This window comes from Ruditapes philippinarum, unplaced genomic scaffold, assembly GCF_026571515.1.
Source record: "Ruditapes philippinarum isolate M1 unplaced genomic scaffold, ASM2657151v2 ctg482_1_1_1_1, whole genome shotgun sequence".
NCBI classification, from domain to species: domain Eukaryota; kingdom Metazoa; phylum Mollusca; class Bivalvia; order Venerida; family Veneridae; genus Ruditapes; species Ruditapes philippinarum.
This window is the reverse complement of record NW_026858977.1, coordinates 1-72,089: the sequence shown is the minus strand read 5'-3', so window position 1 is coordinate 72,089 and position 72,089 is coordinate 1. Positions and strand designations below refer to the sequence as shown.

The 72,089-nt window shown below is 32.2% G+C and overlaps 2 protein-coding genes and 2 long non-coding RNA genes across 4 annotated transcripts in view; all 4 read left to right on the top strand.

The window, feature by feature from the left end:
* Nucleotides 1-14,253, top strand: part of LOC132754834 (von Willebrand factor A domain-containing protein 8-like) — a 54,484-nt gene extending 40,231 nt beyond the window's left edge. Inside the window, exons 30-44 of the mRNA XM_060745561.1 lie at nt 56-126; nt 731-856; nt 1,349-1,413; nt 1,955-2,295; nt 3,607-3,802; nt 5,745-5,823; nt 6,885-7,089; nt 7,687-7,795; nt 8,206-8,362; nt 10,139-10,247; nt 10,731-10,856; nt 11,390-11,548; nt 12,070-12,168; nt 12,716-12,954; nt 13,564-14,253. Of these exons, the coding sequence (XP_060601544.1) occupies nt 56-126; nt 731-856; nt 1,349-1,413; nt 1,955-2,295; nt 3,607-3,802; nt 5,745-5,823; nt 6,885-7,089; nt 7,687-7,795; nt 8,206-8,362; nt 10,139-10,247; nt 10,731-10,856; nt 11,390-11,548; nt 12,070-12,168; nt 12,716-12,954; nt 13,564-13,669 (2,187 nt within the window). The 3' untranslated portion in view covers nt 13,670-14,253. The remainder of the gene's footprint in view (nt 1-55; nt 127-730; nt 857-1,348; nt 1,414-1,954; nt 2,296-3,606; nt 3,803-5,744; nt 5,824-6,884; nt 7,090-7,686; nt 7,796-8,205; nt 8,363-10,138; nt 10,248-10,730; nt 10,857-11,389; nt 11,549-12,069; nt 12,169-12,715; nt 12,955-13,563) is intronic.
* A 25,653-nt stretch (nt 14,254-39,906) lies between these two features.
* Nucleotides 39,907-41,097, top strand: LOC132754838 (uncharacterized). Its single transcript, XR_009629134.1, has 3 exons — nt 39,907-40,079; nt 40,462-40,571; nt 40,890-41,097. It is a non-coding gene; the product is annotated as an uncharacterized LOC132754838 (long non-coding RNA).
* Nucleotides 41,098-58,348: 17,251 nt separating this feature from the next.
* Nucleotides 58,349-69,324, top strand: LOC132754833 (uncharacterized). Its single transcript, XM_060745560.1, has 5 exons — nt 58,349-58,986; nt 61,651-61,809; nt 63,248-63,662; nt 64,075-65,109; nt 66,464-69,324. Exons 1-5 carry the CDS (start codon nt 58,435-58,437, stop codon nt 66,994-66,996), a joined length of 2,694 nt encoding a protein of 897 aa, XP_060601543.1. The 5' UTR covers nt 58,349-58,434; the 3' UTR covers nt 66,997-69,324.
* Nucleotides 69,325-69,332: 8 nt separating this feature from the next.
* Nucleotides 69,333-71,740, top strand: LOC132754815 (uncharacterized). The gene is made up of 2 exons (XR_009629132.1): nt 69,333-70,446; nt 70,558-71,740. It is a non-coding gene; the product is annotated as an uncharacterized LOC132754815 (long non-coding RNA).
* Nucleotides 71,741-72,089: the final 349 nt, after the last annotated feature.

The following is a 72,089-nucleotide window of genomic DNA, read 5'->3' as shown; positions in this document are numbered from 1 at the left end:
TATTTGCTCAATATGTTATGAATTAGTTTTAAATAGAGCTTATATATGTTTGTAGAGTCCGTACAGATTGTGTACGAATTGTGTTCCTGATCCCTATGGTACTGTTGTGTTCTATGAGAAAAATGGGTATGTTAATTATAAATATTTTCTATAGATGAATTAATATCTTAACAACTTAACTTGTACATGTTGTATTGAGGTTAAAATTATTGGCCCCTTCTATATTTGTATCATGAAATCTGTAAAGAATTCAAGTACAGTCTATTTTTTAAGTCGTTTCAGTATGAAAACGCTTAAATTTGGTAGACAGTTATATTTAATTGGAAGACATATATATAAATCTGGTAGATTCAGGTATAACTTTGTCAAACAATAATATGAATTTGTCAGGCAACACTATAAATTTGCTGGACAACACCATGAATTTGTGAGACAATAATATTAAAGCAGGGTCAGGAAGCATGGACTAGTCTTCATTTAGATAAAGGTAGTCATTGACTGTTTGCAAGTTAAGTAGTTGGATGGGGTTGTGATCAACCATAGTTGGTGCATACCCATACCCACAGTGTCAGCTGCCATTCATATTAAATTCAATTCTTTCCAGTGATTTTTCATAAAATACATATAGCTTTGCTCAGTTTACTGTATGATTTCAATGGCATTGCAGTTTATATTGGCAGATTAAGTTATTAGATAGAAATTATTGAAATGGATATATAATATATTTCAGAGATTTTCTAGAGTTTGTCAGTGTATTAGAGGGTTTATCACACAACGTGTCACTACCAACACACGTTAATGATGTTCATCAGACAGGCACTAACCAATGGTTACTGACAGAAGATAAAACTTTCAAGTAAGCTCTTCTTTCTATTTTCTTTATTGATGTAAATGACTGAAAGAATGTGAAAATTGATGTTCTTATCTGCAGTATCTTCTTAAGAGTTAGAAACCTATAGTAATATATAACATAGACATAATTACAAAACTGCATGTTTGTAATGTTGATTGTCATGAAAAGTTTATGTTATCTAAAGCATAGCCTTTTTATCAAATAATTTGCTTAAATCCTGTAGACTTACTTGCACAAACATTATTCCCCCTTCAATGTCTTCTACCAATAAAGCAAATGTTAATTGACCTGTAATATATATTTGTTAGGTTACAGAAATTTCTTAAATTTGAAATGAAATGTGTTAATTCTTTTCATGACATGATTTTTTTCCATTTGGCAGAAAATTGCAAAGATAATTGGTTTGAATAATCTCTGTATAGAGATACACAATGCAACAAACAATTTGTATAGATGTTACATATATAAATAGTTTACTTTTCTTTTATATTATAGGAAATACTTGTTAATTAGAGATGGAATTGAAGAGTTTAAGTTGAACGCCATCATAGAAGAAGATGGTTAGTGGATATTTGTAAAATTTTAAGATATTTCATCAATGCTAAATATCTGGAAAGAAGTGACCGATTGGAAGCATTAAAAACAGAAAAATAACATGAAAACTGCAGCCTCAGTTTGATTGAGTCTCATGAGGGATAATGAAAGAGTGCAAAATTCCTCATGCCCCGTAGCACCGGCTTGAGTAGTACTCATTCCTCAACACTTTAAAGTGCTGAAATCAGTGATCACTTGTTTCTTACATCAATTAATGATTTAACATGACTTATGAAATTGTTTTGGAAGAATTAGTCTGTTTGCTATGTGATTTCAGTACATGCAATAAGTGGACTATTTTATTATGGAAACTGAACTTCTGTTTTGCCATCTTACTCTGGTGGCTGAGATACATGTAAATCTTTGTACAGAATTGTGTAGTGTTTTTGTCTGTAAGACACAATAGTACATATATTTTGTCTTTAAGAAGCTTTAACAAATATTTGTGACAATACAGAACACATGGTTTATAAAATAAAACTTACATATCTTCTACCGATGTTTCAGGTGCTAGCAGTATGTATATACAGAAATGTTCAACCGTACCCATGTCTGATAATGTACTGTCTGCTACCATGGGGGAGAAAATGTCATCACCTAACAGAGTGATGGTTTCTCCAGATTCCTATGGTAGTGTATTGAAAGGATTTCCAGATCTGGTAGGTTCATTTTTAGCTCGACTTTTCTATGAAAAGGGGAGCTATCCTACTCGCCCCGGCGTCGGCGTCGGCGTTAGCGTTAGCGTTAGCGTTGGCGTCACACCTTGGTTAAGTTTTTCGTACCACCCCACTTTATTTCAGAAGTATTACAAGTATGGCTTTGAAACTTACCATACTTGTTCACCATCATAACCTCCATCTACAGACAAGAGTACATAACTCTGTCAAGGTTTTTGACAGAATTATGGCCCTTTTTTGACTTAGAAAGTGTATTGAGCTTGGTTAAGTTTTTTGTACCACCTCACTTTATTTCAAAACCATTGGAGGTATTGCTTTGAAACTGACCATACTTGTTTACCATCACGACCTTCATCAACAGACAAGAGGACATAACTCTGTCAAGGTTTTTGACAGAATTATGCCCCTTTTTGACTTAGAAAATACATTGAATATGGGTAAAATCCACTTATTGCCTTAACCCTTTGAGATATTGCTTTGAAACTTTTAATGCTATTTCACATCATTACCCCCATCTGTACGCAAGAGAAGGTAACTCTGTCAAGGATTTGTTTTAAAAATTAAGGCCTTTTATCGACTTAGAATCTTGGTTAAGTTTTTAGTACCAGTCCACTTTTTGACTGAACTGTTTGAGATATTAATTTGAAAGTTGGAATACTTGTTTACAATCATGATTCCCAAACATGTCCAGGAGAAGGTAATTCTGTCAAAGATTTTATTTGAATTATGGCCCTTAACTGTCAATGTTTTGTATTATAGGCAAGCACTAAAAAAGTCGAGCGCGCTGTCTTACGGACAGCTCTTGTTCCATTTGGTGGCTACTGTAAAGTCATTATTATTATTTTGGGGTACTTATTTTCGTTGTTTTCATTGATAGATCAGTTAACATATTTTTAATCTAACAAAATTTCATTCATTTTGTCAGCTGTAAGAGTTATTTGCATTACGTTATTTACAGTTTACCTTTTGGAAAAAAAGACAGAGAATTTTACTACCAAAGTAAATGTCCTTTGTGACAAAACCACAAAAATTCATACCCATAAAATTAAGTGAATTTGGAGTAATATAGATAATATAGCATACATGTACATGAATTCATACACCACAAGCACTGAATTAGAAAATGATTTCCTCTTGTTAAATGCTAAGACATTCAGTCTAAATGTGAATATATTTAAAAGATATAAACAGTAGTTTCAGAATTAAATTTAGGGATCCATTGTACCAAGTTCTTATTTATTGAAATTTAATGAATATGTAATAATAATATAGCAATGTTATCCTTGATATATTAATGTGGATAGGAAGTAACAAAGTTAGGGATTTTAAACAAACTGTTATTGTCATTTTTTTATTCAAAGTTTTTAAAGTAGATTTGATTAGAGAGATAAGATACGTAGATGTTTTATAAAATGTTTTACACTTGTACAGACTAAAGCTTAGATACATAGATGGTTTATAACATGTTTTATATTTGTACAGACTAAGGCTGAGATTTATAAAAGCCCAAGGGAACCATTCAAGGATGAGCAGCCAGTGTCGGGAGATAAGTTACTTGGATTTACATTAAAACAAGATAAACAAAGTCCGGCACCGTCTGTTGTATATCTGCCGGGATGTGGACAAGTTGTTAGAACCATTCCTACATGGAAAGCTCCTGAAGGTGTTTTCCCTAAAGGTATATCATTGGTCTGTCATTATTATAGTCCAGCATTCAATAGATCATGTGAATTAAAACATGACATGACAAAAATATTTAGGGAAAGGGTTTTAAGTTTGTATTTTACACTTTGTTTGAATGAATGATCCAGAGTGTACAGAAATGGTGTAAAGTTAAGTGGTAAGTTAAAGTGAGTTAGATTAGGGTCTTTAGTAAGTAAATAAGTAAGTAACGACTTTATTTAATGAGGCTAACACATTTGATTTCCTGATCTTCCATGTTGGCCTCAGCATGTACATAACAATATATACATTACACATTTTAAATAACATATGTACACAAATAAAAAAAAAATATAAAAAAAGACATCAAGAAGCCACATTTTCATGATCCCGGCATGGAAAATATGTTATTTTACAAGTATGATTAGAACAATATTGTAAAAACAAAACATTATACATTCTTTCATATAGAAATTGAATATTTGAAAGACCCTGGTTAGATTTAATGACATATTGTGTCATATGAAACAAAAAGATGCTGTTAATATTAGAATATTTTAAACAACAAGTATTTTAAAAGTAATTGACTTAATACACTTTTCTTAGCGACAAACTTTCAATCTAAAGATTATGATGTCAACGTTCCTTTCTTGAAATGGTTAAACATGTAAACATTATGCTTGTTTGATAGAAAGCTATGTCACAACTGTATTACTTCTTTCATAGAATTCAAATAATGATTGCAATTTATATAAAGGGAGTTCAGCATAGAGGGAAAAAACACAAAAGTGCCAATAACAGGCTGCATATTAGCTTTATTTAGTACACTGAGATATAGAAACTTTTAACTGATTTCACTAACGGAAACAATTAATTGCACTGTATTTCTGAACTTTGTTATTTACACTGCTATATAGTGAATGAATGTAGTCTGAAACAGTTACATACAGTAAAATGCCACCTAACGACCACGCCACAAATAGGACCACGCCGCTATTACGGGCACTTTTTAAAAGTACAAAATATTTGCCTTCTTTATTCATTGAGAAAAATGACCAGTATACCGACCACGTCTCTAATCCGGCATAACGACCACTTCTGTCAGACATTTGTGTGTATTTCTTATCAAAACATTAACCTGTATTACGACCATGCAACATAATGGCCAGACATCACTTTGTGTTTATTGCCCCCTAATTAATTGTCGTAATCTTCCTTCTGGCGTAAACAAATACACCGGGTCAAATGAGGTCATTAATATATACCGATGGATTAGACGCTTGCTTTACGATGTATCTTTAGCATTCAAGCGTCAACATGATCAGTTTAAACCACTTCTGGCTAATTAATCTGATCAGCTATGGTGTGAGAAACGATTAATTTGTCAGCGTAATTAGTATGTGATCAACAGGTAAATAGCATTTAAAATTGTTTGTTGTGCATCACAATTTATAGCAAGCATGGTAAAAATTGCTATTTAAAACCAAATTATCAGTTCATGTGTGCTTTATGTCGATATGTAATTAATGTATAAATCATGATAATGAGAGTCATAACTATATTAATACCTCATATTTTCCTTCTAAAGGGGAAGCCGTGAATTTAATATTTTCATCATATTAATGGTGTATCATAATTATAACCATGCATTAAAAATGTTTTTTGTTTTAGAAAAAAATGTGTTTCTTTTTACTCATTTAATTAAGTACATTTACCATGTGCATAAAACTATACAAGGTATACATTAAGTTAAGCTGGACTTCGTCAGCTGTTTAAGTGACTAATTCACTATTAAGACCAGTTCACTATTAAGACCACTTTGAGTCAGTCCCGTTAGTGGTCTTAATAGAGAGAATTTACTGTATATAGTGACAAGAATACTGACTACTGCTAATTGATTAAATGATTGAAGTTTTTTAGACAATTTGAAATCAATTGTTGTATTTTCTACTTTACAGATAAGCGCCCCCATGTTAGTGGCCTTCTAGAAGTGTCAGATTTAGCTCATCATAAACTTCGTTACATCATGGTGCCTGGGTAAAACTTATAATTACAAATTTAGCTTTGTATGAAATAATATATATTTATTTGTTCAAAAACAGTTTTAATGTTTAACTTCCTCGGGGGTAAAGTAGCAAATTTGTTTCATAACTTTTGTTCTATTTCTTAATCATAGTCTATTAACCTATTCTGTTTTAAGACAAAAAAGGAATGACATATCTATGATTACTGTAATCCAACTTGGATATAAACTTTGGCATTTTGCTGAAGGCTGAATATTCAAGAATATTTATATTTTCCTTTTCAAAGTTTCGAAAGGTAATCAAAACCTTGTGGATTTGCAAGTAGGCGGGTGTATTCAAATACATTTTTAGTGGGCAAAAACTTCAATAATTTAGATTTACAAATGTATTTAGACTATAATTGGTGTCTACCAATGGATTAGCAATAAACTTATGTACTCATATACTTACATGTCAGCTGTCCGAACAGCTTGCCTTGTTGTTCACTGTTTGTAACATGTACAAGAATAATTATTTTGTGATGCTAAGCAGCTTTTAACTGTTGCTTTTTGCATAATTGTTCATTAAGATTATGTACAGTAAGTTAACAGTTATTCTAATGTAAAAACGTTATGATGCTTAGAAAAATAGACGCTGGTAAATATATAATACTAATATTTATCATGTTCATATAAATGAAATACATGTATTGAGAAATATTGGTGAAACAAAATGGGTCTTTTTATTTTCCATATATTTTATTGTAAAAATTAATTTTTACTGTAGTGAAACATATTTTCTGTATTTTCACTAGTGCCTTGCCTCACTACTTTCCTCTAAATTCAGCCAATACACAAAATGTAAGGGGAACTCTTTCAAATTGTAATGTCAAAAAGAGAAAAATGTATATGATGAAGAGAAAATTCAAGTTTTTTCTATAAATACAGGATTAATTTTCATCTTGTGGTATGATAATTATCATATTGGCTATGGCCACTCATGAAATATTTATTATCATACCACACGATGAAAAAATACAACAACTGTATTTATAGAAAAAAACTTAAATATTATCCTCTCTATATATATTTGTAGAGCAACAAGACAGTCTCCCTATGCCTCCTGGTTATTTAACATTTCTGACACAAGTTTACTGATGGCTGGAACCAGTAATGATGGTATAGTTACAGTGGATGTTGGTGGTTGTGTACGATTGTGGGAAACTTCAGTTCTTAACCTTGAAAGGTCAATTGCTGAATGGAAGAATATGATTGGCTGGCAGGATACCAGACCTTTACAGGTACACACCCGTTGACAGTCTCTATATGAACTATGTAAATAACCGAGGTATATCAAGTGAAAAATATGAGTTGTTCGCCTTATCTTCAAGTAAAATCGATATCTCTAATGCTAAAACAATACAAAATTAGCATTGCTCTGCCAGTACCTTCAGTGCTTTTATTTTTCTCCAAATTATGTTGTTTGCCAAAAACTAAGAAATTGTTCAAGATTTCATTGATTATTATCACCAACATAGTTCATGTTTACTGTTTACATTTACTGTAACAGTTTATAATTTGTGTTCTGAACATCTTCCAAATCATCATCATCATGGATAAAAGAATCCTCAAAAAAGAAGAGCATAATCATTATCATCATCATCAGGCTAATTATTATCATCATGATCATAATTATCATCAGCATTATTGTTGTCATCATCATCATTTTTATCATCATTATCATCACCATGATCATTATTATTATATCACTATGATTATTATCATTATCATTATCATCATCATCTTAATCAAGTTCATCATCGCTTTCTTCATTTATAGTTACATAAGAAGATAATGTCCATAAAGTATGATTATATATGTCATATGATATATTTTAGGTAACATATGATAGAGATAGTGGCCGTACAGCTGATGATCCTAAACATGGTAAAGTTGACTCAAAAAATGAACCTCATGTAGGTGGAAATACCTGGGCAGGTGGCACTGGTAAGATCTGTTAAAAGAAAAAACAATATAGTTAACAATAGAAGAAAGAAGAGATGCTATAAAGTTTTTGGTGAATTTACATGTCTTCATTAAGAAATAGATTTCAGCATCTTCTATGAGAGAGTATGAGCGAGAGCAGGGTGCATGAAAATGTATTCAATAAGGTAGAGATATTCCACGTGACACTTTTGTCTCCAATAGCCTTACTCTGAAAATAATTTATACAAATTTGTTTTAGTTTGATCTGAAGATAGTTTATACAAATTTGTTTTAGTTTGATTGTGTTGGATTCGAAAAGTCACAAATCCGTTCCTGGAACCAACCAGTAATAAGGGATGAGTGTCAAGTTTTTTTATCACATCATCTATAATATGGTATAAATGTTAACACGAGTTATATATATGATACAGGTGGTAGTAATACAGCTGGGTTAGGTGGTATCGGTGGACCGTACAGATTAGACGCCGGACATAATGTGGCTCAAGTTGCCCAGTGGGAGAAAGACAACGTACCAGAACATGTTCGTAAAGCTGCCAGAGAAATGGGACAAAAAGCTTTTAAAGAAAGGTGTAGTATTTTAATACATAACCTTTCATTGCTAAATATTGCTTTTATATAAACTATAATGTCCCTTGTCTTCAGTTACAGTTACACATTAGTTATGATTTAGTTTTGATATTTTTCCTTGAATAAACAAGGATGTACAACTGTTTATCAATCTTTTATGTTGATAGACAGTCTGAAGCTCTCTGTTGTTCTTATTATCCCCCGCCGATGGAATCGGAAGGGCCCTCGCGATGGAATCGGGAGGGGGATATAGTTTTGGCGTGTCCGTCCGTCCTTCCGCCCGAATTTCGTTTCCAGAGTAGTTCTCTGCAACTACTGGCTGGAATTCAACGAAACTTTATGGGAATCATCAATATCAAGAGGAGATGCGCATATCGTCAGCTTGTTCCGGTCAGACGCTTTAACTCAGAGTTACGGCCCTTGATTAGTTATGTAGTATGCATATAGAGTAAAAATCGTTTCCGCACTACTTCTCTGCAACTTCTGCCTGGAATTCAATGAAAGTTCATGGGAACCTTTAATACCAAGAGGAGATGCGCATATCGTCTGCTTGTTCCGGTCAGACACTTAAACTCAGAGTTATGGCCCTTGATTAGTTATGCAGTATGCATATAGAGACAAAAACGTTTCCGCGCTACTTCTCTGCAACTGCTGGCTTGAATTCAACAAAACTTTATGGGAATCTTCAATACCAAGAGGAGATGCGCATATCGTTGCCTTGTTCCGGTCAGACACTTTAACTCAGAGTTATGGCCCTTGATTAGTTATGCAGTATGCATATAGAGCAAAAATCGTTACCGCGTTACTGCTCTGCAACTACTGGCTGGAATTCAATGAAACTTTATGAGAACCTTCAATACCAACAGAAGATGCGCATATTGTCGCCTTGTTGGGGTCAGACACTTTAACTCGGAGTTATGGCCCTTGATTAGTTATGCAGTATCCATATAGAAAAATATTCGTTTCCTCACTACTTCTCTGCAACTACTGGCTGGAATTCAATGAAACTTTATTGGAACCTTCAATACCAAGAGGAGATGCGCATATTGTCGCCTTGTTCGGGTCAGACATTTTAACTTAGAGTTATGACCCTTGATAACTTAGGCAGTATACAACCAGAGCAATAATCGTTTCAGTGCTACTTCTCTGTAACTACTGGCTGGAATTCAATGAAACTTTATGGGATACTAAGAGGAGATGTGCATATAGTCGCCTTGTTCCGGTCAGATACTTATAACTCAGATTTATGGCCCTTTATTAGTTATGTAGTATGCATACATCTCATTGGCATTTCCAGATATTACTATTTAACACAAAGTTATGGCTCTGTTATTGCCCTGAATATTTATCAAGTTCAAAGAATATTACTGTTTATGCCATGATTAATATATAAATAAAGCCTTATGTCTTCAGTTGTTGTGTTAATAATAACCAGTACTCAGCGGGGGATATAAATTCAACGAATTTGCTTGTTTTCATGAAATTACCAAATGTTTGAAGGGTGTCTACACGTACAAGTTATTTGTACATGTAGTACCTTTGTTACTCCTTAGTCAGTTAGCATACATGAAAACTGAGGTTCTTGTCTGAATCACATATACATGTCTGAACAATGTACCTAAAGTCTTCCTCGACTAGTATAGCAGAAAAGTCAACATAATTATGATAAAATCATTGTCATTAAAACTCAAAAGTAAAACAATGAGAAACAAGAGCAGCAAATGGCTTCTATGATTAATTTCTAAATCAAGAATTAGTAATATGGTAATTTTTCAGATTAAAGGAAATACAGATGAGTGAGTATGATGCCGAGACGTATGAGAATTTTGCTGGTCATGTGAGAAGACAGGTTCAGTCACTCCGAGTGATCATAGACAGTCTACAGGTAAATGTGTTAACATTTATCTATGTATTGCAGGAATGCAGTTGGTTTTATGTACTTTCTATACTTTTAGCATTAAATATGATAAACAAGATCAACAAGGAAAGGCGGTGTTCAATTAACGCAACCCCCATATGACCCAGAACCAGTGGCAAGGAGTCCAGGCGGACCATCAGTAAATTATAATTGATAATGAAACATTCGTCTTATATGCAATACTCAGTACTTGGTACATGTATCTATATTTGATTATACTGTGTTATTCTTGCAGAGTAAACAAAATATTACTTTATCTGTATCATTTGTTTTCATTTTGTTTTCATTTTTGAAAACCGACGTGGAAGCTTCTTAAAAAAATCACACAAATTTGCCTTTTATGGTTGAATTGAATTGACTTATTTCTAAATGTTTTGAAAGAACTTTATTTTTATCTTTTGGTAATTTGTCTTGCATTATTCATAAACATGGCACTTTAATGAAATTTAGGCAAAGAGTAAAGAGCGTCAGTGGTTGAAAAACCAGACATACGGTGATTTAGATGATGCTAAACTAATTGATGGTCTGACAGGGGAGAAAACTGTGTATAAACGACGAGGTGAAAAAGAACCAGAGGTATGTTGTATATAACAATGTTAAAATAGCTAAGTAATTTCAAACTTTGTAACTTTATATATTTTCTACCATCGTAAGTTATTTCTTTATAATGATAAAGATATACATCTCAATTTTGCGGCTAGATATGTTACTTCATGATTTTAAATTTTGAAATTGTGATGCTTTATCTGATCTTTTGTTGTTTCCGACAAGAACAAAAGGTTAAAAGCCATACTTTAGCTGACTATTTTGACATTTAATTTTTATTGACAACCAACTGTACTGAGGGTCTCAATGGCTAAGAATGGCTAAAGTTGTATACCTCTTTTGTGAGGTTTATGGTTTTACATTAGTACTTGCATATCAAACATTTCTGTAGTGGTATCTTTGTTCCTTCCCCATCAGGTAAATGGTCAAAATGCAATAAGCAAGTGGAAGTGTCATTCATCGTGCCTTAAAATACTACCTCTAAATAAAGTTAAATAATTTAAAGAGTGTGAAGAACAGTATAAAATTCTATTACTATATATTTTTTCATTATGTATATTCAGATGGGTGCTAAGCAAGAATTACCTAAGAAGTTACGATTATTGGTAGATGTATCAGGTAGTATGTACAGATTTAACGGACATGATGGTAGACTAGAGAGAGAGATGGAAACAGTCATTATGTCGATGGAGGCTCTAGAAGGATATGAGGACAAAATAAAGGTTTACTGCAGTTATCTCGTTGTTTATTAGAAATAAATAATCATAAATATGCTTTTTATGCTCCCCAAAGGGAGAGCATATAATTTCAGGGAGCATAAAGTTGCCACCTTGTTTGTCTGTCTAATCGTCATTTGTCCATCTATCTGTTCATTGTCTGTCCAGTGCATAACTTGAAACCCCCTGGATATAATTTGTTTAAACTGCACATAGTGGTAGAGGGCATTGAGGTATTGCCAAAGAAACATAACTATTTTTGCCCCATTTTTGAATTATCTCCCCTTTTAGAAAAATCTTGTCCGGAGCATAACCTGAAAACGCGAAAACTAACTTTTAGATTTAACTTTTTATTTACTGATCATTTTTGTGGATGTGGATAAGGATTAATTTTGCAAAAATAAATTTCATTGATAGAACTCGACCTGATTTGCTTCCTGTAAAATATGATGTTTGATATAAGGGTTAAAGTTGTAATTTTAGGAATGAGTAATCAGTATATGACTATGTTCACCTTTATTTTACAGTTTGATATAGTGGGTCATTCTGGTGAAGATCATAAAGTAGAACTCACTAGTTTTGATAAACCACCAAAAAATAACAAAGAAAGATTAAAGGTTGTCAAGGTAATAAAAACAATTTGTGAAAATATTTTCAGATAATAAACTTAATATTTAGAAATAAGTTCAGTCATTGGAAAGATTTGTAATCTGCTGTAACCTTTGTTGAAGATCTTGTTTTATAATACAGGCAGTTTGTTGAATGGCATTGTTAATAATGATGGCAGGGTTCTCAGTAAATATTTCATGAGCTGTCAAAAAGCAAATTCCAGCTGGCCTTTTGTGTAATTAAAACAACAATTTTCTGCATAAAAGTAAGAAAACTGTATCTTATAAAGTTTCAACAGGCCAAATCATGATTACAGCCAGTCATTTTGGCCTGTTACCTGCTGTTATTGAGAACCCTGATGACGACAAGAAAAGCATCCTCATAGTGGTTAATACTGTTGAAAGTCATTTAATCCTTACAACACTAATAACCAATTCTTACAAAATTTTGAAATACATTCATGTGACATTTTTTTATGACTAAATTGTCCAGAAGAAAATATATTGAAATGTGGTTCATGTTTTATTATGACTTACTGGTTATTATTTATTTTGATATAATCAGACAATGCACGCTCACTCTCAGTTCTGTATGAGTGGAGACACAACTCTAGAAGCTACACGTCATGCTGTCAATACTTTAGCAAGAGAAGAAGCGGATGAAAGATTCCTCATTATTTTAAGTGATGCTAACTTTGATCGATACGGTATCTCACCAGCTAGGTTTGGTCAGATTTTACGAAGTGATGAGAAAGTGAATGCGTATGCTATATTTATAGGATCACTGGGTGATCAAGCTGTCAGGTAAAGTGTTTTAATTGATTTTAATTATGATGTGATGAAATATGACCTTGACCCCAAAATTCACTAGACACTACTGCATTATTGCAAAGTTCATTTGTATAGAAGCAATAAAAAAAATCTTATTCTGTTTCTACTATTTACTGTTGTATTAATGTGTAGGAAAGATTTTTTTTTTACAAATGTAATCTTGTTTTACACTACTTTTTGACCTTTTCCTTGTTTTATATCTTCATATCATTGAGTCCAGCACTTTGAACTGTTGAAAATTGAGTACCGCTCATGCTGGTGCCAGGGGTTGTGAGGGATTTTGTACTATTTCATTATCCCGCATGTACCGACTCAATTAAACCGAGTCTGCAATTTTCATGTAATTTTGCTGTTTTTGATGCTTCCGAGGGATCACTTTTTTTTTCAAATATTCATAGTTTTATAATTTGGCTTTAAATGATGTTCATTATTGGATAGATTTACTCACTGAATAATGTTTTGTGAAGCATCTTTGCAGGGTATGTACATGTACATCTATCTTTCAGTAAGTTTACTTGAACAAAACAATAGCAAACAATAGTTAGGTAGATAATAAAGTCTTGATTATGTTTTGTTTTCCAGATTACACAAACAGCTACCAATGGGTCATGCATTTATCTGTCTGGACACGAAAAACTTGCCTCAAATATTACAACAGATCTTCACTTCTACTATGCTCTCAAAATAATACTATAATTTTAGTATGGAAATCAAAACGAAAAAATATAGAAGCATATGTTAGAATAAGAGAAGAAGAAAATACATTGATTGAATATGCAAACTAAAGTTTAACTTATTTTATGCAAAATCATGTGAGGGAAATAAATTATCAAGGTGTATTTAGAATATATTTGTTGTTGTAAAATGTGGATAATTATGAAACATTTGTACTGTAGGGTGAAGTTAGCTCAAAACTGAAATTACTAATTACAGAACAAACGTTGCTTTAATTGACAGCTTATATGATATGAATTGTTTTTATATGTTTTATTATGCATTTGCTATATTTAAAAATGAAGCAAAATAGAAATAACTTTATTTACTAAGTTAATGTCTTTAAATCATTACAGTGATAACTTGTTTAACAATTTTACAGTTTTTTTTCTTCCAACAAGCAGATATGCAACGAAATACTAATATTTTTTTATTGAACATGAAAGACAACATTTTATTTGAATACGTAGGAATTATTTGATTTTATTACATGCTTTTCGGTGGTTAATAGAAATATATCAGTGAAATAAAAAACTGATAATTTCACTGTTTCGTCAGCGTGCACAGTACTGGAAACCAGCTTAATGACGTGACGTCTTCATAAATGACGTCTCGTTTTATTATTATTTGGCGCGCTTTTCATTTAGTATTAGGTTAAACTGTCTTTTTAAACGTTTCTCTGCATATAATAAAAAGAAAATTTGATTAGTTTAGTGTAAGATCGAAATATATTTCACCTCGTGAACACCAAAAGTTCATACTTCACTCTTGGCTGCGCCACTCGTGAAATATACCTTTTGGTGCTCACTTGGTGAAATATATTCCGATATTAGACCTACATTAAATTAAACAAATATCCTCTATTTAATAATTTTGAAGGGAGCAAAATAATGGATAGCAAACATTTCACATCAAGATGAAATTATCACATATGTTTTTTATATCATATGTTTGTTAATCTATCTTGGGAGGAAAGAAATGTTTTTGAGAAAAAAAATAATTTTGACTTTTCTTGTAATCAAATTTCATTGTGTTTTATATATATTAATTTTCTGTTTCAAATAAAGACCTATTTAGTCTATAGCACATGAAGTATTTGAAGGTCAAATCAAATATAAGTGAATAATTTTAATAATTTGTTATTGAGTCTACAATTTATTGTTTTGGTCTTGTGACTTGTTTTATTTAATAAGACTTTCCTGTAAGAAAATAAGAAGACAGTGGTTTGCAATGGAATATATTATTTACTCAATCTACACATTCATGTAAATTGTATACCTATATGTCTACATGGATAGTATATACATATAGTGATTATACAGAATAACTACTTCGAGCATGGAAACATTTGTGATAATTTTAATAAAAATTTTAAAAACCGTCAAATATACACCATTCTGTAATTTTTAAAAGAAAACAGTCTCCTGTTGCAGTTCCTGTTGTCATATAAATGCACACATTATTGAAATATATCTCTGCAGTGATGTTACAAACTCCTCGCAGTGGTTACTTCCCTTTATCAATACAGTAACCATTGCCACGAAGTGTGTGACATGACCGTTAGATCACGTGAGACAGTCTATGCGAAGAATTAAAGGGAGATCACTGTGTAGAGATTGGTGATATCACTGTTAAGATTGAGGTTTTATGTTACATCGCTTTTCATTGGATAATCTTGCCGTTTATATTAATGGTCATAAAGATTTTTGACAGGTTAAATAACTCTGTATAAACGGTTGTTTGTACATATAACCTGAGCCACTAGGCGAGGGTTATATTGCAAAAAAACATTTATATAGGGTCATATAACATGTCAGGAATATTTATATTGAATTTATAACACAGCTTACTTTCTTATTTAAAGAAAAAGTGATTTCTTCATTAAATGACAGCAGCCGTGTATATTATTAGTTATAAAGATTGTTGACAGGTTATATGGCCCTATATAAACAGCTATTTGTAAATATAACCCGAGCCGCTAGGCGAGGGTAATATTGCAAACAGCCGTTTATGTACGGCCATATAACCTGTCAACAATCTTAATAACGAATTTATAATACAGCAAGCATCATTTTTTAGAGAAAAAAGTAAGATTTCTTCATGAATCGACAGCAGCCGTGTATATCAAACTATATAAACGTCATATCCAATGAAAAGCAACGTTAAAAACATGCAGTATTATACTTTGTGATACCTTGTGATGTATGGGAAACTTTATTAGTCCCCTAACGGACTATCATTCCCCTCGAGTTCTGTTTTCATTGTCTTCCGCTCCGGTATTGGTCTAGTCAATAGATATTGTCAATTTTGAATCTTTTCCACTGTTCATCTAATTTTGATTTGAACTCATTTACATTCTTTGATAAAACTATTTCACTGGAAAGTAGGTTCCATATGTTACAACTATATAAGTGAAGATATTTTGTCTTATTGCCATTAGTGGTCTTTTTTTATGCTCCCCGAAAAATTTCGGGGGAGCATATAGTCGGCACTGTCTGTTGTCTTGTCCGGAGCATAACTTGAAAACCCTTGGAGATAATTTGTTTAAACTTCATACAGTGGTAAAGGGCATTGATGGGGAGTGCAGTGTTAAAGAACCATAACTCTATTTTGCCCGGTTTTTTTAATTATCTCCCCTTACAGAAAAATCTTGTCCGGGACATAAATCCAAAACTATAAGAGATATCAACATGAAACTTTGTAGGTCAATAGATCTCAATGGGTAGATGTGCAATGCATAAGAACAATAACTCTTTTTGTCCTAATTTTGGAGTTATTGCCCTTTGTTAATTTTAACACTTTGAACTTTGTCCGGAACACAACTCTAAAACTATAAGAGATATCAAGATGAAACATTGTAGGTAGATAGATCTCATTGAGTAGAAGTGCAATGCAAAAGAACCATAACTCTTTTAAGCTTCATTTTTAGCTCACTAGAGCCGAAGGCTCAAGTGAGCTATTAGTATCAAAGGGGGATGCTCCAGCGTCCATCGTCCGTCGTCATGCGTCAACAATCGTCTTCTTCTCTGAAACTACTGGGCAGATTTACTTCAAATTTGGTCTGTAGCATCCTTGTGACAGTCACTCTTGAATTTGCTCATGTCATTCCAATTGGCCCCTTTTAGGGGTCAGCAGAGCTAAAAATAGAAAAACCTTTAAACATCTTCTACATAACTAATGGATGGATGATCACCAAACTTTGTCTGTAGCATTCTTGGGAAGTGTCTTATCAAGTTTGCACATATTAATTTGATTGGCCCCTATTAGGGGTCAGCAGAGCTTAAAATAGAAAAACCTTTAAACATCTTCTTCTACAGAACTAATGGATGGATGATCATCAAACTTTGTCTGTAGCATTCTTGGGTAGTGTTTTATCAAGTTTGCTCATATTAATTTGATTGGCCCCTTTTAGGGGCCACAAAAGCTAAAAATAGAAATACCATTAAATGTATATTTCTAGAGAACTAATTGATGGATGATCCCCAAACTTTGTCTGCAGCATTCTTGGGTAGTCTTTTATCAACTTTGCTAATATTATTTTGATTAGCCCCTTTTAGGGGCCGCTAAAGCTAAAAATAGAAAAACCTTTAAATGTCTATTTCTGCAGAACTAATTGATGGATGATCACCAAACATTGTCTGAAGCATTGTTGGGTAGTCTTTTATCAAGTTTGCTCATATTATTTTGATTGTCCCCTTTTAGGGGTCACTAAAATTAAAAATAGATATACATTTAAACACTTATTGCTACATAACTAATTGATGGATGATCACCAAACTTTGTCTGTAGCATTATTGGGTAGTGTTTTATCAAGTTTGCTCATATTAATTTGATTGGCCCCTTTTAGGGGCCCCTAAAGCTAAAAATAGAAATACCGTTAAATGTATATTTCTAGAGAACTAATTGGTGGATGAGCACCAAACATTGTCTGCAGCATTCTTGGGTAGTCTTTTATCAAGGGGTCTCTAGGGCTAAATTAGAAAAAGCTTTTAACATCTCCTCCTATAGAACTAATTGATGGATAGTCATCTAACTTTGTATGTAGCATGCTTGGGTAGTGCTTTATCAAGTTTGCTCATATTGATTTGATTGGCCCCTTTAAGGGGCCACAAAAGCTAAAAATAGAAATACCTTTAAATGTCTATTTCTAGAGAACTAATTGATGGATGATCACCAAACTTTGTCTGTAGCATTCTTGGGTAGTCTTTTATCAAGTTTGCTCATATTAATTTGATTAGCCCCTTTTAGGGGCCGCTAAAGCTAAAAATAGAAATACCTTTAAATGTCTATTTCTACAGAACTAATTGATGGATGATCACCAAACATTGTCTGAAGCATTGTTGGGTAGTCTTTTATCAAGTTTGCTCATATTATTTTGATTGGCCCCTTTTTAGGGGTCACTAAAATTAAAAATAGATATACATTTAAACATTTATTGCTACATAACTAATTGATGGATGATCACCAAACTTTGTCTGTAGCATTATTGGGTTGTCTTTTATTAAGTTTGCTCATATTAATTTGATTAGCCCCTTTAAGGGGCCGCTTAAATTAAAAATAGAGAAATACTTTTAAACATCTTCTCCTACAGAATTAATTGATGGATGATCACCAAACTTTGTCTGTAGCATTTTTGGGTAATCTTTTATCAAGTTTGCTCATACTCATTTGATTAGCCCCCTTTTAGGGGCTGCTTAAGCTAAAAATAGAAAAACCTTTTAACACCTTCTACTGCAGAACCTTAATAAAGTGATAGAAGCCGTGTATATAACCGTATAACATGTCAGGAATCTTTATGACGAATTTATAATACAGCAAAATTCCTTTTTAGCTTGACTATTCGAAGAATATAAGAGCTATTGTAGTTGCCCCAGAGTCCGCGTCTGCGTTGGTTAAAGTTTTTTGTAAAGTCAAATATCTCAATTATTGCTTGAGATATTCAATTGAAACTTACAATACTTATTTATAGTAACAAGGTACATCAGATTGACAAGTTGGATAACTCTGCCTACAATATTGACAGAATTATGCACCTTTTTAACTTTGAAATTTTGGTTAAAGTTTTTTGTAAAGTCAAATATCTCAATCATTGCTTGAGATATTCAATTAAAACTTACAATACTTATTTATAGAAAAAATGTACACCAGATTGACAAGTTGGATAACTCTGCCTACAATATTTACAGAATTATGCCCCTTTTTAACTTAGAAAGTTTGCTAAAGTCAAATATCTCAATTATTGCTTGAGATATTCAATTGAAATTTACAATACTTTTTTATAGTAACAATGTACATCAGTTTGCAAAATTGCATAACTCTGCCTGCAATATTTGCAGAATTATTTGCCCCTTTGAAACTTGGAAACTTAGAAACTTCAAAGATATTTACTTGAAACTTTACATATGTACTTAGGGTCATAATTGTATGTCACTGACCAAGTTCCATAACTCTATCTTGCATTTAGGCTGATTCATCTCCCCTTTTCTGCTTAGTCTCTTGGTTAATGTTTACATGCAAGTTTTACATATCTCAATAACTATTAAAGACATTTATTTAAAACTTCACATATGCATTTAGGGTCATAATTGTGGGTCACTGACCAAGATCCATAATTCTATCTTGCATTTAGGTTGATTTTTCTCCCCCTTTTCAACTTAGAAATTCATGGTTTTTATTGTTATGGTTTAAGTTTTGATTGTAAGCTGTTATCTCCATAACTGCTGAAGGGTTTGTGCTTTTTTTGGGACAATTTTATGCATTCATCATGTTCATAGTAATAAAGCAGTGATTTACTTGATAAAACATCTTAATAACAAGCCTTTGTACCTTTTCGGTCAATTTTATGTATTCATTGGTAATTAGCATTATTATACTCATAAACACCCTTGTGACATTTTTCTCGAATAGTCAAGCCAATACTGTCCTCCAACTATTCTTGTTTAGTGGAAAAATGTGATTTTATAATAAAGTGACAGAAGCCGTGTATATAAAACTAAATAAACATCACAATTATCCAATGAAAAGTGACGTTACAAACATGCAGTATCATAAAAATCTTTATAATACTGCACGTTTGTAACCTCATTTTTCATTGGATAATCGTGACATTTATATAGTTTTATATACACGGCTGCTGTCAATTCATGAAGAAATCTTACTTTTTTCTATAAAAGTGATGCTTGCTGTATAATAAATTCATTATAAAGATTGTTGACAGGTTATTTGGCCGTATATAAACGGCAGTTTGCAATATAACCCCGCCTAGCGGCTCGGGTTATATTTACAAATAGCCGTTTATATAGGGCCATATAACCTGTCAACCATCTTTATAACTAATAATATAAACGTCACGATTATCAAATGAAAAACGACGTTACAAACGTGCAGTATTATAAAAACAAGAATCTGTGTTTGATAAACATAAATGCCCCCGCGCTCACTGTTGTCAATAATTTAACTTTAAAGAGTGAAGTAGCTAATTTGTATGGAAGAAAACCAATCATGTGTAGAAATCTGTAATTGGCACCCTTGACCTTGACCAACTGACCCCTACCTCTATCAAAAGGAGGAATATCATTCAAGTTATTTTTCTACCAAATATGAAATAAATCTGTCAATAAATAAAGGCTGTATTGGCAAAAGTGTAAAAAAATCTATTTTTAGCATTGGTGACCTTGACCCAAATGACCCCTAACTACATCCAAAGGAAGAATATCATGCAACTTATTTTCCTACCAAATATGAAATATATCTGTCAATATATAAAGGCTATATGGGCAAAATGTTAAAATCTATTTTTAGCACTGTTGACCTTGACCCAACTGACCCCTAACTCCATCCAAAGGAAGAATACCATGTAAGTTATCTTCCTACCAATTATAATACAAATCTGTCAATAAATAAAGGCTGTATGAGCAAAAGTGTAAAAATCTATTTTTAGCACTGGTGACCATGCCCCAACTGACCCCTACCTCCATCCAAATGAGAATACCTCAATTTTATGTTCCTACAAAATATACAAGACATTTGTTGATAGAATAAGGTTAATACACCTGTAAAAGTGTAAAAAATCTATTTTTGACATTGGTGACCTTGACCCAAATGACCCCTTACTAAAGGGAGAGGACCTCCCTTGAAACATGAAAGACATTAACTAAAAAAAACAAGAATCTGTGTTTGATAAACAGAAATGCCCCGGCGCACACTGTTGTCAATAATGTGAAGTGGCTAATTTGTATGTGTCTTCTCACCTGAGCATGCTTTACTCTATCCGTCAGTTTCTTTTCCATCTTAGCCTTTTCATCTTGATTATTTCTCTCAAAAGCCTTTTGCTTTTAAACTCGGTAAGTAAATGCCTTCATTAATTGTTAACACTTTTTTAAAAGATAAGAAAGAACAATTTGTTACTAAGAGATGCAAGCAAATTATCGCAGTTCATGAAGAAAACCAATCGTGTCAATAAATAAAGGCTGTATGGGCAAAAGTGTACAAAATCTATTTTTAGCACTGGCGACCTTGACCCAACTGACCCCTAACTCCATCCAAAGGAAGAATATCATGCAACTTATTTTCCTACCAATTATAATACAAATCTGTCAATAAATAAAGGCTGTATGAGCAAAAGTGATAAAATCTATTTTTAGCACTGGTGACCTTGACCCAACTGATCCCTACCTCCATCCAAATGAGAATACCTCAATTTTATGTTCCTACAAAATAAAAAATCTATTTTTGACATTGGTGACCTTGACCCAAATGACACCTTACTAAAGGAAAAGGAAAAAGACCTCCCTTGGTATGACTATTATAAACATGAAAGACATTAACTTAAAAATAAAGGCTGTATGAGCAGAAATGTTTAGATTTATTTTTTTACACAAGTGACCTTGACCTAGAGACGCCTAACGCCACAAAAAGTTAGAGGACCCTTAGAGGTATCCACCTACCAAATATGAAAGATATCATTAAATAAATTAAGTAATTAGGTGAAATTTTTTGATAAATCCAACTTGGCGTTTTCAAAGTGATAAAAAGGGAAATTACTGGGAAAATGGATGGCACATTTATATAACTTGGCAATATCATGTACATTGTATTGATTAGTAAGTGTGAAAATTATTAAGCCATTAGTTCAGAGAGAACATAAGATATTTCCAACTTGCCGGTTTAGGTCAACCATTATTCATTTTCTAAGTGCTGAAAAGGGCCATAACTTGGTGCAAATGGAAGCCATAGTTATGTAACTTGCCCAGATCATATACTTTGTATGGATTAGTAAGTGTTTAAATTATGAAGCCATTGGTATAATCCAACTTGCCGTTGTCAAGATTATCCAATGAAAAGCGACATTACAAAAGTTTATATAGGCCCATATAACCTGTCAAAAGTCTTTTAAACTAATAATATACAACGCTGCTGTCAATTTATGAAGAAATCTCACTTTTTTCCCTAAGAAAGAAGCTGTATTATGAATTTGTTTAAAGCTTTCTGCCTATATAAACGATTGTATTTAATCTGTTCGGGCTATATTAAAGTATTAACAAAGTCTTTGGTGTGTATATATAGCCGTGGGTGACTCGATGACTCAAAGTCTCGGTATCATATAGAGTAGAATTTATTCTAAAATGACCACTTCAAAACCAAACTTTAAAGGCTTCACATCTGATTCGGTACCATGGGTCACTAAATTGTCGACAACATGATTTTAGCTCACCTGTCACAAAGTGACATGGTGAGCTTTTGTGATCGCTTTTCATCTGGCGTCCGTCCGGCATCCGTCGTCCGTAAACTTTTACTTTAAACAACATCCCCTCATAAACCGCTTAGCCAATTTCATCCAAACTTCACAGGAATGTTCCTTTGGTAGTCAACTTTAAAAATTGTTCAAAGAATTCAATTCCAAGGAGAACTCTGGTTGCCATGGCAACTGAAAGAAGGAACTTAAAATATCTTCTTTTAGAAAACCGTAAGAGCTATATTAAAGTTATGTATATAATAAAAACTTAAAAAATCTTCTTTTAAAAAACCCAAATAACTAGAGCTTAGCTATTAAGCATGAAACATCTTCTAGTGGGTGCCTAATAAGTTTGTTCAAATAAAAGACCTGGGGTCAAAATTGGCCCCGTCCCAGGGTGTCATTGTGTTCCCCCTTATGTATATAGTAAAAACTTAAAAAATCTTCTCTTAAAAAAACCTTTACAGCTAGAGCTAAGATATTTAGCATGAAACATCTTCTAATGGGTGTTTACCATTTTTGTTCAAATAAGGGCCCTGGGGTTAAAATTGGCCCCGCCCTGGGGATCATTGATTTTCCTTATACGTCTATAGTAAATAATTAAAAATTCTTCTGTTAAAAAACCCAAAGAGCTAGAGTTTAGATGTAAAGTATGAATTATCTTCTTGTGAGTGTCTACCAAGTTTGTTCAAATAAAAGCCATGGGGACAAAATTGGCCTGCCCAGAGGGGGGTGGGGGTCATTGTTTTTCCCTATATGTGCATAGTAAAAACTTAAAGCTACAGCTTAGATAATTATCATGAAACATCTTCAAATGGGTGTCTACCAAGTTTGTTCAAATAAAAGCCCCTGGGTTAAAATTGGCCCTGCCCTGGGGCCTATATACAGGTGAGCGATTTCAGGGCCATCATGACCCTCTTGTTAAAGGTACGAGTTCGAAACCTACTATTCTGAACTAAATTGTCAATCCCAGACAAAATGATATGTTTCATGGGGGAGGAAGTGTTACACGAAGGATGGAGTTCTTATGATAACTTGTTCAGGAGTGATTGTGATAGCTGTCACGGAGTTCGTCGGAAAACATCTGTATATACTGCAAAAACACTCGTCAAAAATGGTTATTTTCATCGTTCAAAAATGAGTTTAGGTGCTAAATTAAACTTTAATGATAAAGCTTGTCTTACATCATGTATTATGTGTCAAAAACTAATTCAATAGCTATTTTTAATCGCCTCTTGCTCCAAATCTTGTAGTTTTGAGTAAAATTTCGAAATTACTTGCCAATTCACAAAATTTGACCTGTTTATTTCTGTGTGTTTACATCAACGCTATCTGCAACTTTCTACTCATATCAGATAACTGAGCATATATCTTTATGACACGGGAAAGGTTTTAGCGAGGTTATCATGTCATTTTGTGATGCAATTCTGATGAGAATCCTACAAGCGTATAATGCGCGTGATTTGTTCAAATTCACTAGAAATATCGCCATTTACACTGACTACAATTGTCTACGCTGTGATGAAATATGTGAGTACATGTATATCATTTTTCATTATTAAAAAAAACAACAAAAAAACATCATTGTTAATGGAAAGGTTTCATAGAACATGAGTTTAGACTTTTCTATATAGCGCGACAGTTTTTTTCCATCAAATAAGTAATAGATATACCATTGCTGCGTTGACGATTTCTGGGTTTGCGTAAATTATACCATAATCACGTGACCTTTCTTATGCCTTAACCTCACGAGAATCACGTGACCTTTCTTATGCAACCTCACTCGACTTCGTCTCGTGAGGTTAAGGCATAAGAAAGGTCACGTGATTATGGTATAATTTACGCAAACCCAGAAATCGCCATCGCACCAATGGTGTATCTGTTTTAACCTATAGCTCCGCCCAGAAACACTTACTCCTTCGATCTTCAAAACTGAAAATTATACCATAGCCTGGGTATGGTATAATTTACGGTTATTGGAAATTATACTTGGAATAATTTTACATAAGAAGCGCTGAAGAGCTATAGGTTAACATCAATTAACCTATGACAGGATTGTCCAAACATGTGACGTCATCATGTGACGTAATGACTGGAGATAGATAAGTTTATCCGGCAAGGCTTTATCCAGCTGATGATACAGACATTAGCTGGATAAATAGAAAATACATGGTTGATGTCGGGATGGAGAAGGTTTATCCGGTGAGTGAGAAAGCGTATCTTGGCGAGCTTTAGCGAGCCAAGATTCACTTTCGCAGCGATATGATATATCATATACATGATGATGATATAGACATTAGCAGGATAAATGCATCTACAAGACGCCGCTTGCAAGCGGCGTCCAATACACTAAGAATTTAAAAAGGTTATGATCAAGGTACAAGTTTGCGGACGGCAACGGGAACACCGCTATGTCTGTAGCAAACCTCTTTTTTTCTTTTTTTAAAGTCGAGCAAAAAAAAAAGTTTAACGGGAGGGGGTCGATATTATACGAGGGTCGACATTACCCACCGTTGCTCTAAATATTATTTTTTATCCTGCTAATGTCTATATCATCAGCTGGATAAAGCCTTGCCGGATAAACTTATCTATCTCCAGTCATTACGTCACATGATGACGTCACATGTTTGGCAGCAAAACAAAACTTCAAATAGATGCTATTTGATCGGGGGAAAAGAAGAATGAAACCATTTAATTATTCTAAAAACATGATTAAAAGCAGGATTAATCAAATACATGGTTGATGTCGGGATGGAGAAGGTTATCCGGTTCGCTCGCTAAAGCTCGCCAAGATACACTTTCTCGCTCACCGGATAAACCTTCTCCAATCCGACATCAACCATGTATTTTTTATTTGTCCATACTGTACAGCAATGACTTGATTTTGTGTATTTTTTGTTTTACGCGTAATTGCAAGCGGCGTCTAGTAGATATGTTTTTGTCCATACAGCAATTGGGAAAATTTTTAGACCTTATAAATGACCTTCACTTTCAAGGTTGCATGTTTAAAATTTTTGCGCTTGATTTGGCTATATAACTTTGCTGATTTTGAATGAATTGTCTTAAACTTAAATATAGAGATAGAGGTCTTCAACTAGACAGACATTCACCTTAATTACTCATAAATGACCTTGACCTTGAAGATCTAGTTATTTAAATTTTCAATATGTTTTGCTGTAACTTTGTTACTAATTAATGGATTGACTGTATATCAAGAGACAACATTCTTAACGATTAGACTTTTCTGTATATTAAACTCAAATTGACCGCGACTCATTTATGTCCATGACCTTGAAGGTTAAATTTTTCGATTCGCTTCCATATTTTATTTGGCTTTAAACTACATATTGCATATAGCAATTATTTCATGATAATTTAGGTAAAATGTAAGAGAATTTATGTGTTACCCTGTTCCGTCATTCCGTCCTTCCGTCATCATCAGTTTCCGTTCATTATGCCCCGTTGCCTTGTTCCGTCACTCCGTCATTCTGTCATTCCGTCATCATCAGTTTCTGTTTATTATCTTAGTAACCGTTGCACACATTCAAATCAAAGTTGACATATTGGTATATCATGAGAAAATACAGGTCAAGTTCGAATTTGGTCATGGTCCGATGATTTTTGACAGAGTTATGCCCCTTGATACAATTTTCAGTTTCCGTTCATTATCTCCCCAACAGTTGTACACATTCAACTCAAATTTGACATATGGATACGTCAAAGGAATGCGCAGGTCAAGTTCGAATTTGGTCATGGTTCGATGATTTTTGGCAGAGTTTTGCCCCTTTCACTTTGAAAATAATATGAAATATTCAGTTTCCGTTTATTTTCTCCCCAACTGTACTACACATTCAACTCAAATTTGACATATGGATATATCTTATAAATAAGCAGTTAAAGTTTGAATTTGGTCATGGTTCAATGATTTTGGACAAAGTTATCTATCTTGAATGTTGGAAAAATTTTGAATTTTCAGTTTCAGCACTCATACTTTTGTGGAAGAGTATGTAGTCATTATTTTGGCTACAAATATGCAATATGCAATTTACAAAAGGTTAAGACTGAATAGTTTCAGTGCCTTGACTTTTGTATGAAAATGGTTTGTGTTTTTAAGGGCTTTGAACTTAAAATGAAAAACATTGTTTGTGCAAACAAATTTGGAACTAAATATTATAACATCTGAAATTTTGTCTGCATGCGGGGGCATCCGTGGCGTGACGACACATTTCTAGTTACAATAAATTGTTCATAATAATGTACAAAATGTTTTCAGATTTAGCAATTAACAATAATATATATTTTTATAAATACAATCATACAAAATGTTTTTATTTACGGTATGTCTTTATGTGGATCTTAAACTTTACACGTTTGTCGGAGTTTCTTACTTTAAGTGAAAAATATAAACATCTTGAAACATAATTAAGTTCTTTTTCACTCTTTGATGACATGACCTGACAAGTTTCTGTTATCTGAAGTGGCCAACGGCAAAAACATGACTATAAAAATTTCTCACGAATGTTATAATATCCTATAAATGACTAAGTCAATTGATTATCTTCATACTTGAACAGAATAACCTTTTTGATAAGACCTTCCGAACGGTTGAGCTGACCTTGACCTTGAGTTGTTTTAAATACGATCAAGGTAAAATGATTGGATTTTGGTTAAATTGTCATAATTTTGTTATGTTAGATTTGATTTATACCTGGACAAGAGAAGACTCAGGATAGTAAAATGTCCGTCGTCTGTTCAAATTTAGTTCATTAACACTCTAGTAGACACATTTTTGCTTCAATTGTCATCAAACTTGGTCAAGATCTTTGCCTAAGGTATTGATCGAATGAGTTCGAAAATGGGTGCTCTCGGATTAAAACATTGTTAACACTGTAAAGGCTACTGTGTTGATTCAAAGATGCTTGAAATTATTCAGAAAGGTTGTTTTGGTGATCTCTAGGTCAGGTTCGAATATGGGTCGTCTGTGGTAAAAAAACTAGGTCACACAGTTCAACTATGGAAACACCTTGTTAACCTGTTCCAGTTCAAATATCCAGGAAATTGGGATCGAGTCTTCATAATCAGGTTAGCGATATCCAGACCATCTTGTTTTCATTAATTGACTATAACTTTGTTACTTATAGACGGTAAGACACAAAATCCTTTAAGTCAGGACATTTATGTATATAAAACTAAAGTTGACATTATCTCATGTATGACATTGATGTTGAAGGTCAAATTATTGAATTTTCACTGATTATTGCTATAGTTGACTTTATCTTGGTATTTAATCGATTTCCTATCTTCATACTTGGACGAAAGAATCTTTTGTATCAATTTTAATAGCTTCATAAGGTATAGATACTGCATCAAATCACAGGCTTGACAAAAGTCAGCTTTATATATGATATTACAATTAAATTATTAAAAGACTGTTAAAATCTTCCGCCAATTAGCATATTTTTCTCTTATTCACACGTTTTTTTGCATATACCTGACAAGATAAAATAGCATCGCGTGCATTTTGCCAGAGACATAGATAACAGAGATAAGCAGCTCCTATATACCTCGTTGAAATATCACTCATGCCTATCAAAAAGTGAAAAATTAGGCATTTTGTAGCAAATAAAACTTAATGGATGTACATTCGATCCTTTAATATTATATACCATTTGACAGGTAAATCTTTTATCTATTGCTGGATGTAAAAATATTGGTAACTTTCCATGCCGTTCACTTAGAAAAACATAGCAGAACATACCCACTGAGCCAGTTTTTTCGTCAAATGAATAGTTTTGTAACAAAAATTAATAGGTAGTGCTCTTTAAAAATTGATGTATCATTTATTTAAATGGGAACTGTAAATATTTTTACTGCAGCCATAGACAAATGCATAATCTTTCAGAAAATGTATTATTTTCCTGATTTTGATATCTGGTTAAAAAGTTTTACTTGCTACAAGTTTTAAGTTTAGCAGGAACGCGTGATATTTTAACTGGTTAGGAAGTTGCCTATCTCTGTTATCTATGTCTCTGATTTTGCATATAAGATAGCGCTAATTAATTTCCGTTTGCGTGTTCAGTGTAACCAATGAACTAAAAATCTTTAATATAACATTACGTCCTAGAATTTTTAAGTTTTTTTGTTTAATCTATTTAAATATTTCCTTGTGATAAATGAACATTTTAAACAAAAAGGTCAAAGAATGACTTAACAACTTTTGAAGACAGCGGTGTTAAAATTGTACATCGGACTTTCAAAGTAGTGAAAACGTATCACAAACGGAAAAAAATGAAATAATTCAAGCATAATATCTATAAGGAGACTATGCAATATTTAAATAACAAAAACTACTTATAATACCATAATATGTATAGATTTATCAAGCAAGCATTTTTGAAATTTTCAAAAATGTATGGCGGCCGTTTTGGATTTTTTTCGCCATTTAGCTTTTTCAAAAATGGGTTTCATGCTCAATTTTTCTTATACAGTCCAAATTTCATTTGTACACAGTTTGGTGCTTTTCCCATTTTCTGAGTTATTTTTTCATAAATTGACTCGGCTACTAATACTAATTCCAAACATTAAGTTGTTGCAGTGTTTTAAATAGGAAAATGTGACGTACGTATGGTTACGGCATGGAACTTTGTACTTGAATAATGTGAGTACAAATATCAACAAGACAAGGCCCAGTCACACAAAACCACCAGAACAACACAAACATCGGACAAAAACCCACAATCGAACTATTTTTATTTAAGGTTCGAAGGCATATAATCGGTGTGTAACTATATGTTAAGGATAATCTATGTTTCAGGGTGGCAGCATTAATGATCAGCGGATTTAAGTGTCAATATCTATCGTAAACGATAAAAGACAATGGTCATTTGTTCAGTTTTGCTGTTAAACATGCTTATGATCCAAAGACATCAATTTGCTAATATCATACAAAATTTCCTTAAACGGAATCTTATCAATCTACTTGTCATAAACCAATTGTTTGATTATTACAATCTATGTCTAAGTACCCTAATGCGTGACCCTCTTGTTCTATGTATCTATAAACGCTTATATATAAATGTTAAAAGTTATGGAGAGGAAAACGAATTGAAAAGTTTTTACAATAATAAAATGATAAAAGAACATGTTTAAAAATTTCAGGAGCTTGATTTATCTGACCACTTTGCTAGCCTATGTGACCGGCTGTTTCCGTCCTCCATGCGTGCATCCTAATTTTTTTCTTGCCTGCACGATAGCAGTTCCATTTCTTTTCTAAATTAAACCAGTATATTTCTCACAAGATTTCAGCTACTTTCCTGCAGAAGTTCTCATTTACTAATTTATTGTCCTTTAAATTACCTAAATAAACATATTTTCCATTTCTGTATGACAATATCTACATCTATTTCACACCTTCTTATATGTAGCAAATGAACTTTCAGCGTTTGCAACACGTGATGTTGCAACAGAAATCATTATTGGATCCAATCAAGTTTGCCTCGCTTTCATTTTCAGAGTATCAAATACAAATCGTAGCCCAATGAGTCCAAAGATTTTTTTTTTATATCTGATGCATAGTATACTGCATCTTGCCCATTTTCCATTTTGAGAGTCCAAAAATCCATATTAAGATTTTTCTATACCATTTTAGATAATGCTTCCACGTCCAGACAAGCAAGTATAACTCTAGCAAAATTAGTTTTTTGAATCACCCCACTTTTTTTCTAAACATTCAGAAGAATATTCACAATATCTTTTCTTGAGTCATATGGGTTATTGATAATACATGTAAAATAAAATACGAAATTTGAAACAACTGTTCCTAATGTGTTATTATTTTGACCCATCAATTACACTTAGATGTGCATAATGTCACTAACTTTTTTGAATCACCTCAATTATTTGCTTTTCGAGAGTGTTTCAATAAGCTTATAGCTTCCAACACAATCGAACTAAAATAAATTTGTATAAACCAATTATTTGCTTTACCTTTTGAAAGAATACTTTGAAACTTTGAAAACTTGTAAGTGGTATCTTCCCAACTTCTAGGCAAAGTACAAGATTTTGTCACAACTAACAACCTTTAAACTTAGAATTTCGGTTAACTTTCCTGTACCATAGACTCACTTCCTATACCTTTTGAGGTATTGATTTGAAAATTTGATTACATTTAAGCGATATTTATCCTAATTTCCAGGCAAAATGACATATCTGTGTCAATAATTATACCCGATTTTTAAATTTAAAACTGCGGTACGGTTATTTCTTCGTGTTTTCCCTCTAACTTTTATTACCATAACCTAAATATAAAATCCCAGACAAAGGGACATTACTCTGTCATATTTTCGACAAATTGTACCAATTGTACCAATTTTGTGACATAGAATTTTCGTTTAAGTTTTTGTACCGTTCCACTGTTTTTGGATGCTCAGCCGAATTCCTCTGTAAAGAATAAGTTGCTAGTTTTTGAAAGAATAAATAAAAGTATACTAATTTTACTATCTATGTAATGTAATGGAAATGAACATGTACATGATGTATGTTTATCAATGATAACATGGCATCCGAATGCTAAACATGACAAACATGTACAAGTAAAATGGTTTCCTGCGGTGAACATTTTAATGATATAAAGATATTTCATTTAACTATTTTCAACATTTGTTCAACGTTTGTATCAGGAATTTTGTTGACATTTGAATATAGAAGAAGGTCTTTGGAAACTGGTGACCATTGAAGACCGGAGAAGGTCGAACATAAACAATTATTTCTTTTTAAGAAAATGATTAAATAGGACTACCATTATATGAATAATTCCGAGCAAAAAATAAATAAAGTAAACACACAAGTTTACGCAGAAAATATCTCTATTTATTATGGCAGATGCCACTACGAATATTTTAATTTTGTAGATTTTCAGTATAAACAATTTATTGTTTGTAAAATTTGAGATAGATATCAAAGAAACATTGATAATTTTCAAACACATCATTCAAGTTTTTCCACCTTAAACGGTAAAATAATTATAGAAAATTAGAAATATCACGTAATAGTTTTTTGTTCTTAATTAGGTGTAATTCGGACTAATTCCCTACAGGTAAATCCGTAACCGGCAAACGGTATTTAGCTAGGTTTTCGAAAAGGTCAATTAACCAATCGTGTACGGTTTACAGATCACATGCTCCTCCATGTACCGAAAACAGGTCACGTGCTCCTCCATGCCTCAAAAGTTAAACGCGTACCAATACCCTGCGGTCTCCAGACCGCAGGGAATCAAAATGACAATCTCTTGTTTGTTTTATTATTTAAGTATCATTCGTTGTAGTATTATCTCTCAAGTCAATATTGACGTTATTGTGTATCAGTTTAAACATGATATATTGCAGGTGCTTATCAAAAAATGGCTTACCATGCATATGATGAAATGACATATATACTATTTATCGGAAACATCACCACTTTTTCCGATTATTGTCTATGTTTGTGACGTTTCATGTGAGTATATCATTTTTCATGAAACTAAAATCATCATTGTAGCCGTAATTTTACGAGGGATGATATTTTACTGTTACACACAAACCCATGTGTTATTTTTTTATTACCCCGAACAAATACTGTGATGATCTGAATTTGTAAACTAAATCTAACTGTAACAAAACCAAGAGTAGCAACAACAAAAGCATTGATGCAAAGCATCAAAGGCGACGCAAAAAATTTGATCAAGTTTTGCACCTAAATACTGAACAAAAAATGTGTACTTTATAGCAGTACCATTACATGTGACCTGGAGGCTAGGCCCAGTTTAAATTGAAACTTAAACCTAAAGGGATAGACCCGGTCTTGCCAAGATGCAAAGACAATTTTAGTCAATAAACAAATCACTTATAAGAGTCATGCCATAAGAGAGAATTTCTTCAGATTTATTTTACCAGATAGAAGGATACCTGAGTCATCAGCATATAATAAAAGCTTATTGCTTAGGGTTGCAGACATGTCATTGACATATATAAGACATAAAAGAGGACCTAAAATGAACCTCAGGGGAACACCATAGGTACTCGGAGCAGTAGTAGAATGAGTACTAGCCACATCCACCAGCTGCTGTCCATCAGAAATAAGACTTGAACCATGTAAGAATGTCATTACCTATGGCAGATGCTAGAAGTTTCATTAAGAAGAAGAAGAACTTCTTCATGTGCAGTATAGTGTGATCAACTGTATCAAATGCCTTTTGTAGATCTAAAAGTATCATGCATACAATACTGCCTTTGTCCATTTCAAATTTAATACAATCTATCTGTTAAATGAATCAAACATGTGTCAGTTGAAAAAACACTTCTAAACCCTGACCGAAACTGCTTGACCATGACTCGAACCCATGACTGTCAGAAGATCAACTGAGCTATCCGGCCGGCTAAACATTTTCTCTTTAATAATGAACAGTTCTAAACCACAACATATTACCCCACTATATTAATTAGTGTCCTTAAATTTCTGATGTTTACAGAGCATAGTGAATTAAACTCAGGGTTATATGCAGTCACAGGATGAGAAAAACTTTCAGCTTGACCTGAATCGAATCTATGACCCACAGAATAATGTACAGCGACTGTAGCGATTGAGCTATCTGGCCGCTTACTCATTTTCTCCCCTAAATAGTTAACAGTTCTAAACCATGACAGATACTTTTAATTTTTCTAATTAACAGGTAGATTAATTCTTAATTAAACAAATAAGAAAAAAACTTACATACTCATAGTCTTAATCAAAATAACAATTTATATATTGTATAATTATTTTTACTAAAAAAACAGCTTATAAATTTTTGGTTGTGCCATTATTTATAACAGGTCAATTTTAAAGTGAACATAACTGTACTAATACATGTACAATATCTATTTTTGTTGATAAAAAAACTTACCTTTCTTCTTTGATAAGAAATTTTATGGAGCCTGATTTGTATTTTGCATCAGGGTACATGAAAATACAACAAACGAACCACTTTGTGGTAGATTGTATTTTCGTGTTTTCATCTGGCGCCCGGTTACTTTTTGTACTTTGTCGGTTTTCATGTGGCACAAATCACCCACTATAAAATTTAGTGCACAAATTTATTCAAGTGCAAGTAACAATCTACTCTATGAAAAGTCTGTAGTTGGGTTGACTCTGGAGACCTGGAGGTTGAGACCGGTGTCCCTCCATTACAAATAGATAAGACAGAAGCTGTCCTTTTCAAACTATGCACATGTTAGAAAAAAATAGAATAACAATTCAGAATATGATTTTTTGAGACTTTATAAATTATATTGCTTGATCCAAATTTAAGGACATTTTCTTCCCTTAAAGGACCAGTACTGACCTACTAGCACAGAGAGTGTGGAATATATATCTATATTGCCATGCAACTGTCCGGTGGAATTGCACCATGGACCCTGCCATCACTAGTAATGGACACTAATTAACCTCAATTCTGGATAGGTCATTATGTAACCTGCCAAATCTCACAATTTCGGAACATAAACCACAACATCCAGGCTAAGATTCCTTTAACTGTATTATAGATATTATTATTAGCCAGCTAACACTGGTATAAACCTTTAACCTGTATACTAATCAATACATGTATTATCATTTATAACTTTTAATGAAAGTCCTCCATCACTTTAATAATAATGTCATAACTGTAAATCTTTAAATACAGAAATATCAAAAGTCTCATCATATTCATATACTAAGATATACATGTATACACATAACATTAACAATTCCCAGTTTCTATTAAATAAAATATGAAATCCTAACATTAACATTAACATTGGTACTAATGGATGAAATTCAAAATCTAGTAGAAAGAAAACTGTAATGTATAAACTCTATTATAGATACTATTATTAGCCAGCTAACACTGGGTATAAACACCTATAACCTGTAGACCAATCAAAACCTGTATAATCATTTTATATAAATTTAAATGCAAGTCTCATCCATCATAACTGTAAGTTTTTAAATACAGAAATATTGTTAGTCTCATTATATCCATATACTAAGATATACATATATGCACATAACATTAATAATTCCCAGTTTCCATTAAAAATAAATATAACATCCTATTAGCATTGGTACTTGGATGGAAATTCATAATCTTGAAGAAAGAAAACTATAATGTATAGTAGTATAAAAGTAAAAAAAAATCTCAAATAGTCTATATCATATAACAATTGATAATTTCAGGATGTTATCCTTTCTCTGTTTCAATATATGGACATGAGCTACTATATGCATAGCTTTAATATTCCAACTTTCATTTTTACCAAAGGTTATTTTATTAACGATTTATATGCAAACACATAGAAAATAATAATTAGTTTCACAAAGTGATTAGAAGATTCCTGTAGCAAAATACCTGTAGGTATGTACTAACTGAACAAACTAGAAAAATCCAGTCTATATGGTATATAAAGCCAGTAAAAAAAAATTATTGATATTCACTCCTCAGGGCCTCTATGCCTTTGATGACCTTACAACTGGTAAATTTTATACAACAAAAAAAGTAATACCTAAGATAGACAGAAAATAACAAATAATTTAGTAATTATGAGTTACTTCCCCTTAAAATAGAGAAAACCTGAAACCCAAAAGAACACCCTTAACAGCAAAATTATGAAATGTTGCAGGCTCAGTTTTATGAAAAGTAATGGTCAAGTATTCATAAAAAAGTTAGATGGCCATTTGACAGCAGTAATTGCAGAAAATCGGATAGATTTCAATATCCGGATACTGGTACGCTTTGTAAAAACAATCATTCTGTGCAATAGATAAACGTAATATTGATAAAATCAATAGGATAATCGTTTACAAAAGTTCCATTACCAATCTTAATACTCATTTGCAGGTGAACGTTCTTCTTGTAGGAAAATTTTGAAAAAAAAATATAAATGAATGAAAAAGAATACGGCATCAATGAACTAGACCACAACGATATTCGAACTCCGGGTTTTAGTATTGCCAATAAAGCTAAGGGACAAGCTGTTAAACTGAGCCTGCAATTTCTTGAAAATAATATCACAAGGCACATGCTTTAAACATAAAGTTATTAAATAATAATATAACAACATATTTGTTTACTTGATTTTTACGAATCAAAATAAAACTAATTAACACAACATGACATTAACTGCTAATAATAACAGCTCCTTCCATAGGCCAAAATAAAAGCATTCCATAAGAGACGGCGCCGTTCACCGGCGTCGCCAATAACTAAACTGTCCTTACTGTGAAGTTGTTTTTCTTTTATTCTTTAAGCAAGTGATGATATCTACCAGTCATAAACATACAATAAGCTGTGTTTTATTTAAAAAACAAAACACTAACCCATTTATAAGGTTATGATCTGTCAAATCTGATCTTTCTGTTTCCAGAATATTCTTCGCATGGTTTTTGACAAAGTGCATTTACAAAATAACGATGATATCCTACAGATGTCTGTCCACCAACTCTGTATCTGTAACGTTTCACTGGATAAAATTGTTAAATAATCCTTTGTTGCATGCTTTAATCGTCTGCATGTTCCAGTTTGACACACAATTATTCACATTACAATTACTTCCGTTGATAACGGATCTTTACTTTTTGACTATTCAACAAAATATCTTTTATACCCGAAAAGAACTCTAGGGTGCAAAGGACTAAATTTTATGAGGGTCATAGTTACTTTGGTGATGCCCTAGGCCTTATCGTCGAAAATAAGAATGAATCGAGAGAAAAATGGCGGCCATTTTATATCATTTTATTTAGAAAATAGACCACGTGACCAGATTTTATACTGTTAAAAATATTGTTATCTATGTGACAGTACAAAATTCTTAGTCACGTGGTACACTTGCATTAACAGTAAGAATAACTCCCAGAGGCCTATGGGAAATTAACATCACGAATAAAACAAACTTACATATATGTTCAAGTTCTTTGGATACTTTGACATACGGATGCAATTAGATAGATTAATCTGAGCAGTTTATTGCTTGTCCATTCAACAGGGAATAGTGGGACGTCCCATCTCACCAGGTCAAACACCACTATATTTCGGTTAGGTCAATGACCACCTCACTCCTCCCCGTTCTATTTGTAAAGGCTGGCTGCCAGAAGTGACCTTTTTAGTATCTAATCCAGCGCACAATACGAGCCTATTGAATGACTTCCTGGATTCTTACCAGTACTGGTACTGTACCCTGCTCTATTACATGTAGGTGATTATCATTAAACAATCACCTGAGCAGCCTAGCTATGACTTAATTAGCTGAACAGCCCCACTAAGACTTACTCAATCACCTGAGCAGCCCACTGTGCAGAATTCTACGACTCACTCAATCACATGAGCAGCCCACTGTAGAATTTATTAGAATGAATTGTCACCAGTAGCACCCAGAGAAGAATGAACCAACACTAGTATCTAACAATCACCAACAAACACAGAAACCTCCTTCAGGTCTGATTGAGTCACTGAAGACTTGTATCTTACTACTGTCAAAACACTCTAACCCACTCATGCACTGGTTCAAACTCAGATGCAAGGATATGCAGTCTATATATAGAGACTACCGCAACACCTATCACATCTACCAGCTTAACAGCATGAGCATCCTGAGGATTATACTCCAATCCTCAATAAAAGACCTTATCTGGACAGCAAACAATCCAGACTCAGATTTATATTCAATGTTCAACAAGAAGAAACCTTCACCCACAAGCTGTGAAACCACATTACAACAACCACATTGAATCATAAATGTTCAGTCTTATTATCTTACCTCCGAAAAAAAAAACACATTTCCTTTGATAACTGTTTCTGACTTTGTTTCAAGAGCTAAACCTAACAGATAACATCATGACAATTACTACTTCAGTTCTGCAAGATGCTCATTCTATTTCTGCCATAAGGACCCCCAACCGCGCAATTCCATATTGTACTAACATTTGTAGTTATCACTATTAACATACGCCTACATCAAAAAAGATCCCATACAAACTGTCATATAAATTGCTTGTCGGCCTAACAAGCAACCTACCAAATGACAGTATAGGTCATCCAGCTTAGAAGAGACGGAGAACTGCTTACTTGGTGACCCCTTACATGGCAGTGAACTCAACTGACCAGATGCAACTTGCCTGTCTACATGGGAGCTAAAAACTTAATGGTGACTATATTGTTGCCTAACATCTCAGTGCTGGGACTCAGATTTCTGTAAGTCCCACAATTGGAATCTAGGGCCTTTTGAAACATAATCACCAATAAGGAGCCCACAGCTCATTACTACTAAAATGATTCCTAGATAATTAGCATGCACTCTTGGGGTTTGCTCCCAAGGTTCCTTATTACCAGGACTGATCGTAACACACTCAATGACCGATGCAGTTTTAACCTGAAACCTGTAGATGCTGGTACCTTACCTGGAAGGCTTCCAAAGACCCTTAGTGACCCAAGTGATCTTTTTCTTGTCAATAGCACCACATCTACATCGTCAATAAAGGATCCCCAATTCATGGGCCATCATGAACTAATTGACACCTACCACAAGCCAATTTACCCCAAATCGATTTCCCACACAGTACCAGACATTACATAATTTTACCATGATAACGATTTGATCTGTGCTGCAGCAACTTACGCCGGGATAGATCTTTCAACCATCCCGCCTTGTGGCTCCCAAAACCCATTCACCACCTTATACGAGTGATCAGTCCATGGTATGCCATCGGCTAAAGCAACAGATAAATTTAATTACCCCATGGTAGTTCTTCTATAATTAACCACCAGATAAATTTAATTACCCCTTGGTAGTTCCTCTCTGCAGCAACCCTCACCCCCACCATCTCTAACTGGCAAGACGCTGAGCTTTTCCTGCTGCTATCATTACCCCACCATTACTAACTGGCAAGAGGCAGGCTCTTAGTCCCTAAGACTTATTTCGACTACAAGACATTTCCATCAAGTTGATTTACATGCCACCCTGGATCAAAACACCATCTTACAACTTGGCTTTCCCCAGATCGATATCCTATATTATATTTTATCCAACTCCCTTCTCCCCTTGGGGATAAAAAGAACATCACATTAGAATAAACATGATTTCGACCCAACAGTTACTTTGTAGTCTTAAAACACCTAAAAGCATTTTATAAACTTTTAGGGCTACCCTTTGACCTTAGCCTAGTCAACTGTGAAAGCCTTCATCACAGTTTCCCAAGTCACAGAAGAGTTATCTTCAGAAGAATGAACTTCGTAACTATCAGTACTGACTGAAGAAACCCTCTTTCCTATACACCTTTCAATGCGTTTGCTCCTACCAACAATAAAATGGCCTAATGGCTCTGTTGGTACTTACGGACCACTAATTTGGCTTGTTCGACAGTGGATGGATCATGCATGTAAACATGGAACCCAGCTTGTTGGTCTAATAAACCATGGCAAAACCTACTTATACCTGACTTGTTATAAATTGGACACACCCACCCTGAAAGGCTTTTATCGGCTAAGGCATATAACCTGTCTACAAAATCATCAAGAGATTCGCCCGGGTTTTGAAAAGCTTGATGAAATTGCCCTTGAGCTGCCTCTGGAGAGATTTGGTCATCAAACCGAGCCTCCAGTTTATCGTTTAAAGAAGAACACGATTGCACTTCATCATATTTTAATTATGTTTGCATTGCATCCAGATCCAATCTTATGTATATATATATATATATATATATATATATATATATATATATATATATATATATATATATATATATATATACAGTCACATTCCTCCATTTACGGGGCATCGGTCTATTTGAGACCATACTTGTGGGGTTTATATTTAATGTGGGGCATACATAAGGCCTCGCAACTCTGGCATGTTTAAAACGATGTATGGGGCGTAGGCTACCCTTCTAACATAGTGCCGTAGGCCGGTTTTAGTAGTAAATGATATATGTCCCACAAATGTATATATTTTTTAATGGGGTTTTATGTTATTGGTCAATATGTTTTCACCTATGGTAAATTAAATATATAGTTGATATATATAACTTAGTACCCCTTAGTTCTGTTGTTTGGAATGTCATTATATGCCTACATAGTGGCATATATAAAAACTGACTGCATGAAATAATGCCACTCAACTCGGTCTTATAAATAGGCCCTAAGTGAAGATATGTGTGAATATATATATATATATATATATATATAATATATATATATATATATATATATATATATATATATATATATATATATATATATATATATATATATATATATATATATATATATATATATATAAATAAAACAAAAAACACAGTCCATGAGTAAACTTATTTAATTATTTGCCAACCGGTTTCTCTTATGATCATCAGGGCAAATGTGACGTCGTCGTCGCATAGTAACTATATATATATATATATGGTATTAAGCAAAGTTATTGGCCTCCAATAGGGCCTGTAAGTCTCGTTTACTTTCACTTTCGATTTACCACTTCCGGGTACATCGGCAGACTTATTTACCGTTACGCATATAGGTAACCCGAAGAACTAGAGGGATATAGAAGTTAAATTTGTTTCGGTCCTCTTCAGATTTGAAGGAATGGATAGCACGGGTCAAAAAATGCAGGTAGGTCAATTATCTGACGGAAAAACGAGGGATTTATAGAGTTTAATAAAACTAGTATTATTTTCGGATAGTGACAATTGTTTCGGATGTTTTGTCAAGGTAGTGAATTCTAGTTGTTTAGCTTTTAGTATTGTTTTTTAAAACTACTGATGTGTGAAATTAATTCAAACCATTTTAACTTATTGAAATAAACAATGGAGAAACACTTTAATTCTAGTGTATATTAAAGTTATACAAAATTCGGACATTGCACAGTAATTCGGATATTTTTTCCTTTCCATTTTATTCTTGTTCCTTTTTTCAATTATATATACATGTTAATATAGTACCTAGCAAATAATGATTGAATTAAAAAATATAATATTTGATTAAACCATTTCAGATGTATAGACAAGGAGGTATATGACAAGTATAGAATATAAAGTTGTTCAATATGGACCATTTATCAACTGTTTGCACTGCCTATGATCCTGAAATATCTATACATCAAAGGTAAATACATGTAAAATATTAGATTAATTTTTAGTTGAGATCGGAAAGATAAACAATTATCAAAATATATTATTATGATTTAATAACTTTTGGATTTCACTGCATGATAATTGATAAGTAAATAAAACATTAAAAATAGTCATGTTTCACATTCAAGAAGATCAATATTTTTGACTGTTATATATTATGTGTTGTTGTTTATCTTTAATGTTTATTTACTTCAAATATGAAATTTTTCTGTCAATCATGACCAGCTTATTGAATGTAATGTAAATATCATTTCTAGAGTAACAAATTTATTGATTTTTCATTCTGCAGATAAAAAGGGAAGGGATGAAGGAGGATTTGTCCATGAAGACCTTTCTTGCAACTACCATGCATCTTCCAGTTCCTTAATTTGAGAATGATATCAGAGAACACACAGTTACAGTGAAATACTCTATATATACCAAAGTTGATTAACACACCAGAGATAAGATTTTTTCATAGAATCACAGTAGAGTCATATGACATTATGGACATTAAATGACTATGAAGTAAAGATTAGCAAAAATATTATATATCATCTACTACTAAATATTGTTTGAGGTAATCATTGATAAAGCTTACAAATTTGCAATCAAAGCTTTGATATCAAGCTAAACATTTTTCAATTAGAATATGATTTATAACTCTATGATTATTTGTTCTTGTTAATTTTCAAAGTCTTTACATTTGTAAAAGGAAATACTCTTATTCTTGTATCAGTAGACACTCACAGTGTAAAGTTACATTGTCCAAATAACTAATAATAATTCCAAGTGCTTTCCTGAAGTTTTTCTTCCACTGGAAAATCAGTGTGATATATATGCTAAGCAGTGCACTATAAATTGTGTAAAAATAAAAGTTTATTAAACTTATGAACTGTTTTTTGTTTCTACTATTTGGCATATATTTATAGCAGTGCTTGATCATAAGAGTTCATCTGCAAAATAAGTGTCACTGTGTACTTTAATTCTCTAACAGCAATGGCTAGATTGCTTGAATATGCAAGCATTGACTATATTAAATACTATGCATGTCATTTGAATTTTGTCTGTCCTGAAATCGAAACAGACACTATCTAAATAATATTGATGAAAAGTTCTTGACAGCTCTTCAATGACTACATTTACACATATGTACATGGACAAAAGTTAAAAGCATTGTGTGTTGTTGGTTTTTTTTGTTTTCTTTTTTGAAACATTGACAATTTTGAAACAGTTCCAATTGGTATATTAATGTATCAGTGATGTAATTGTTTTGTATCAAGTGCAAACCCTAAGTTTTGCATGTATTGTATAGATAATTCACTTTTGGTCAAATGTCAGCAGGTTCAATACATTATAAAACAGGTAATTTGAAACCCAAAGAAGTATATGGTATGTAATAACTACCCCTCTAATACTAAAATCTTCAAGGAATGCAGAATTGCAAGTCTTCTCCAATTAAGAGAGAGACTTGGGCTTACAAGGGCTAGCAGCTAGTGTTTTTGCTACAGAATACTCAACACAGATGAATTGCATTAATATTGTTTACTCTGGTATTAACTACCTGCCATGTACAATGCAAATCATGGCTTTTCTAAGAGCAGTGAAAGGCTATTATAACTGGAAGGAATTTTACACATCTTGCCTCAGAAACAAGTTTTTTTTTGAGATGATTATTATGATATTTAAATAATGGTTAAAGATTACATTACTTTCACAATTGCAGTGATCATGGTGATAATATGAAATGAAACTCAATCAAGATAGAAACAATTTTAATGCTGAACATTTATCTTTTACCATTCCTGTTAATTTACAAGTCTATTTATAACAAATTTATCTTAACTGTTTTAAAACTAACATGATGCCTGGTTGAAACTGTTTTGGGCAGCCATTTGCAGAAGATAAGATTATCTTTGAATAATTAAGTTAATACAAAGTTACAAATGACAGGTATTTATTTCTAATAAAGACAGGTTATTTATTTCTAACAAAGACAAAATATTTTGTTTAACATTTTACACTGACATATATCTTGAAGTGTCTTCACCCTTAGTTTTATGAGAATACAAAACATTCAGTTCAGACAGTTTACACAAGACATGGAGGCTTTAAGAAGCTTTGATTCAGTCAAAATCTGTAATGGACTGCCATGTCTTTACCACTATGTACCCCAAAGACTGTGTATTGACATTTCCTTCAACTATGCCTGGTGGTATCACTATTTGATTTCTCAATCTGATGGTGAACACTCCAAAATAAATCAAGAGCCATGACAAGTACTCAAGAACTCTTACCATGAAATCACATACCTGTATATAAAGAAAATTAATCATGAGTTGAAAGCAATAAATATTGGGTCAGCTATAAATTTCAATCATTATTTCATATTGTCATGAATAGAAAATAATGTTGAAAAGGAAGAAACACTTCTTGGTCATTTGGTGTCCTAGTTTTTGTAGATTTGCTTTGACAACTGATCTTTAAAAGTGTGATAGTGACTAAGTTCTTTTAACCCTTTACGCGAACATGATTTAACTAAAAAATATGACCTCACTTACTTGAGAAAAATACTTTAAAGAACAGTATTTAACATGAATTAACTACTATATATGCCATAATGTTTGTTTATTTAGCTACACTGTAATTATTTACAAAAAAGAGAACATTATATGTTATTCAATAATATTTATTTTTTCATTAATGTAGTTTTAAGTAGCTTTAAGTATATATTTCTTACCAAAAAACGATTTTACAGCAGAGCATGCATGTGTAAGTTTACAATGGATACTGACGTCTTTCATCTCATCACTGTCCTCAGTCAAACATATCTACAGGAGCAAAGATATTTCATTGAATTTTATGACAATATACATTGGTTATATACAGCTTGACTGTTTGTGCTTTATAAAGATAATAATTATAAATTAATAATATTTTCAGTTGGAAGAAAATATATTTAATTAAAACACACTGATAATCATATTGAAACGTTTATCCGAAATATGCGCTGTCCGAAATTTCTAAACATTATATACTTCTGAGAGATAATCAGGGCTATAGAAAATTGATAAAATCAAATTCACCAGTCTGGTGTCAGATGCGAATGATGTTGTATCAAAAAACAAATTTATTAGATTTACATGGAAATGTATCCACGATAAATATGACAACATGATATAACATATGATAAACTGAATTTGAAATGACACACCCACCTGAAGATTATACGAAGTTGTCTTTCATTGATACTTGTTCACAAGATGAACCATTTGCATTTCGTTACAAAACAAAAACTCTGCCAATTTCCACATTTCATTGCTTTTCCATTTAAGTTTTACTTTCCCACCGGCATACAAGTTATACCCAATATTAGATAAGCACATGTTGTGTGATATTGTGTTGTACCCTGGAAGTGCAAAATATCGTGGGAAATCTGCCTCGCAAGTCACATGAACGAAGACTTTACAGAATAGAAAAAAGAATAATAAAAAAATAACAAAGCAATGAAAAACACCCAGAATACAAATATAACAATATATTCTAAGAAAAAAGTTAGATTTCTCCCCCCTTAAGGTAAACCATGTAATTATTTCCTTGTGTTTGAGTAATGAATAACTAATATGACATTATATGCTTCATTTAGAGCTCTTACAATAATAATGACTCTTTTTTCTCCAGAATAATCTTTTGAAAAAATCGGCTCAACAACAGGTGTAGGCTCGGTTGCTTTTGTTTTTGTGTTTTGATTTACATTTTCTTCTTAAAATGAAAAGTGTAATTCACGCTTTCTATAGTTCTTTTAGGGATTTATTATTTTCTCTACTTTGGCTTTCTGTACCTGTGAGTTTAGTATTATTAATATTATATGTAAAATCATTAAAATCGATTGATTCATTAGATTCTCTTTCTTTAAACATAGTTTCATAATATCTTTCTGTCTCTTTTAAAATGTCTTGTGATTATCAATTATAGTTCCATTTTCATTTTGTTCTCTATAAATTCTTTTTGAAATGTAATTATATTTTTCTAAATTGCAACAATGCGCTCAGAAATGATACATGTGCATATCATAGCAGACGCACATAAAATTCTGCGTGTACTGCATTCAGTGAGAAATAAAGCAGATCTATGCAGTGTATAATTCTAAACTGGAGAAAAAGATTTATTGTAATTCTAACAAAAAACAAACAAACAAACAGCAATATTTTGAACTACAATGTATAAACATGAACATAGCTCCTTAAATTCTTAATATCTAAATAATATTTATGTAAAGAATTTTTCCATGAAAGAATAAAACAACTGATGCATACTACCCCTTAATTTCCTGGCAAAAGCTGCCGTCTGCATAGCAATTTTCGTCTGCTTCATATCTATGTTATTATTTTATGCAAAAATAGAACATATTTAACAGTTTACGACTGATTGATATCGGGATACATGGCGTATAGGCTGGTTCAATTTACAAATGTCATTATGTTTTCTCCAAGCAGGTTAATGGTTTTAGCATGTCAATGAGTTCAGTATTATGATATATTGCAAGAGTTTAATATCTAAGTTTTCATTTACTTAAGATTCTAATTAAACATATTTTAATATACTACACGTGTACTTATGAATTTTAATATATATGCGATATCTTTACTAGACAGTCTTCATGTTATAATATTTTACTCATCAACTTAACTTTAAAGTTTGTTTGACATGCAAACAAAAAAAAAACAAATACATAAACATATTTCATCCTTTAAAAATTTCGATAATCATTCGCAGCTGAAATACATTATCTTATAATTATACATTTCCATTGCCTTAAGTCATGGACTTTGTTACTTTGTCTGTGTACCTAGTTTTGTGTTCTCCTGTCTTTAACTTACGTTTCTCCGGCCCGTCCGTTCTTTCCTGGAGCCCTATTACTGACAAAGATTTTTCCGTTTGAATACCAAACATCGTCTACTTCTTTATCTTTATCATCTTTATCACCAAGTTTAAAAGACTGTAAAACTTGTTGATTAAGCATGGTTAAGTCATGGCAAATCGTTATCCTGAATTGTTCAACTCCTACACATTTTTTCATAACTGTTGCGAACAGACTGCACTTTCGTTGGTCTGGTTCTACCCGGTAGAGATCGACCCAACCTGTGAGCGATACTGATATCATTCTTTGTTAGGTTGATTTTCAGCTAATTATTCAATTCAGATACTATAAATTCAGCTTTCAAGCTCGATGTCTGTTTGGGATCATCGTCTCTGTGGCCATATTAACGAATATTGTTCTACGTCGTTTTGTGCCACTTCATTTTAGTTAATTTCTCTATTAAGTCTATCTCTTATTGTTTGGTTATTTTCTTTCAGGCTTGCTTTAATGAAAAATAAATATTCTTGTATAAGATAATGTTCTCGTTTTTGTAAATAATTACAGTGTAGCTAAATAAACAAACAGTATGGCATATGTAGTTAATTCATGTTAAATACTGATTAAAGTATTTTTCTCAAGTAAGTGTGTCATATTTTTTAGTTAAATCATGTTCAGTAAATGGTTAAAAGAACTTAGTCACTATCACAATTTTTTAAAGATCAGTTGTCAAAGCAAATCTACAAAAAATAGGACACCAAGAAGTGTTTCTTCCTTTTCAACATTATTTTCTATTCATGACAATATGAAAATGATTGAATTGACCAATTGTTATTGCTTTTAACTCATGATAAATTTTCTTAATATGCAGGTATGTGATTTCATGGTTGGATCTTGAGTACTTGGCATGGCTCTTGATTTATTTTGGAGTGTTCACCATCAGATTAGAAACCAAATAGTGATACCACCTGACATAGTTAAAAGGAAATGTCCATACACAGTCTTGGAGTACAAAGTGGTAGAGACATGGCAGTCCATTACATATTTTGACTGAATTAAAGCTTCTTAAAGCTCCATGTCTTGTGTAAACTGTCTGACTGAATGTTTGTATTCTAATAAAAACTAAGGTTGAAGACACTTCAAAGATATATGTCAGTGTAAAAATGTTAAACAAAATATCTGTCTTTGTTAGAAATAAATAACCTGTCTTTGTTAGAAATAAATAACCTGTCATTTGTAACTTTGTATTAACTTAATTATTCAAAGATAGTTTATCTTCTGCAAATGGCTGTCCAAAACAGTTTCAACCAAGCATCATGTAGTTTCAAAACAGTTAAGATAAAATTGTTTAAACAGACTCATAAGGTGACAAGAATGGTAAAAAGATAAATGATCTGCATTAAATGTTTCTATCTTGATTGAGTTTCATTTCATACTATCACTATGATCACTGCAATTGTAAAAGTAATGTAATCTATAACCATCATTTAAATATCATAAAAATCATCTCAAAGAAAAACTTGTGTCTGAGGCAAGAATGTGTAAATTTCCTTTCAGTAATAGCCTGTCACTGCTCTTAGAAAAGCCATGATTTGCATTGTACATGACAGGTAGTAATACCAGAGTAAACAATATTAATGCAATTCATCTGTGTTGAGTATTCTGTGGCAAAACATTACATTGTAGCTTGCTAGCCCTTGAAAGCCCAAGACTAGTCTGTCTCTTAATCACAAAATTGGAGAAGACTTGCAATTCTGCATTCCTTGAAAGATTTTAGTGACAGAGGGACAGTATTTAACATACCATATACTTCTTTGTGTTTCAAATTACCTGTTTTATAATGTATTGAACCTGTTGACATTTGACCAAAAGTGAATCATCCATACAAAACAAGCAACACTTAGGGTTTGCACTTGATACAAAACAATTACATCACTGGTACATTAATATACCCATTGGGATGTTTCAAAATTGTCAATGTTTTTTTTAAAAAAAAAACACACAATGAATGCTTTTAACTTTTGTCCATGTATAAATGTAGTCATTGAAGAGCTGTCAAGAACTTTTCATCAATATCATTTAGATAGTGTCTGTTTCGATTTCAGGACAGACAAAATTCAAATGACATGCATAGTATGTACTATAGTCAATGCTTGCATATTCAAGCAATCTAACCATTGCTTAAAGTACACAGTGACACTTATTTTGCAGATGAACCATTATGATCAAGCACTGCTATAGATATATGCCAAATAGTAGAAACAAAAAAAAACAAAAACAGTTCATAAGTTTGATAAACTTTTATTTTTACATAATTTATAGTGCACTGCTTTGCAAATATATCACACTGATATTCAAGTGGAAGAAAAACTTCAGGAAAGCACTTGAAATTATTATTAGTTATTTGGACTATGTACCTTTACACTGTGAAAGTCTACTTATACAAGAATAAGAATGTTTCCTTTTACAAATGTAAAGATGTTGAAAATTACCATAATTAACATGAACAAATTATCATAGAGTTATAAACATATTCTAGTTGAAAAATGGTCAGCTTGATATCAAAAGCTTTGAATGCAAATTTGTGAGCTTATCAATGATTACCTCACAATATTAGTAGTAGATGATATATAATAGTTTTGCTATTTTTTTTCATCTTTACTTCATTATATTTAATGTCCATAATGACATATGACTATACTGTGATTCCATGAACATCCTTATCTCTGATGTGTTTTCTACTTTGGTATTTATAGAACATCTAGTTTTAATACTTAAAACTGCAATGAAATGTGGATATTTTACTCTGTTTCTATCATTGTGACATTAACAAGATAACTACATTATGGAATCATAGTGTCAAATACCATAAAATCATACTCTTTTACATCAAGATTTTTGTGCTGCATGTCATTCATCTTCTTCAGGAAAGTACATTTGACTATTCTCAGTGGCTTATATTAAACTAATATTTCAATGTAACTGTGTGTTCTCTGATATCATTCTCAAATTAAGGAACTGGAAGATAGTAGTTGCAATAAAGGTCTTCATGGACAAAGTCCCTTCATCTTTTTTCTTTTTATCTGCAGAATGAAAAATCAATAAACATGTTAGACCTGAATATATTTCACTGAGTAAAACACTAGAAATGATATTTACATTAAACTTAATAAGCTTGACATGATTGACAGAAAATTTCATATTTGACGTAAATAAACATTAAAGATAAACAACAACACATACATGTAATATATAACAGTCAAAAATTTTGATCTTCTTCAATGTGAAACATGACTGTTTTTCATGTTTTATTTACTTATCAATTATCATGCAGTGAAATCCAAAAAAATATTAAAATATTTTGATAATTGTTTATCTTCTGATCTCAACTAAAAATTAATCAATTATTTTACATGTATTTACCTTTGATGTATAGATATTTCAGGATCATAGGCAGTGCAAACAGTTGATTAATGGTCCATAGTGAAGAACTGTATATTCTATACATGTACTTGTCATATACCTCCTGTCTACACATCTGAAATGGTTTATTCAAATATTATATTTTTTTAATTCAATCATAATTTTGCTAGGTACCATATTAACATGTATATCTAATTGAAAAAGGAAGAGAATAAAAAAATAAGTGTTTACTGTTAGTGCCTAAAATGATACTATTCTCCATAGTTAGAAATGGAACTTTGCATACATCTATGATCTATCCATCTAATTATTTAATAATCAAAACTCTTACTTGGGACCTGGGTTTATTATACTAATGTAAGTAATTGAAATTTGATAAAATGGAAGGGATGAAATATCCGAATTACTGTTCAATGTCCGAATTTTGTATAACTTTTATATACACTAGAAATTAAAGTGTTTCTCAATTGTTTATTTCAATAAGTTAAAATGTTTTGAATAAATTTCTCACATCAGTAGTTTTAAAACAATACTAAAAGCTAAACAACTAGAATTCACTACCTTGACAAAACATCCGAAAAAATTGTCACTATCCGAAAATAAACTAGTTTTATTTAACTTTATAAATCCCTCGTTTTTCTGTCAGATAATTGACCTACCTGCATTTTTTGACCAGTGTTTTCCATTCCTTCAAATCTGAAGCGGACCGAAACAAATTTAACTTCTATATCTCTCGAGTTCTTCGGGTTACCTATATGCGTAACGGTAAATAAGTCTGCCGATGTACCCGGAAGTGGTAAATCGAAAGTGAAAGTAAACGAGACTTACGGGCCCTATTGCCCTTTGTTAATTTTCATACTTTAATTTTGTCCGGGCCAATACTCTTCAACTAAAAAAGCTATGGACTTGAACCTTCATAGGATGATAGATCTCATTAAGAAGAAGTGCAGTGCACAAGAACCGGTACTCTGCACTTCCTAATTCTTTTGTTATTGCCCTTTGTTAATTTTCATACTTTATTTTTGTCCGGGCCATTTCTCCTAATGTATAAAAGCCATGGGCTTGAAACTTCATAGGATGATATGTCTCATTAAGAAGAAGTGCAGTGCACAAGAACAGGTACTCTGCATTTCTTATTTTTTGAGTTATTGCCTTTTGTTTATTTTCATACTTTAATTTTGTCCGGGCCATTTCTCCTTAAGTATATAAGCTATGGACTTAAAACTTCATAGGATGATAGATCTCATTAAGAAAAAGTGCAGTGCATAAGAACTGATACTCTGCATTTCTTATTTTTTGAGTTATTGCCCTTTGTTGATTTTCTTACTTTATTATTGTCCTGGTCATTTCTCCTCAAGTATGAAAGCTATGGACTTGAAACATCATAGAATGATAGATCTTATTGATAAGAAGTACAGTGCACAGAAACTGCTGCTCTGCACTTATTATTTTTTTAGTTATTGCCCTTTGTTTTTTTCATATTTCATTTTTGTCCTGGCCATTTCTCCTAAACTACATTGTTCACAAGGCGACACATCCGACTCGCGGAGTTCTAGTTGTAATTTGAATTGTTGTATTATATGGTGTATTATGTACTTTGTGAAATTTATTTGTCTTGTAAAATATTAGTTTTGTAATGTGATGTCTTATTGTTGTTTTATTTTATTACAGGTTTTATTCTTTATAGAATAAATCTATAAACATTTCCAGGTGTTTCTTGTTGAAAACCCCACCACTACATTTATATATAATTGAAAATTGCCGATTTTTAGAAAAACTAAGTCAAATTGTCCGTATACTTAAATACTTGAAATACTTCAGATTTAAAACTTGCCCATTTATTTTTAAAACAAAGGTCTAATAACTTGTCCCATATTTAATGTTCACAATTCAATTACTGGTTGTACACAAACTTTGCAATGAAAGTCAATAACACTGTTACAGCGACACTCGTAACGTTGTAACGTTCGGTCGTTTATTAAAATGACGGACAAATCCTGTTGTCTGAATGTGATATAGTGCAGTTTCTTCAAAGTCAAAACAATTTCAGAGTTTGCCATAAATTGTATCAATATAACAGTATATTCTATGTGTATAATCAATTACCCACATAAATCACAATCAATTCTATAGACACTCTCCGGAATATATCGTTTACAATCAGTGGATAAAAAAGTGGGACAGTCTATTTTTAGGCAGCTATTGCACTTTATCCTTGACATTTCTAGTTATCAATTTTTGTTCAACGGCCGTTATAATAGTCAATCTTTCAGTCAGTACTTTATTGAGACTTAATGGTAAACGGCAATTTTTCAAATATGTAAAAATTGTTTGAAATCCAGTTTTATCGTTGCAAAAGACGTCCCATTTGTGTTTAAATATTAAAATAGTTATAAATAAAATGTTATAAATAAGCAAAAAATAAACGCCTGAATCCCAGGCTATGCTAATATTAATGTGTTACACAATTAATATTGCACTTACACGTTAATATTGGACACCTACCTGTACCCTATTAAAAATACAGTACGGTCAGAACAAGGGAATGACGTCATGATTGTCAGTCAAATAATATTGTCGAAATTTTGAAACGTGTAAATAAAGGCTACGCGGTCGATAATAGTAGGCGTCGCGTAATAGATACTTGTGTAACGTCACGGGCTAGATGTTATAATTATATATAATTTTTCTTATGGCTACGTTGCCAGTTGATTGGTTACAAAGATAAAAAAAAATGATTTGTTTAAACTTTGGAATCATGTTTAATTAATAAGTGTTTATAACAGTAATAAGTTTTTCTTGAACTTGATATAAAATTGAGGTGTCACTTCTAAGGCTATTTAATATATATAATAACCACTTGGATATCGAGTTTTCAATACTTTATTATTAACAATTACACCTAACGCAATGTTAAATTGATGCATTTGATAAACCTTGTAAATAGTGCAAGATTCCAAGTAATTAATCTAAAATATATATATTATTTCTGCGATGTTGACACTTGGGCAGCTGGGCAGAGAATGACTGTCCGCAGCTTTGAGCTCTATTTATACCCAATAATGTAGCTAATGTTAATGATCGTTTACTGAAGTTGAAGAAATCAAGCATCCAAGAGATATTGATAATGGGTCGAATATTGGTACGAATGGCATTGAGTTCGAATGATTTTAAGGACGAATTGTTCTGATATTTTAGAAATAATAAAATATGCCCGTTATCACAAATAATTGCTACGAATAAGTTGTTAAATAATCATTTAATTTTCATGTATTGTGTACTTATTTATAAAAGATCAAACTCTACTTTTAAACACAAGATAACATATTTGTTTACAATTATTGAAGCCACTGCTTCGAATGGCCAGGGAGGATTTCATGGATATAGTGACTATTGTGGATTTAAATGACTGGTTGTCTTTAAAGTGCATTTTCAGCATGAAATTTGTTTTTGTGACATGTAATATGATCTTTTCTAAAACATGGTTAGAAATCACGTGCTGTTAATTATAGATGTCATGGCCGCCATTGTTTGTAAACATTGCTTTTAAACGGCATGCTCGGTGAAAACAAGTAATTTTACCGGGTGTACAAACCTTCAGCAATTGCAAAAAATCTACAGGGCCAAGCACCTATTTCATTGTGATATTTTGCATGTATAGGGAGTAACTGTTGCTAAAGCAGTGGCAGAGTTTCTGTAGCCCGTATATTTGCAGGTATTTTTTACCGGAGGGGCGAAATATGTTGTTTTGGGTCTCGGAACACTGTAGATTTTTGTCTTTTATGGAATGAATTGGAGTTTTTTTAACTGCCTGACTGCTGCACATACAGATTTGCAATGTTATGACATATTTGTTCTTAACAAAATGTGTTTTCTTTTTCCAGGTTGTGTAGTTTGGGATCAGATTTATCAGACATATTGCTTGTAGACATTGACGGCAGAAACTGGAAATTAAGTGTGGAGTGCTACCTTATCTTATCGGCAATTTAGGTATAAAACCATTAAATATCATTTCAGAATATAAGCAGAAGAGAACAATCGTCACACTTGTATCGCTATCGGGCTATAAATAGTCAATGGCCGTTTGTTAAATGACCGTGACGAAGGTTGTTTTACATACTGCTCGTGTGGAGGACAAAGCATGGTTGATTATTTGTTACTAAACCAACGTGATTTTGAAACCGTTTCACATTTTTTCTGTACGGGAATTTAATGAACTTTCGGATCACGCACCGTTAACATTTAGCATAATGAAAATACAAAAATAACCCAGTCGCAGAAAAATGATGTGCAGGAATACGAAAATAAATCGACTGAAATAAAATGAGATAGCGAAAAGTCCGAGGCGTTTCGCACACGTCTTATTCCCTGCGGTCTGGAGACCGCAGGGTATTGGTACGCGTTTATCTTTTGAGGCATGGAGAAGCACGTGACCTGTTATCGATACATGGAGGAGCATGTGATATGTAAACCGTACACGATTGGTTAATTGACCTTTTCGAAAACCTGGCTAAATACCGTTTGTCGGTACGTTACGGAATTACCTCTAAGGAAATAGTCAGAATTACACCTAATTAAGAACAAAAAACTATTACGTGATATTTCTAATTTTCTATAATTGTTTTACCGTTTAAGGTGGAAAAACTTGAATGATGTATTTGAAAATCATCATTGTTTCTTTAATATATGTATCTCAAATTTTACAAACCATAAATTGTTTATACTGAAAATCTACAAAATTAAAATATTCGTAGTGGCATCTGCCATAATAAATAGAGATATTTTCTGCGTAAACTTGTGTGTTAACTTTATTTTATTTTTTTGCTTGGAATTATCATAAAATGGTAGGCCTATTTAATCATTTTCTTAAAAAGAAATAATTGTTTTATGTTCGACCTTCTCCGGTCATCAACGGTCACCAGTTTCCAAAGACTTTCTTCTATATTGATCGATTATTGTCAAATATATTCCTGATACAAACGTTTATTTATTCCCCTCCCCCAAAACAATGTTGAAAAATAGTTAAATGAAATATCTTTATATCATTAAAAATGTTCCCCGCAGGAAACCATTTTACTTGTAAATAATCATCAATATATCGAATAGTTTACCAACCATGCATTAAGCAGTCCGATTGACAAAATGATAAACAACTTTACAGAATCTGTATATGACAACGCATTAGAAATATTTGGAAAAATTTGCAAAAAATGAATCGAAGTAAAAAAGTAAGCAGTAATTGATTTGATATTAATTGTTACAACGCTAAACCAGAATTTAAAACAACTAGAAATAGTTTTATAGAGCAAAACATGATGAAATGCAACAAAATTTTATACACTCCCGAACTAATGGATAAAGCGATAAGCGAAGCGCTTAATTAAAGAAAAGAAGAGAACATGTTAATAACTTAGCAAACAAACAAACAAACAAACAAACAACATAGATTTGGTATAAAAATAAAAAAAAATCTTTAAAGAAGACACAGACAAAGGCCGAAATGAATTACATAACCATTTTAAAAGTTTTTTGGGGGAGCCATTATTGAATGATCAGCCTGAGCCGGACTTTTCCCACAATACAAAAAATGAAGACTTAGATATGAACTTCACATGAGTAGAACTCCGCGCAGCAACCTCTTCTCAGAATATTACTAAACTGCCAGGTATCGATAATATAACAGGCGAAATCTTCATATCGACTTATGACATTATCTCACCAGTATTACTCTCAATTTATATAATAGAATATTAAATACAGGAAAATACCCGCGCTGGTGGGGGATATTACTTCAATCTTCCAAAAATGCAATATTAATGATGCAAAAAATTATCGTGGAATTACCTTATATAGCAAATAGCAAATATTTTCTCACAATTTCTACTTAAAGATCCTGTATGTTGTAATTGGGATTGTATACCACACTTAGGTGAAATTATACATGTATATATGTATATAATTATGCTTATAAAACAATTTTCAAACATAGAAGAATATGTAAAATATGTACTGCAAATATTTGTACATATTATATGTAATCATTAAAATATATGCATTCATTTCTTAACTAAGACTTTATAGAAATTGTTTTTTTTATTACCTCCCTTAATTTACATGAAATGTTAAATTCGGTAATATCTTATATAAACAATGCTTTTTGAAACTTACAAAATTAAATTAATAAATCTTAATTTGAGCATCATATTTGAGATATAAAACCATAAAAAATTGTGTTACAAGATCTTTAATCGATAAGCGAAATGGGCCAAATTATACAAAAAGATTACAAAAAGCCATTTCGGATTTCAAAAAGGAAAATCGATAATTGATTGTATATTTATCCTATATTCTATAATAGCTAAAATTTTAAAGTTCGGTAAAAAAAACTGCATTGTGTGTTCATTGATTATGAACAGTGCTTTCATAAAATTGAAAGAAACTTTTTGAAAAAAATTCCTCATATGTTTATGTTTAATACTGAATAAAATTTTGTATTGTATTAATCCTATAATCATAATTTTCACAAAACCACCGAAAGACAATGAAAAACACTATCCGTAAATTACTTTTCGCGGGTTTATTCTTATCTTACATTTTGCTAATACACGGTGATAGGGCGTTTACCACAACTTTTCCGCGCAACGTCAAAATATCATACTTCTGCCCGTCCTGGACAAAATAGTTATGGCTGGCTAATCGAATTGTAGGAAATAGCTTATAAAATATCTTACTGTTAGACAATGCAAACTTTCTTCAACGTTTTAATTATTTCATCGAATTTTTGAAACATTTCATCGTTAATCTAGCACAACATAATTCGCAGAACATCACATATTTCGAAGAAATAGTGTTTACAAAAGGTCATGTCGACCTCATCATGACTTGTACTTATGCTTTAACGACGATGTGTTTTTGCTATGACCTGACGAGCCCGTATATATGTAATGGTTAAGCATAAAATAAAGTTCCACACAAAAGGGTGTGTTTCTATTGTAAATTTTTGGGAATATGTGACTTAGATGCATATTTGAGCACCGCACACCACTGAATTCTTACAGCGCATTTTTATTCCGTTTGACTGATAATAAGGCATTGTTTTTTATGCACCACACTTTTAAAGAAACTTACATATCTACTTACAAATATGTTTTATTTGAAAGAAGACTGTTCACTTTCTTTTTTATTAAGAAAATGTTATTTTATGGAAGACTTGAAGGTCGAAATCCAAAATACCAGTTAGATAAGTGCAATGGTCTCAATAGATTAGTAAGTTGATTTTTTTATATATTTTTTTTCGAATTTCTTCAAATGTATAAACCCCACATGCAAATATCTCTCGTCGATCGACGTTACTAGAAAAAAAGAAAAGAAAAGAAATGCAGTGATTTAAGGACGAATAATGCGGTATCCACATTTTACTATTGTTCAAGTTGTACGGTGCCTAGAGTATGCACGTGGAAACATGAAAATCATACCATATATACAAAAAACAGGTTATGAAAATGGTGTAACTTGTTCAAACGATAATAATGTACATATCTATATTGCATTTCGATGAGTCATATGAACTAAACGTACTAGAAAGTTTTAAATTTCGCAATCAAAGCAATATTTTTCACAGCATGTCCCAACTGTTTTCACTATCTTGACTTAGATAGTGAATCATTTTGCATGTAGTAAAGAGCAATAAGCTTCAAATTAAATGACACATTCGATGGAATGAAAAATTCGATGATTTTACATTGTTTTGGGCAAATTGTCATCTGTTTTCTTGTCGTATGCAGTCTTGACATCCATTTTGTATGACAGAAAGATACGGTGTCTCGGTCAGAAGTATGGTATTTTGACGTTGCGCGGAAAGGTTGTGGTAAACGCCTTATCACCGTGTAATAATTATTGACAAATACACAGGTATAGTTGTGTAGCAGTGACTCTAGGTCGCGTTAGGGCAATTATTGATTTTTCTCTTCACACGCTAATGCTCGAAAAGGTTTGGCCGTTGTACGTGTAAAAAAACGTTGGATTTAATTATGTAGGGTGACCGTTGGCTGCTTCAATCGGAACAACCTCGGCTATTATCTATAATAACCTCGGAAACAATACAGATTGAAATGTAAACAGAAACAGAGATAATGTAAAACGAATGTATATATTTGACATCCAAAAGAACAGTATTGTGTGTTTCGGTACTCTTATGGTTGAAAATATGTCTGACAACAATTTGTAATTTAAATATGCCAACTGATGTACAATTTTAAACAAAATCCGACTAAATGTCAACAGGTTGGTTTTTATGTGCAACCACAATAATAAATATATAAATAATGTATTGTTTGCTTTTGTACATATGAATTCACTTAATTTAGATGGACTTTTACTACATATATTGGAAATAAACTTGTCAACAACTCCCAGCATTAAAACACTATTTGTTTAGTTCCTTAGCGCAGGTTAGACCGAAATACCGCATCCCGCGTCCGTTCTGTGTATTCATACTATCGTGTTCGAGGTCCTTATCCGAAGACTGACGGAAAGGGCCTAAAAGTTGCGAATGTGGCTGTATATCACAGATAAGTGTTAAAAACACGTTACTCGGAACAAAAGAATGATTGACTGCTATTTTCATTGACGTTACTTAGAATATAAGTACATAGTTTCATTTTTAACGCTAGAATTATTATTATTTCTTATGCCAATAGTCCTTTTTTGAAAAATTCCGGACGTTCACCGTAAGTGTGCTTACAACACAAACCTATGGCTATCGAACTGTTTTTTGTTTTGATGTGTGTGTGTGTGTGTGTGTGTGTGTGTGTGTTGGTGCGTGCGTGTGCGTGTGGAGGGAGGGGTGAAATAAAAAAAGAATATCGTACGCATCTTAAAGTTTAAGGCATACAGTATGCAAAATATGTTTTATTTCTATAAATAATTTAATTCAATAAGAATGAGCATGATAAAAGCAGATGTTTTAAAAAAACAAATTAGTTGCAAAAAACTAATAAAATGTTTAAGTTTTGTTTACAGCCGCTTTAATTACTAGATAAGAAAGTTCGCCGACTTCCCTAGTATACACACAAAATTTATTCCAATTTAAGCCCTTTAACAAAGATTGTTACATAAACAATAAAAATGATCATGTTTTCCCATGTAAACCCTTTTACAAAACTGTTATATATACGCACAATAAAATTAAAGTATTCCAATCTAAATCCTATCACAAAGATTGGATTGTTTTATATATATTTATAATAACAATAATGTATTCCTGTCACAAAGATTGTTATAAACAAAAGCAATACTATATGCCCATGTACACATTGTCACAATTGTTATTGTAATTGTTATTTACACAATAATGTATCCCCATCTTAACACAGACGACTGTTATGTACACAATTATGTGCTTCAATCTCAGCCCTGTCACACAGATCATGGTGTTTACACAATAATGACAGCTTCCGATAATTTAGTTGATTTATAAAATTGATATAACAGTCATATATCATGTGCCTGGAAAGTTAAGAATGTTATATAATAATATATCTACATGTATTACAGGAAACATGTATGATGCGTAATGGCGCATTATATATCAAGACTGTCGAAGGAGAAGTTTTCTGAATATCTGAAGCTTGGATTAGCCCTGAAAATAACAAAAGAAGGGTTACAAGGCATCGTTAAAAAAGAAACAAATGATTTCCATTGCATTATTCTTCAGGAATTAATTGGAAAACAGCTTTGTTCAGAATGTCGAATCGAAAACCTTTTGGAATGTCCTTCAACCGGGCTCTGCTCACTAAAACATTGTTCCTTCCATAGCTTATCTTTGAGACAACTACGCCGATGTCCAAATGGCAGCTGCAACATCATTAGAGACAAAATCAGAGAAAATTTCAGATATAATAAATCAAGCATACCAGAACCATCTTGGAGCAATACAAATGCCCAACTGTGGACTACAAACGCTTTCCAAGTGATGAAATGTTATTTACCTAGGAGCAAGTATCAGGGGATAGGGAAAATAGAAGATGTTGACTTGAATGGCCTTATCAATGTTATTATAAACAACAAGAGGTTTGATAAGATCCTTTCTGATGACCTTATTGAAAAGGACAACAGTTATATCAAGGTAATAAAAATCTTTTGGTAGCTATTATGTATATTACTTGAAAGTATACTGAAATATCCCGAGTTTGTAAATTTTATTGAACAATTTTCCAATTGTTACTTAAGGATTATGATATTATAATATTTGTGACATACCAAAGTATACTTTTCTTTTAAAGCCAAGATTTGAAGGTGCTTTTGTTAATCAGGTGGCATAGGCTTTTTATTCTATATTTGATAAAATTCATAATTCCTAGTTTTATGAATAATTCAAAGATACAAATTCGTCTCCTGGCCAAGACTGTGAGGCATATTTCCTTGTACTTTCGTCGATTCGTGTCTAAATCCTCCAATCACTGCTTCAGAAATATAAAATGATATTATATAATCAAGTAAGGGTAAGGCAATTTCTAGCTTTTATTTCATTATAACTTAAAATCTGCATGTTCTCTCATGCTCCCGGTATACTGTTCATTGTTTAATGAATCATTCTTGATTGATAACTGTCTGACTGTCTCGAGAAAAGAAGGGTTCTTAACTCGGCCTACCTTATTATAGACCAATTACTATCCCGAGTTGTTGAGATAAAATTTGTATAGCGATTTTGAATAATATTGAATAATAGAATACCAAAGCTTTCTTTACACTAATTGTTTTACTTAATGAAATTAAAGCGGGTTTTCTCGCTTTTAAATACTCTACGCTTGACCATATATTTTCTTACATTTTTGATCGAAAAAAATGCAGTCCAAACTTGTTCGTTAATTGATTTCTCATTTATAGTAGGTCTTTGGGAAAAACTTTTTGAAATTTGGGTAAATGAGAAAATAAATGACTCTCACTCGTACCACCTGCCTACCTTTTTTTATATTTCATGAACATCTCGCTTTTTCATTGATATCTCTTTTTTACTACAATTTTCATAGATGCGCGCACAAACAATTTATACCGAACATCTTTCTGATGTTTACCAATATTAAAATGCTTATAATAGATACCGACATTTGCTGCTTCAATTATATATATAAGATGGCTGGAACTGTGACCTCCGCCACATTTACATAGGTCTCATCGTGAAGTCGGGGGCACTCCAGACTCCCGACCGCCAATGTATCTTCTATGACCAAAGTAGTGCTCTGGTTGAGTTCAGCTCCACGATACAGTAGGTGGAGACCGATCTGAAATCTTTTCTATAAAATACATTATAAAATATATTTAATTCACTTACATAATAAATAACTTGAAAGAGTTTTACTAAAGGGAAGTAAATGCAACTTCATATAAAGCTACTTTTGTTATCTCCCTTCATCTGCCATATGCGCACTTCATTAAATGAGGGTATTCAAGTATTCATGGAATTTCTATTCTATTTCCTTTCTATTCTTTTTTGTTGTTGTTGAACATTGGAATTTTCCATTTATACCTTGAAAATTATCCGCACGTTTACTGAAATAGTATATTCATTTTGCTCAATATTTTTCACGCACCAAGATGTTGTGTTATATGTTTTATAATGTTGATATGGCTATTGAGCAGTAATCGTCAATTTAATACTACGCATGTATTTTTTCATTTCCCCTTTCCCTTCTATTTTAGTTTCCTTTTTTCGTCTTTTCATAAACACTTAACTTTCCAATTTAAAACACATTTTCACTATAATTTTTCTATGTCCCTCCAGTGACAACTTATATTTCAATCGGATCACATTGGTTTCAATACGTACACCATTCATACAATGAATAGAAAATGAAACACTATTTTTTAGTGTAAGATCAGCAATCTCTATTTAGAATAGTCTTAACAATACCCATAAGCAATATTTATGTATAATTACTTTGTTTTTATGTTCTTTTCCAGTGTATGTGTTGACCATTGCCAATGCTTATTATCTTTTTTTATAAATTTGCACTCATTTTATTGTAGGATTTAATATTTTGTAATTTGTCAAAAAACGAGTATGTTCTGTTATGTGATTAATTTATTTCTGTTTTCTAAAATATTGCATGTACTTCATTTGTTTGTAGACTAAGTTTATGTCAAATAAACATGTCAGAAAGATCATGTCAGGAAGTTTACTAATCCACAATCAACATAATCATCATATTTTAAAATGCATTTTTTTAAAATATTTATTCAAAATAAGCTCTGTCTTATTGATAAATCTATTCTTACATAGAAAACAAAGATAATATTAATGCTGATGTTTTGTCTTTACTACAATCTATATTTAAATTAAAGAGCGTTCACGATTTTAACAATATTTGCCCCCTCTCCAAACATTGAAGCAATGTTTTGTAGGGTCAATATTCTATAAATAATATAATTGACAAAATATGAAAAAATGGACTGCTGATTTACGTGAATTTTCAGTCCTTATACATATGCAGCAAAATGTTATTAAAACACCACTCTGAAAAGATTTCGGTATCATTTCTCATGAAAGTGAATGAATTATGAGGCAATGGTGGCTAGGAGAGGTAATACTTACTCTGTGAAAAACATCTTTTAGTTGTGTCGGTATGATCGAAAGGCAATATATATCGTTAATTCTAACACCGTCTGTCTTTACTAATCAGTTTAGTAAATTTAATACCTACTGAATTAATTTGTGTAGGATTAGTTTTCTAAGTTATGTTTGATCAACGGATGAATTAATAATTAATATTGTAATGAATCTTCATTTCAGGTTTTGGAAATTGAAAAATACTATCGCAACTGTGACAGTCTTACGATTTCAGATTGGCAGTTCACAGAGCATTTAAAAGAAATGATAAAACTACTAAAAGGAACATCAGTATTAATGCATAACCAAGGAGCACAACAAGCTGTAACTAAGCTCGAACAGGTATTGACAACTATTGAAATGTAACGAATGAAGACTGTTATTTTTAAGTTGTGATATTTTCCCGATGCATTGGGTTAATGGACACAATTAATACTGAATATAGCAAAATTTAATGCTTTCTTGCCTTAGATATGTATTTTATGTGTCTATTCGGATAAATTAGAAAAGACAGCATAGAACCTGTACTTACTTATTGTTAAAAGATAAATAATGCATTTGTTTAAAGTTAATTAAAACAAATATGGTGGCAATATTTGTTGTTTGAGTAAAACACATTTATACGGTTACCATGAAAATTCAGTCCTTTCATAATTGTTTTTAAATTTTTGTTTGACAAGTAAAATTTAATAGCAAATAAATTTTTTTTATAAATATATATGTTGACGTCTTGGACTTTGTAACATGGCAATTTCCATGGTAACCGTATATCTCAAAACTGTAAAAATAGCCAAACTGTGTTATACAATATGTATAAGATAGCGTAATACACACAACAAGCGTAATTTTATGCGAAACTAGCTTTATCTTATGGTTCTGTATGACACATAACCTGAACATGTTTCTTTAAAAAATAGTTTTTCATGCTTCTTAACTGAACAAAAATGAGACACATAAACATGAATTCTGCAAATAATTAAAGATTTCGAAAATTTATGTCATAGCATTTTCTACATTTCTAATATATCAATAAAATTTTATGGTGAATTAAAAAAATACATGTTGACTCGTTAGATTTTGTTTCTAAACGGACAGTTTCCATGTTTACCGCGAAATGTTAAAATAACCACGCTTTTCTAAAAAATATGAGTGTTATAACAAATGCATTGTTATATATACAAAAAAACATGTTGAAATAAATTGTTATATTTCTTTTGATGTTGTATGAATTAAATGATACTGAACATGTTTTAAAACAAGTTATATAAGGCCATATTATTTATTCACTCGACTAACATACGAAAACGGTAAGCAAGTATTCAGAAATTATTCAATATTTAAAAAAAAATATCAGTTTAAACTCCTTTGTCCACTTGTCCACCAGTGATCAAGTGGCGACGCACTTTTTTTCACTACCACAAGCGGGTGGGGTAATGAGCGCGGAATCATCATCAATGTTGTCATACTAATGTTAGGAGAAATCCTTTATTTGATGTTGTCTTAACGACCCTCTTATTCTATTTGACGCTTTCCCTACCTGAACTTTTAAAATATTCTGTATTATTTACTTACTATTTGTTTGTAGCCGAACTTTGAAACAGTTATCCGAGTATAATTCAACTACCTTCCTTTTGAATTTTTGAATTATCCGTGATAATCGTCCTAGGCAAGCGCGTTACGATGCGCATAAAATACTCCAAAAACGTCTTTAAAGATCAAACTCAATATTCATTATTAATATAAGAAGAAAACAATTCTTATTTATTTTATATCATAATAGATTAAATCAGATACATTGATTGTCAACACACAGACACTTACTGAAGTTTTATCCGAATTGATACTTTCAATAACAAAAGATGACGAGGAAAAGGCAAGACGAAGAGGAAAGCATAAAAAGAGAAGCATTCAAAAAAGTACGACCATACCAAAATTAAGGTTAAATCTGCTTTCTGGATGCCATGACATATTTTCACGAGACCACAGAAACATTAAACTTTGTCAGCTAGAATCGATTATTTCAAAACTACGCGGAACGATCCACGAACTTCAAGAGAGCGTGAAAAAAACGAAAATGTCAGAGAACAAGGAAATGGATAGTGGCGCCACCCAACGTAAACGTATAAAGTATGAAGCAAACGACACAACCATGCAATCTTTGTTTCCTGAGAAGTCTTACGACGAATTAAAGACCGGTCAGTACTCAATATTAAGTTTTGAACCTAATTAGTTGCATGTTTGCCTATATGAATAAATTACAAAACTATTAAAATATTAATTATCCTTTCATATTGAATGTTAAACTTAATTTCAAAACTTTTACAACTTTATCGTATATTTCAGAATTAAAACATGACCTCGTTCAATTTTATCTTGAACGATACAATACAATACCATTGTCGCCACTGATACTGGACAATAAGGCATCTTTACTTGAATTTTATGTTCAACCTGCAATAACTTTTGTTCATTTGGACAAGGGATTACTCGATAGGTATGGGAATGTATATGATCATAGTTACTGCACACCTGTAATTTAAACTCACACTGACAAGATATATTATTTGTAACGCTCCTACAGAATACGTTTTCTTACATTTTATTTAGACCAAGTGAAGACTGATTGGGAACAATGCCTTTGTAAAGATACAGAGTTTTCCAAGAAAATAGCTGAACGTCTTATAAAAAGTCGTTATTTCCCTGAACAGCAAGCACTTAATGAAATTTGTAAAAAGTTTGGCAGAGAAGAGAAATTAATAAAGACTATTTGCACTGAACTTGCTGCATCAATCAAAAACAAATCTGAAAAGATTGTTCAGGTTATACCGTCGTATTATAAAGAGAGTGATCAAAGTGAGAAAATTATATTTGTAATTTGCACCAAAGCAGCTTTATCTCGAGCAGAAATGGGAACAGTAAAACAGTACTCACATAAGATAAGACCAATAGGAGAATACAGTTTAGAGGGACAAGAAGTTTTACAAAACAAACTGTTTATGGAACAAAATCTGAAGCTAAAGGAATTAGAAAATCTAAAGAAATGTATAAACAAACACGCTGATATGTTGCTATCGAAACACAGACAATTATCTATTATTGCACCGAGCGCTTTGAGGTCGAAATTCTATGGAACGAGTAAGGCTACGATCATTCGAGAACCTTGTATTGTTCTCTTTGTTCATACAAAGAATTACATACCTATTGATGAAGAACCTTTCGATGACCATTATGAAGGTATTCCGATAGATGTTAGGGAGGGCGGCTTCATGACCCATCCAAGAATCCCTTCCGGCGGAGAAATATCTGATGGTTTGAAGATGGGTTGCAATATAGGAAGCGTAGCGTGCGAAAAGTTTGGAACACTTGGTGGATTCATAGAACATCCGAAATACGGTCTTTGTGGTTTAACATGTGCACACGTTCTGTTGAGCAACGAGTGGATGGGTGATTTAAAACAACATGGCTCGATGAAGTGGCCAACATTTCATCCTGTCGAAGGTGTTACTCATCCAGGTGGAACAGCAAATGTAGTAGGGCGACTCGTTGAGGCTGTTTATACCAAAGGTCAATCTGAACAGAGTGGAATGGAAATCGCCTTGTTCCAGATAGAAGAACACCGTCCAAGCTCAGGAAAGTTTCATGGTATGACCGATATCTTTACTTGAATATCTAAAAACATTATAAGTATTTTTTCATGCAGACAACAGTCAAATTTTTTATTTAAAAGTTCAATTTATCGGCCAAATGAGGATCAAACGCCTTCTAATCCTTGGACACAAATTCAATTTTATCCGTCTGCTGAAGTTTTTTAATGGCCAGTTAGACAATAATTTGTATTTAGAGATGGTATTTTATTAAGTACCAGGGAGTCGTGTGTATAGTATATCCACCGTGCATACAGTATTGTTATTAAGTTTTACCATTGTAATTCAGACTTAGTTTTAAAATTTAATTGCAATTTAAAAAATCTTTTACGACAAGGTATTACCAAGCCTGACTTCTATGGAGATGTGGTTTGCAAACTTCGTAGGATCATGGGTTCTAGCAATTTTTCTGCCGTCTTCACTAAAATTATCAAACGGTTTATTAAAAGAGGTTATGACCGAATTATTTTAAGGCATACCGCATGCTTGGTGTTCAACCCTTTTACAGTTGGACGCTACGCTTTCCTCTTTTGATTACATCTGACGGACCAAGTGGGAGACTCTATGATGGACAGTTCTTAAAGCCCTTTGGGGACTGAATTATCTTAATGTTCGTCTTCTGCCTTGCTTCGTCGGACCCTTGTAGGTGATTTTCTTGTTGCTCTGCCTTCTTTTAAGGCATCGAGTACTTTGGTAATGGTCATTAGGCAGTAACTTTTTTTACATATTTACATAATTTTGTATGTGTTTTATTTATTTCGTCGAATTGTTAGAATTTCACTTGGCGGGGATTAATCTTATATATATTTTCGTGTCATTCAGGAACATATTGGGGCTAAGAGTGAGGTTTGGCGCGCCTAAAGCCGGTTTAAACTCCCCAACGGTTTAACTACCACTGACCGTTCCAAGGCGGTACCCCTTTGTGTTCCTTCACGTGTTTTTCTTGTCTGTATTGTTACTTGTTTTTGTATGTTTACATGTTTTGTGATGTCTGTCTTGTTGGATTGTCGTTGACGGTAGGTATTTCTCTTACCCCCCCCCCCTTCCATTTTTACCCCCACCTTTTCACCCGTACAGCCCTTTTCCCTTTAATTTCCTTATGGGCTTGTTTTTGTTATATATTATTTCACATTACATGTCCCGCTCTTTTCGCCCTTGTGTCCACTCCAGGTACTTGTTTGGTGCCTTCTGGGTGTCCCGCTTGGGTGTGTCCGGGGTCGGCGTCCTGTGAACGTTCCCTTTGCCTTGTTGATCTTTATTCTTGTTATTTTATCATTACTAGATTAAATGTTATATTTTCAAAATCTTACCTATGTTAACGCTTTAATATTAAAGAAATAACAATTTTACAGGAAATGACGATATGGCATTTGATAGTGGAAAATCACACGATGTGTCTGTATTAAATGATGTACCCGTTGTTAAACTTGGAAGCACAACACATAAAACCACCGGACAGTTTATCATGAAAGAACCTGCAACTACGGTAAGAACATTGACATATCGGGCTAATGTTGGGAACCATGAGATTACTTTACACAACCAGCTAGAGGTGATGCCACATAAGTGGTTTTCAAAAGGGAATAGATTCTCAAAGCCTGGGGACTCCGGTTCTCTCGTTTTCATGGAAAGATCAGATGAATATATCTGCGTGGGTATGGTCGAAGGTGGAACATCTTACGGGACATCCATTGTTACACCCATTTTACCTATACTCCAGGCGTGTGGAGTCAATTCATTAAAAAGTTTTGAAACTGCTAACTTATATAAACATCTCAGTAATCTTACGAGCACAGTAACGAAAATGAAATCGGATATGGATCAACATTTTCCTCTAATAATGCAAATGTACGAAGAGATGAAAAGGAGAAAGGACAATCAATGAATCACTTTTTTTCAATAATTCACTCACTTGTACTTTGAGACTTAATAGATTAAATTCTTACTCTTCACTCGATAAGCGCTGAAACCCTCTTAACGGAAGAACATAGATTTACTCTACCATGTTTTTGGAACTGTTCATTTAAATTTAAAAGCAGCCACGCCACTATTTTTGTTTATTTTCAATGAAAACTTGAAATTGTTTAGATCAATAAAACTGATGTTAATGAGAACAAATTAATTGATCATACTCTAACTTATAATGCACTTTGTATCCAAACACTGAAACAGATTGTCTTAGATTAGTCAAACATGCATATATGCAGAAATTATCTCGCTTCATAAGGAAAGTTGTAAATTTATGGTAACAGAAATTACACATTCTGTCATTTTTTTGCACATTAAAAATATTACCTTTACTTGTATTTTAAATATACATGTAACATATATGTCTAGCAATTCATTTCAATACACTAAAGGACTAAATGCTACTTAAGTCGATAAATGCAAGATAATGTCCAGTCAAGTCATGTACAAACAATATAATGTCATTATTTTTATGCAAACATTATCTGTATAGTATTGTGTTTACCTTGTTAGCTCAATGGCGTCCGAGATCACCAATCTTTCATTCATCAACACTTTTTAAAACAACATCTACTGTTATTACTAAGTTACCTTGTTTTGAAAAATGTGGCTATATTTAACAGTAGAGAGAAAGAAAGTTATGGATTTTGTTATTTACTTTATGTTCATATTTTTTACTATCTTCGTTTTATATTTTAAAGTGACATCATGCTCATTTTATCTTTGTGAAGCTGAGATAAATTAGTTGTATATTTCAAAAGATTGACTACTTAATTGCAATTGAACAATAATAAATATATAAATGTTTAGAAATAAATTATGAAAACTGCCTAAATATAAAAAAGGAATGACCCACACTTTTATAAATTGAGTTATACCTATTCTTTCCAAATGATATTTATATATATTGGATCAAAACATAGTTAGGTTTTAGAGTTAGGTAAAAAAAGGGTTGTTGATTACTAGTATTCTTGTGATGTTTATTATTGAAAACAGTTATAACAAAAGATAAAGTTTTTTTTTTAATTTAACTTGAACACTCGCCAAAATAATGATATTTTCACCTGATAATAGTTTCAAGATTTGAGTTTTTTATTTCTCAGAACAAGTATGAATATTATTACAACAGCATTCATGTAGTCAATTATTAGAATATGTATGTACAGTAATGTTTAAAACATAGTCAAAACGTGAATACGCTTCAAAGATATGTGGCAATCTTAACGAAAAACGAAACATAAGAAGTATATCACTCTTGAGTCTTGACTTTTCATTATGCGAACAATTACCAAAATAAAACGACATCGCCTTAACATTAAAGGCAGATCATGTTTTATAAGTCTGAACGTGGCTTGACAACATTTAGTAATAACTATTTAACAAGAAACGCATGTTTACTTTGTTTAGGACAATCTGTTACATACTGTATACTTATCGCACATACCTATTTTCATCTGAGCATAACATTTTAATCCATTATTTGATAACATTGTAAGTTTTTTTTTCGAGATTTTAAAGAAATTATTTCACTTTAATTTGTGTAGTTTTTATTCCTAAAGCTTTGTTTAACAGTATTTTAATTGTACTCTTTCAATTGTCATATCTGTTGATAAACCAACTCTTCACTACAATAATAATTTAGAATAGCAGCCACTTATATGTCGTTTATACCTAGAATTATGCTTAGAATTATGTATATAAAGTTGTACAAATATTTATAAAACCTGCCGTCTGTGCTTGTCCTGCTAAAGGTTTTTAAGTCGTCTTGTTACATTTGTTTTGTTTATATTTATTATTGATTTTTATTTTTTTATTATATGATTATAAGGATCTTACACCAACTGTCTGTACAGACCGGACTAACTGTTTACGGCGGTAGCAATGTTCGAGTCTCCACTAAACTGTTACCCCGAGAGCTAGATAGTCATCTCTGTGACGACAGCCGGTATTGGATTCTTTTCCTTGCATATCACATATCAACCATAATACAGATAGAAATTACGAAATATTTTTTTGCTTTTAGTAGCATATGAATTAAAACTTTATTCATAACGGCAAAATGACATTATTGTAAGAAGGCAATTCATACATAATCATTGTATGGTTTTTATTTGTAAACAATTGCAAAACACTTCTTTATTTAGGTATACTTCTTTTCCTATATCATACCACTAAAATGTTAATTCTAAATAATGTTATTTAAATCAGAAAACACTTTCAAGTTTCGATGATTAATTTTTATATTCCATAAAGACATTTTGATAATTTACTTCTTAAATGTAAGAACGTGGTGTATTCTGTATAATTTTTCCTTTAAATGCAAAAGTAATATATCTGTTTTGTTTAGTTGTTATTTGAATTACATAAGCAATGTGTAATTTATTTTTGTTTTCTATTATCATTATGTAACATTTTAAAGGATCATGACAAGGATCACTTTAAATTTAGTGTCATTTTTTTTCATAAGCTATGTGTAAATTTGATTAATGTTTTTCATATCATTCGTGTGATGTAATGCTATCTTGATACATACTTGCGATTCTGTTTTGAATAGATGAAAGCTCTTACTGTGTAATAGTATCTTACATTTTCATGTTTTGTCCTTTAATGTATTTCATTTTGCAAAATTATGTACATCATCCCTGTGATAACAACTGTGTTTGATTATTTTTGTAACTTATCATATTTTCATTTATACGCGAATGATATTTTCCATTCAAAAAAGACAATCTTTTACTGAGTAGGCACCTCGGCCGGAGATTATTAAGAAATTCTCTACCTTCAACTCAGATCTCAGGTATTAGAACGCAGAATGTATAACAATCAAGGAAAATCCGGAGCTTTGAGACTAACTCAGAAAAATAAGCTTCATTTCAAGATCAAACGAAATTTTACTGGGTGGGCACCCAGAACTTCGTGAGTTACATGTTCGAGAGAAATATAATCTGATAATATGTGCTATCGTCTTTTATATTTTTAACTATATATTTCATGTCTCTTAAAATTTTTATTTCAATTTAACATGATAGTACTGATATGTTTGTGTTTGCTGTCATTTTCTCTACAAAAGAGTGTGTTTCTTCTAAACTTTTCAGCTATGAGTATTAATGTATTCATATTATTTTTTCTGCGTTTCGAATTAATCGGACTTCAATGAAACTGCATTTTGATTCTTTTTCCATCATATATATATTATGTCAGTTATCTACTGAAAAGCATGTTATGAATTATTATATTTGTCTTAATGAAATTATTTTCATATTTTCTATTTTTTGCAATGTTCAAGTGTTATATGAGTGCAAGAGACTTCTCCATTTCTGTTCTAAATTTTTTAAAGATGATATTGGTATAACCTTTAATTCTGAAGGTTGAAAATTTTGAAGAACTGTGGAGTGTTGCGTTTATACACTGTATGGGACTTAAGACACATGATTGAAGTGCGTACTGTGAGGAATGAATATAAACATACAGGTTAAAGTGACATTATGCGAATCCAAGTGGAAAGGGTCAGCGATCAGTGTTATACAACTACAATGATATATGAACGTTATGAAATGAAAGGGAAGTAAAGGCTAAAATATTTGCTATGTTGGCTTACATCAGTTATTTCTCCTTTTATGTTATTAGAGCTTTACTTACAGTTCTCTCTTGTGTTGAAAACTACAATAAAATGTCTAGTCTGATAATCGTGTTAGAACCGTATTTTTGTTTTATTGTGATTTCATCTACCGGAATCATTTGTATTATGTTTACTCTTTCTGATACCATGTTTTATTTTATATTTTGTGTTCGTATATTCTTTTGTACTACTGTAATATCACCGAATTTCCTCAGTCACTAATATGAACAAATAAATAAGAAGAATAAGAAGGTACAGATATGAACTAATGTAAGTTTGATTATCAGTACTGGTATTTGGCGGGAGTCGCCTGTCTGATATAAGAGCTGCTTATTAGAACACCTGTGGAATATTGTCAATTATTCTTCTTTAAATATTTTCATTTTTACTTTTCCCTTTTAGCGTCACATTAACGCAGATATATTTACATGTATTACTTTGATAATTTAATTGATACTATTGTATATTTTTGTATCGACTTTCAAATGTTAATCACTAATTGTGTATCATGTTGAACTTGAAAAGACAATAATTTTTTATATTGTCGTAAAAATACAATTCTTAAAAGATAATTGTTTACTTTTTACTCCAATTCACAAATACATACCATTACATAATCAGTTTATCTGTGACTTTAATGATGTTTACTTATTCTTAAGTACTTTCCATTAAAATAGGTAATGAATGAGCATATGTGTCATTTTGACATTTCTTGTCAATTATTACATAAATAAATAATTCAAACTAAGAGTTGTGATCATCAGAAACTTCAATATGTCACCATTCATCTATGTTTAATTATATACGAAAGAAGAAATGTATACAATGTAGCACATGCAAAGATTTTTTCTGTCTTTTTCTTATTATTAGATCAGTGGATATCATAAGAATTTTAACCACAACTTTTTGTTGACAAAAAAAAGCACACGTCAATGTTTGTAGTTAAATCTTTTATTATTCAAATTAAAGGTCAGAGTAGGAATCTTTCAATTGGTTCTACATGTAACATGTATTTTTTTGTGAATAAAATTATTGTATCGTATATACGTGTGATTTATTCATTTGATATCTTGAAGTCATGTATCAAGAAGTTCCAGTATGTACCAATGAACATTCAAAGTGCATGATGTTCACACGAAATAACTCTGTATTTCCATAGTCGTTAACACTGCATTCATGTCAAATGCAAATTTTAAAAGGCATATATCGAATGCAAACATGTGGCGAGCGGTTAGAATGGTAGACCGATCGCTAGATAGGCGAGGCACATGATGTGCAACATAGATTTATCAATGGATTCCTGGCGATGCTCTAATAGTATGGTACACATCATTCAAGGCGATATGGACGGGCAGATGAAGTGTTACTATAGGGGTAACTTATACCCTTTT

Excerpts from the sequence above, each read along its gene's own strand:
- LOC132754833 (XM_060745560.1), top strand. The coding sequence starts at position 58,435 with ATGGCGCATTATATATCAAGACTGTCGAAGGAGAAGTTTTCTGAATAT. Across the intron at positions 58,987-61,650 it reads AGGACAACAGTTATATCAAG|GTTTTGGAAATTGAAAAATA; the intron begins GTAATAAAAATC and ends TCTTCATTTCAG. Across the intron at positions 61,810-63,247 it reads CTGTAACTAAGCTCGAACAG|ATTAAATCAGATACATTGAT; the intron begins GTATTGACAACT and ends ATATCATAATAG.